Source organism: Cupressus sempervirens, chromosome 11 (genome assembly GCF_028749045.1).
Source record: "Cupressus sempervirens isolate cs-2001-9-10 chromosome 11, ASM2874904v1, whole genome shotgun sequence".
Classification (NCBI taxonomy): Eukaryota; Viridiplantae; Streptophyta; class Pinopsida; order Cupressales; family Cupressaceae; genus Cupressus; species Cupressus sempervirens.
In genome coordinates, this window is record NC_143128.1 from 801,628,215 (window position 1) to 801,700,303 (window position 72,089).

Here is a 72,089-nt window from a genome sequence, read left to right on the forward strand (position 1 = left end):
CACTAGAAGCCATTTCTACCATTCATATGTCAAATAATGCATCATCTGGCCAGTTGAATTGCAAAATGTCATTCTATTTTTGTATTACATAATCAGCCATATTATTAATATCAATGAAATCCTATTTTAAAGAATCAAAGAATATTTTGGCTTTCACCATCTCCTCTATCATGGTGGCCCACCATGCATGCCTAGTTTCATTTACTACTTGATTTATTCTTAAACAAAATGCATCATCAAGTTCTTTCGTCCATTCCTCTTTTCTTTTTAAATTATTTTTCTTATCCTAGGCATGAGGAAATAATTTGAAATTTTGACTCCTATATTTGTCCAAGTGATTTATTGTTATCTTCTGTAAATGTGTCCTTTTATTATCAAAGTCAGCAAGGTCAAAAACAATATCAAAGATTTTTTCAATCTGATCATGGGAAGTATCTATAATAGATAAACACAAAAAGGTTATTGCTTTTTCCCTTCTTACCCACTTATCCACAATAGGCTTTAGAGCCTCATCATTTCCTTTTAATTCCTCCCAAATGTTAATCACCCTAACCAATTGATGATGGATTAATGGCCATTCAACTTTGTCTCCCAGATATGTAAGAACTTTTCTTAGTTTATCTTCATACTTAGATTCCAACTCTATATGTAAGGCCCGTAGTTTAGCCTTTTCTTCTTCAAATTCCTCAGCAGTGTAATATTGTGGCCCCTAGGGTGTATCTAGCATTTCGATGAGGGGGGTAGACTTAAAAGGTTCTATAGGGAGACGAGGGTAAGTTATTCTAGGCCTGGTGGATTGTTCCAATAGTTTATTTTCAAGGTCAATCTTCCTCTTTACCTCTTTGTTGTATGCATCCACCACTATCTCATACTTTCTTTGTAACTCAAACATAACCTATTCCTCCTTCTTAGTAGTGGCCAAAAGAAACTGGGAAGACTCCACATTCCAATAGGCCACCTGTACATGGGAGGTGTCAGCAACCCTTCTTACAAGTATGTTACCCATCAGTCCAGACTCATTTGGTTGTGATGATGTAGCTCTAGATCCTTTTTTCAATGACCAACTGACCAAAGTAGCTTGATCCTCAATGAATGCAGTTCCTTGGAAATCCTTTTTATTTGGGTCTTGCAATTCCAATTTATTTGAAACAGAATTGAAAATTAAGGCATCTGCAATATCCCAATTTGGCAACAATAATATGTTAAAGGTTTTTACCATTTTCCTTCCTTCTTCAGGAGTAATGTTTTGGAATTCCTTCATCATTTCTTCTTTAATCTAGTTTTGTATGGAAGTTTCATCCATTTTTGGATGCTTTGTCTTCATCCTTTTACATTTCTCCTCAAAGATGTTCATGTTTGTTCTAATTGCTGAAAAGCTCTTGATTTTACAAAATTGTCATCAGTCAAAAATTGATGACTTGCTTGTTCTAATACAGGGTCCAATTCCCTACCTCTCTAATCAGCTCTTGTTAGATCCAAACTCGGGAGAGGAGGCTCTCGAAGGTTACCTTCATCCAATTCTTCTTGGGTAATAAAAACACCTCCTTGTGATCCAATTTCTTCAACTTGCTCACCTATGAGTTGCTCTTCTCCAATTCTCAAAGGAGATTGGGTGGGTGAATATTCCTCAACTTGAGATCTCCCTTCTCTTATTACCTTCTGCCTCTTTGGGCTAGGCTCATCAAGTCTCACCTCCAAAACTATACTGGTGGATCCCATTATTTGTTTGCCCTTATCTACAGGGGCCTTTTTATTCTGAATTATAGTGTAACCAAGTTTTTTCTGTACAATTATTTGACCAACCTCTATATTAGGAGTGAAGGCTAACCTCTTCATGGCTTCTCTAGCCTTATCAAGAGAAGAATTAATAAAAAAATGTTTCTTCTCATTCATGGTTTCCATTATTTTAGGGAAGTTATTTATGAGCTTATTTATCCTGCCAGCCTCTATATTAGTATTGTCTAAAGGAGTATAATTTTGATCAAAAAAATGAATAAATTCTAGGACCCGAGAGTAAACTCTCCACTTTTCTTTTTTAGTTTATTGTTCTTGTAAAGAAAATTCATTTCTTATAATGTCTTCTAGGTAATATGAATCATGTTTTACCGGTCCTAGCTTGATCCTATGCCTCAGAGTCTAATTGAAAAATCCCTCAGAATCACAAAAACGGGGGTGGGAGATAGCCATCATATACTGATCCAAAATTTTGTACAAAAAGAGCCATCCTCCTTTAGTAATCACAAATTGATGGGCCACTATATGGGTAGGGAAAATTGACCCTAGTTGCCTCTTTGACAACAACATTTCCTCTACTCCTCCTAGTTTCCATAAGACTTCTACCATCCCTATCTTTAGGGGCACTTGGTAAGGCAAGACACGAGGGTTCCCTTTAAAACCATAAATTCTAAAAACTATAGAAACAGGGTATGGAATAATATCTCCCCAATTGTGTGAAACTTTCAAATTATGGGGGTTATCCATAGGTCTTATGAGATTCATTAATACTTTAGGGATCCTAGGATTATCACTCGAAAATAGATATCTCAATTTAGAGGCAAAATATCTATCAAATCTGACAAAACTGGCTTTATTTGCATCCCAAGTCATATCTACACTCCACAACTAGACTGGTAATGTTTACCCATTTTCTTCTTTGTTCAATTTCATCTCATTTCTAAAATATGTTACCCCTTTGAACAAGAACATATGCATTAATAAGGAATAGTGGCCAAAAGTTTTCTCCACCTTACCTCTCATAATTCCAACCAAACCGATGTGAATTTCTTCAACTAGAAAGGAGGCAAAATAAAAAATGACATCTACATTGAAAGCGACAATTTGAATCATCATATACATAAGGTCAATGGGCATGAAATCCTGCTCATCCTCACCAAGAACACCACACAGGGTCTTGTATATCTCTACAGCCTGGGAAGTGAAAAGGCTCTTCTTAAAAGGTTGTTTAGAGGCTGCAGTTATTACTGGCAGAGTTCCTATGGTACCAATGTGTGCTCTCAATGCACCTCCCCTAATTATATCTCTTTTTTCTTTGTATTCCTTTTTTAATTCCAGCAAATTGATTGGCATGTGGAAATCTGATAATGGTCCTAAGTGAAAAACATCTCTAATTTCTTCAAGGCTAATTCACACTAGAGGCACACCATCATTTCTTCTCACAACCCTAATAGCTTGGTCATAGTTTTTGGCAATATCTTCTAGCAAGTCATAGTCCATGAAAACACTAGGAACTACTAACTTTGCCAAGTCAAAATTCCATATATTAGCATGAGGGGCAAACAGATTCCTCTCTGAAAACCACTTTTTAAACAAAACAAGGCTAGTCTGATTGGTTACTGCATCCCTTACCCAGTCCCCCTTGTCATACAAGCCATCAGCAATTTTAAGCCTAGGACTTAATGAAATTAATCTTTTGACCTGTGCAGACTCTGTAGTGGATCCTGGGAGTAACTCTAGGAAATCATCGTGGATATTCCTATTCATATAATTAACTTTCCCAGAGAATGATTTCTTAGGAGGCATCTTGATTGTAACAATGGGAATTGGAATGTTACAGAGGTTATGATCAAGCACTTACTTGATTTCGCCAAAACTATCCTCTTTTGAACTTTTGCAACTGCTTTCAAATAGATATGAAACTGTTTTCGCATCTTCACCAATGCTTAATCACAACGTGATCGATGGGTGCCTATGCTCAGAGAAGATGAAATCTTTGCTGGAGTGGACTGTAATGAATAATAAAAGAAAATCTTACATATTATATTCTACTTTTTTCTCACACGTAAAGTCTCCGTTCATCATAAATGTGCAGGATAGAATATCACCACACTTCCCCTTTTCTTTTAAAAACTTACACCGTCAATTCTTGGAAAAACTTGTGATCTGGTAATGACAACTAAGTTGGCTCATTTCCTTACTAACATATTTGCAATCAAACCAATAGGACAGCTCCACCTGCACCTTTCCTTCAATGCTAGTGCTTTAGACTGGGCCCACGAATGACCATGAACACATGTCATCACATCGCTAACTCGCTATACTTATACCTCGAGCATCTTTTCATGGTGAGCTAGCGATAGCCTTTGATCTTATGTCAATCATGTGGCATACATTTGAAACAACTTTTCAAGGAATCAATGGTGGGCCATCATTCACTAACTTGCTATGCTTAACTTTTGAGCACTTCTTCATAGTGAGCTAACGACAACCCTTGATCTTGGTCCAATCTCACGGTCAAAAACCTTGCATTACATTCTTGGGAAGTAGGTCCATGGTACCACTGTTGCTGAGTTGGTGTAATGCATTGGAATACACATATATATTTTAATCATCCTTTATCTTAGGTTCTGTCATGTTTTTTACTTTTTGGTTAATTGTTATGTCACTACCGGCAAAACACAACAATATCCAGCTAGCGATGCAACAAACCACCCAAAAACAAGCACCGAGAAAAGTAGCATAGCTTGCAAAGAATTTTTCCAAGACTTTCCAGATCATTTTTGGTCATAAAAGAAGGCCACCTTTAGTGGTGATCTCATCCTCGCTATGCTGCTACCGGCAACTCGCTTCTATATTTTGATAGTGACTTAGCGACTTGTCGAAGTAATTTGGATGCTAGGTACCACCTACACATGTCATAATGTCACCAACTCGCTATGCTTAGCTTCTGAGCACTTTTCTTTGGCAAGTAAAAAAAAACCATAGATTTAAAAGAAATCCGATGGTGAGGTAAAGCACTTTCACAAGGATTTAAAACAACAAATTCAACATAGGTGAATTAAAAACATCCGCATGACTTCCTTTCCCCCTTTTTTTTAAAAATTTTCGTGCCAAGGAAAATTTAAAAGGAAAAAGGGACTAGCCCAAGAAAACACAAACTTAGTTGGAGACCTAATCACCACTAAAGGATCACAACTTGAAATTCTATCTGGGCAAGATGAAACCTATTATACAAAAATTCAGGCCAACACCATTTTCACTTTCCCACATTATTTAATTCATGAGCATCTCCTTCTTGCAGGAAAGTGCTAGCCCTTGATTCAAATTAAATCAATGGTTAATGCTTCTTGGTGATAAAGGCTTATCTCTATTAGTAACTTAACCAATGATATTCACAAGAAATCCAGAACATGCATGAAAAGTACTGATGAATTTGTAAAGGTTCTAACTAGCTCTGACAACCACAAACCTTTTTCGGTGCACTGAGGCTGAAATGTCAGTAGGGGCTACATGTCGAAAAGGTACTTACCCACAATATTTAAAGACCTCGTAGCTCCATATTGCAGGAAAGCCTCAACCCTCGATCTTAAAAGGATCTACGATGCTTGAAAGATATCACAACTTGGACCTTTTTTCAAATAAAATAATGAAATTTAGGAAAACTTTATAAGGTTTATTAAAAGATTAATAAAGGCATCTTTGCACGGATAAATCTTTAGGATAAAAATGTCTTGCCAAAATTTATTTGAAACAATACTTTCTAAAGCTCTCAAAGGCTAGGGCCAAACAAGGAAAGACACAAAGTTATTTGGTGAATTTTTTTCCTAGGGTTTTTTAACCAAATTTCAAATTACTTGGAGTGCACATTTAGGGTTTTTCACTGCTAAATACAATAAAAAAAAGGGTGGTGAAAAACCAAGCCAATAGAGGCTACCCTAGCTAGAATTAGGGGGAGGATATCATTTCCCCTAGGAAAGAAACCGAGAAAGATGTTGAGAAGAAAGGGAAGCATAACCACAGTAAGGCTAGACTGGAAAAGCTGGAGCAATCAATGAAGGACTTGACTAAATATCAAACTGGTATCTGCTAGAGGTTTGAAACTTTGGTGGAGTTATCCACCAAGGTCATGCACTCTACAACCACAACCTTATACTTCTTATAGGTTAATAAGGAGGAGAAGGAGCTACATGAAGCTACTGATACCACTTGATCCATCTATGGGTTTCTTGTGGAGGACTGGCTAAAGACCATCCTAGAGAAATTGATTAAGATGAAGGGGAAGGATGTGGACAAGGATGTTCTTAAGGAAAATAAGGAGGACAAGCAAGAGTAAGAATATGGTAGCTACCCCTATCTTTGGTGTTTTCTTATTGTGTGTCGTTCTATGATCATTACTATGAACTTGGTACCTCATCGGGTTTTAATTTTTATGTTTATGTTGATTAATAGTAGATTTTTCTTAAGGAGCTATTAGTTTATTTTTACAATTTGTTATGGATATTAGTTTAAGGACTCAAAGTACCATCAATTATTCTATGAACATGTTTTTTTTTTTGAATTTTAAAGATGGCATAGGGTAGATGACTTTAAGGTTTACTTTGGTTGATTCTTCGGCCTTTTTGTTGCTTGGGGTTAGGCCCCCATCTTTATTGGTTTCTTTCTAAAACTTCAAAAGCATTGAAGAGAAATCTTACATCATTGGTATGTGATAAATTAATGAGAGTAAAAATACTGCCAATTTAAAGTTTCTTAAATACATGTATGGTGGATCTAGTTGAGTGATCAAAATTAAAATTGAATGTAGTAGTTTTATATAATCTAAAAAGTATGTTGTCATTATTAAGATGATTTTTGTTGCTATTTGAATCAATATTCTAGCAAGAGTTCTATGATCCATCATTAGGATGAGAGAGAAATTGATAAGTTGGATTTTTTATTATTTTATTCATTCTTAGTAGGATTAGAATCATTTTTCTTTAATAAGTGGGATAGGGCACTAACCCTTATAAAATTAACATCAAGTCCAAAGACAAAAAGAAAGGAGCATGATGAGTGATACCTTACTAACTTCAAGCAAAACAAAATATGAATAGTCAAAAAAATAATAATGGATTATCATAACATTCTATCATGTAATGTGTTGTGAAATAATTCCCTTCTCAATACAAAACTGCTTGTGTTATCTAGGTTTTTTTTTATGACTATTATCTTATCATCTCTTATTAGGTAATTAATTTTTGGTCCACAACCTTCTAGTTTATTGCCTATTGTTGGCTTACCACAAAAAAATTCTATAGGTTTAGTACTTTTGAAGGGACTTTTCCTGTGGGTTTCCTATGTATGATTGATTATTTCCCTATTGTGACTAACCTCTCTTAACACGGGTCTTGTTTTGTTTAAGTAAATAAAAATTCTTTTCTCAAAACTTCTTTCCTTTTTTCTATGATGACCATGGTTTTTCTTGTAGTAAATCCCTTCTATTAGAAATAGATAATAATGAGGGGGGTGGGGGGTGAATCAGTATTATCAATCTTTTAGCTTGCAACTAAATTTCATTAATTAATTTTCCATATGCATAAAAGAGAGAACCAATAGTACATAAAAAAATATACAACCATACAAGAGGAGAACTCATAACACCAAATTTTGCTAACTAGGGAAACCCTGGCCAAGGGAAAACCCTAGTGGGGATGAAACCCACAAGATGACTCACTGTATAAAGTATCTAATTAGGGATATTGACCCTATTAGGAGTCTATGAAGCATGTATAGTTTCTTAAGTCCCTATTAGGAGACTAAGCCTTATTAGAAGCCTCAAACTTGTTAGGAGTTGCTTCAACTCTATTAGGAGCTGGTAGATCATATACAAATTTATTCAAGAAGAGCCCACTGCCCTAACATGCAACTATACAATAAGTTCTTTAGGAAATAAGTATACATACAATACTAAAATTCTTCTTGTACTTCACAAATATTTTGATTGTCAATTCTTCATGCAAAGAATGACTATGTACATATCAATTTGCATCATATCTCACATAGTAATTCTTTGCATCACAACTCATAACATCACATTCATGTGTTACTCGCATATATCAACCTTGCAATTACAGGTTACACATCATCATTACATTACACACACTAACTTCACAAATGAAGTTCTTTACTTATACCAAACATATTGGTAGACTCTTCTTTTAGTCGGCTCACATAGCATCCTTAGAGTCGGCTCACCAAGAAATAATAATTAAAACAATTATCAAGTCATTTATCATATTTTGCTGATATGCTCTATTTTGCACTGTAACATCATTGCATCACTAATTCCTTCATAACTCATACTTGGTTGGTCGTACAGACATGTACACTGGTATAAATCATTAGTATGATGTCATGCATCTTTGATTAATTGTGTAAGAGAATATTCTAAGGGAATATTTTGCTATCAGTAAATCTATCATGTTGTTGTAATGTTGTCTAATACTTAGACAATTTTCTTCACAAATAAACATGACTAAACTGGAAAAAAAATATGTTGCCACAAATGACAACCATATAATTTACCTTATCTTATTGATTGGTCATACTGCCAACACCTTCTTTATATCCTATTAATCCCTCTATGGGTGAACCCCTTAAATGTTCTTCTTCAATATCTAATTTTTTGCAACAAGTATCTTTTAATGAAGAATGCTTTTACCAGTGTGCTATTAGTTTTATGTTTTAAGGTCTTTTTTGCCTCCCCTTATTGATTACAATACATAAATATTAGATTCTTAGATGGTCTTTTTTGATGATAAGATTGAACATTATCCTACTAATGTAGGAATTTTGTGGCTACTTTTCATTCTAAAGAAGGCGTTGATGTGCTTGAAGGAAGTGTGTCATTATGAGGAGAGATATATCTTTCTCTTACATCTTGATTTCTTTCTATAACCTTTTACCGAATCTATTAGTATTTTCCCTACCTAGACTATACTTCCTTATCAACCTTAATATTTTTTATCCAATTCTTTCTTTGAGTATATTGGTAATTCTATAGGATGGTCTTTTCTTACTACTAATTTTTCTTTTATGTATCATGATCTTTTTTATTCTCAAATTCTTGTAGATATTAATATCTCAAATGATTTTCTTAGAGGCTTAGCTTGCTTGTTTGGGATAGACCTGGATTTCCAATTCTTGATTATGTGGGTCTTATCATTTTCTAGAAGATAATTGTAGCTACTAGTTATTTGAAAAGAGCCTATAAATATTCTTTTCAAAGGAATTATAAATAGTAGAAAAAATGTTGGAAATCTGATTGAAAAGATCATTGTTGAAGAAGGAAGATTGTTTGTAAAGAGGGAGATTGTTGATCAAGAATGTTTTCAATCATTTTTTTGTCATTGATGTCAAACTTGCTATTTGGTGGAATGAAAATTTTCTTATAAGATCCAATCACTATCACTTAGTTGATTGATGAAGATGATTTAATCAACAAAGATGTAACAAAAGCACCTAAGGGAAAGGTTGAGTTATGTTTTTGTAATGAAGTGCAAGGATCAGTTAAGATAATGGTAAAATGATGTATTGATAATACACTTGAAGATACAAAGGTTGGCCACACTTAAAAACCTTGGAAGAATAAAGTTGTAAAAAGGTTGTTTACAAAGCTTGACTAAGTTCATTAGTGAGTGCCAAGAAAGATATTTCATGTCGAGCAGATTTTCAATTAGTGCCAAGCAAATGTAAAATCTAGTGTGTGTCGAGTGATACAGAAGGAGCTGAGAAAGTAATAGGTGTCGAGCATCAAAAAAACTTATTGGATGTCGAGCACAATAGGTGTTGAGCATTAAAAATACTTAGTTGATGTTGAGTGAATCCATAGTAGGTGCTAAGCATCAGTAAAATATAGTTGGTGCTAAGTAACACAGTATGTGTTGAGCACCAAAATTTAAATAGTGTCGAGTTGCTGCATTATTTGAAAAGTCAAAGACTCATTAGATCTGAGCCAACAAGTTTGTTACCTTGAATTTTGAGAACTAGAGGGGGGATAAGAATGATGAGCTAGAGGCACAAAATTTTAGATAAACCCTTTTTGAGCTAATTAAGGAAGATTCTTCATGATGTTTCTAGAAGGAACAAGATATGGGGTAGATTCATTGAATCCTACATAATCAATTCGATCTAAAAGAAAGAATAGAAATATTTGAGAGGGAAAAGTATCCTAGACTTCTATTTAAGGAGCCATATGCCAAGAATCAGGAGTTGCTAGGATGCCAAGTTGCAAAGTTGTTGAATTGTATCAAGGAGAAGGCATTGAGAAGGAAGAACAGAGCACAAAGGCTCTATTTTGACAAGTGGCCATATAGGAGATTGCATTGGTACATCGAGCATGGAGACTAAAGGAGACAAAGCCTTAAAGGAGGACAAGCTATCAAAGCTAGAAAGACTTAAAGCCAAGCAATGTTGTGAGCTGAATAGAGATCTAAAATCTACAAGTTAAGTTGTGAGTTGTATCATGTTAGAAAGCCTTGTTTGTTACTCTCTAACAATTGTATCAGTTAGGGTAAAATCCTATGGACTTAGGTTGGTTTAACAACCATTTTTAAATCCTTTAATAGGGTGGCATTCCAAGTTAATGTTCTAAAGTCCTCTAACCAAGACTACTTCTAGCAGGGTGGTTAAATCCTTTAACCGAGTCACATTAAACAATGTGTTATAGCCTTTAGTAGGGAAATCCTTTCACAAGGCATCACTAAAGAAGAGTGAGAATTGAGTAGCATGTTACTAGTGGTTTTTTCCAAATTTGATTTCCATGTAAATCATTGTGTTATGTGTTGATTTTTCATGTGTTATTCTTGTATGTTGATTTTTAGAAACTTGCTAAGTAGGAAAGTTAAAGCTTCGATGCATGAATACTTTAATGGGCTCACTTTACTTGGTGAAAAAGTTTCATTAGGACATTTGGACCTTGAATAATTGATTCACTCCCCCTCTTAGTTATTCTAAAGTATTTCTAACAATTAGTATCAAAGCCATCTGCTAATTTAGTTTAAAGATACTAGAAGCAAGAAGATGAAAGATGTCCAAGAGAGAAGTTCCCAAGCTCAATAGAGATAACTACACTACATGGAAAAAGTTAATGAAGCTGCACCTTGGATCAATAAGTGATCATGCACAAACCTTAATTGAAGTAGAACATGTTGATCTAGCTATACCCACTATAGAATATATAAAGAAAATGAAGGAGCACAATTAGACAATGCTGGAGATTGCCCCTACTCTCAATTATGCTAAATTTGATGACATCAAGGGATGTGACTCTACATTCAAGATGTGGAAAGCCTTGACTAATGTCTATGGAAGAGATCAAAATTTTCAAAGAGAAAAAAGAGAAAGTCTTAGAGGAGAGTTTGATGACATGAAAATGGAGGAAGGTGAGAATGCTGCTCAATATGCCTCTAGAATGAAAGAAGTAGTAAGTGCAATAAGAAGTTTGGGTGGTCATTTAGAAGATGATACTATCAATAGAAAATTCTTAAGAACCTTGCTACCCATCTATGCTATTAGAGTTTCAACCATGCAATAATTAAGATGTGTACCAAGAAATGCACTAAATTTTGAAGGTATAGTAGGAAGACTCACGAAATTTGAGTAGTCCAACATTGAAAACTATAGACTTGAAAATTTTGAATCTTCTTTCAAGGCCAACATATCATTGAAAGACACTGAGGAGGTGAAACCAAAGAAGAAGAAAAAGTTAAAATATGCATCTAGTAATGGCAACATAGATGAAAAAGATGTGGAACAATTGAAAGCATTGTTGGCCAGAAGATTTCATAGAGGGAAAGGTAAATTCAAAGGTAAGCTTCCTATAATTTGTTTTAATTGTAATGAAGTAGGAAATATTATAGAAAAATGCACATAGAAGAAGAACTAAAAAGAAGACAACAAGAAGAAGAAAAAAAGAAAAGATGCTAGCAGAGATTACAACGACAATGGCAAAAAATGCTACATTGTTGAAGAAGAGGATTCTAAAGAAAATGATGATGAACTAGTCTATCTAGCCATGAAGGATGAGTTAGATGAAGATGAGGCAACACCATTGGTAACCTGTGTAAAGAAAAATGACAAATGGATCATAGACAATAGATACTCACATCACATGATAGGAGACAAAAGTAAGTTTTTTACCTTTACTCAATATGATATAAATAGTGTTAGATTTGGAAACGATGCTCCATGTCAAATCAAAGGTTGGTTCTATTAAAATTACAGAGAAAATTTCATGTGATAATGAATATTATGTTGAAGGATTGAACTACAATCTGTTGACTGTGTCACAATTAGGCAATTTAGGTTGCAAGGTAGAATTTGGAAACAAATTTTCCAAAATCTATGACACGGATGGAAATCTTATAGGAAAAGGAGAAAAAACTAGGAGTAATTTGTTTTACCTAGATATGGAAGAGACAACCTATCTTATTGTTAAACTTGCTGATGTATGGCTATGACATAAAAGGCTATGTCATGTTATATTTGATAATCTGATTAGCATTAGAAAAATGAAGAAAGCTAGAGCTTTTCCTAAGCTGAAGAAGCCTAAAAATACAATGTGAAAACAATGTCAACTAGGAAAGATGACCAAATCAAGTTTCAAAAGAAAAACCTACACTTCCAAACAGGTACTAGAGTTAGTACATATTGATATATGTGGCCCAATAGAAGTGCAAAGCTACCAAGGAGACAAATACATAATGTTGTTTGTGGATGACTACTCCAAGATGATAACTGCCATATTCTTAAAACAAAAATCTGATACACTTCAAATATTTAAGTGGTATTTGGCTAGGGTTGAGAAGGAAACAGGAAAGAGTCTGAAGTGCCTAAGATCAAATAGAGGAGGAAAGTTCACATCAAAAGACTTTGAGACATTTTGTAATGACAAAGAAATTAAAAGATAAACAATAGCACCAAGAACTCCACCTTAGAATGACATTGCAAAAAGAAGGAATAAATCAATGATAGATTGTGCCAAAACATTAATGATGGAGAAAATTGTTGCTATGAAGTGTTGGAAAAAAGATGTAAGTACAACTATCTAAACCTTGAATCGAGTTCAAGTCAAGAAAGGTACAAATGCAACATCTTTTGTATTATGGTATGATCACTCACCCAATGTAAAACATTTCAAAGTATTTGGTTCTAAATTCTATATTCTTAAAGATTATAGAAATGGCAAGTCTGCTCCAAAGAGTGGTGAAGGTATATTCCTTGGTTACTCCACTAGAAGTAAAGCATATAAGTGTTTGAATACTAGCACTAGCAAGATTGTGGAGAGTGCAAATGTAAATTGTGATGAAAGTTGATAAAATCAAGAAACCAAAAGAATATAAATCCTTTGTATACTTTTATGAAGAGATTCCTACTAAAGAAGAAGTTGCCAATCAAGTTGGGAATCAACAACAAGTTTTAGTATTGGCCAAGTCATAGCTAGTGAATGTTGGATTGCATTTAGGAGCCAAGTTGCAAAATGAAGGCAATGCAAATTTTGATTTTGAAATTAGTACACATGAAAGAGATGATGAAATATTTGAAAGAAATGTCCATAATGACTCTGAAACTGAAAGATCAAACATGGAAAGAAAGACAAAACTAAGACTATCCAAGTATGTGAGAAGAAATCACCCTACTAAAGAAATCATTGAAGACAAGAAGCTAGACGAATGAAAAGGAACAAACTAAGAAATGAATCATGTATACTAAGCAAGATTGAGCCCAAAATAGTGAAAGATGCATTGCAAGATGATAATTGACATAAAGCTATGAAAGAAGAAATAGATCAAATAGAGAAGAACAAAACCTAGACCTTAGTCCCAAGACCAGATAATAAGAATGTGATTGGTACCAAATGGGTATTTAGAAACAAGCTAGATAAGAATGGTGAGATTACAAGAAATAAGGCCAGACTAGCTTGCAAAGGCTATGCACAAGAAGAAGAATTGGAGTATGGGAAACATTTTCTCTTATTGCAAGGATGGAAGGAATAAGAACACTACTTGCTTTTGCTCCCTAAAAAGGTTTTAAATTTTACCAAATGGATGTAAAATCTGCCTTTCTAAATGGTATACTGGAAGAGGAAGCCTACATAGTACAACCAGGGGGATTTGTTGATGACAACAAGAAGGATATAGTTTTCAAATGACATAAAGCACTCTATGGTTTGAAGCAAGCACCTAGAGCATGGTATGAGAGACTGCGAAAATATCTTGTGAAGATTTGATTTGAGAGAAAAAATGACAACAACAACCTATATATCAAGGTAGAAAAAGGTAAAGATATTCTAACATCTAAAATCTTGGTTGATGACATAATATTTATAGGAAAAGATGTCTTATGAAAATATTTTGATGATCAAATGAAACATGAGTTTGAGATGTCAATGTTTGGAGAAATCAAATTCTTTGTTGGATTGCAAGTATATCAATAAAGCATGGCATATTTGTGACCCAACCAAAATATATCAAGGAGGTACTCAAAAAATTTGAAACTAGTCAATACACCAATGGTAATAGGACATAAGTTATCCAAGAATGATGAGTCAGTTGAAGTAAACTAGACAATGTATAGATCAATGATTGGAAAGTTAGAGTATTTTGTGCATAGTAGACCAGACATTGCATTAGCTATTCAAATAGTGGAAAGATTTTCTACAAATCCAAGAGAAAATTATCTGATGGTAGTGAAAAGAATATTTAGGTACCTAAAAGAAACATATGACTTTGGATTATACTACAAGAGGAGTGAAAAGTTTGAGTTAAAAGCCTACACTAATGCAAATTGAGGAGGTAATATTGATGATAATACTGATGACAAAAAAGGCACCAGTGGAGGAGTACTTTTCTTAGGTAAAATATTGGTCACTTGGATAAGAAAAAAGAAAAGTTGCACCTCACAATCCACAATAGAAGTTGAGTATGTTGTTGTTGCTATCAACTACACTAATATTGTATGGATCAAACATTTGTTGCAAACTATGAAGGAAGAGGCAACTGAACCTGTGATACTCTATTGTGATAACACAAGTGCTATCAACATATCAAAGAATCCTATGATGCATGCCAAAAAAAAGCATATTGCAATTAAATATCATGATGTAAGAGAATTGGTCAATGATAAGCAAGTAAGGATGGAATATGTCAGCTCAAAAGAAAAAATTGTTGACATCTTCAAAAAAGAACTACCTAAAGATGCATTTGAGTATCTCAGAGATAAGTTAGGGGTGATACCCCTATCTAATTCTATTTGAGAAATAGAAAAACTACTCTTCATAAAATGAGTTCAATGTTGAAATGTTAGAAATTGATGCAGAGGATACTTACTTTAGGTTTTTTCCTGAAGTAACTAAAGTGCTAAAGTTCCAAATCAGTCACAAGCAAGGTGACAGAGGGAGAAATTGAAGTACTTGCAAATGCTACATTTTCATGTTAAGATACTAAAATAGTATGTCTTTGGAATTTTTTTCAAAGAGGGAGACTTAGAAAAAAATGATCAAATCTACAAAATCAAAGGAAGAAGTAGTTGATACCAGAATAGAAGAAACTAATCAATGCATATAGAGGAAGAAAAAAAAATGTAAGAGGAAGAAATAATAGTTAAGAAGAGAAAATTTGATCAAAGTGGTAAGCTACAAAAAAGAGGGAGTCATATAAGAACTGATTAGACATGCACAAGGAGAAGAAATAACAAAAAGGAAACAATAGCTAAGAGGGAAAAGCAGAAGCAAAGAAATTTTGATAGTAGATCAGAGAGGGAGATGTGAAAGTTGATGAAAATAGAAATGGTAACAAAATTTATTTTTGACATTTGTTTTACTATTTTAACCTAGTAAGCATTTTGATAACTTGGTTGATCAGTTTGGTTCATCATCAATGCCAAAGAGGGAGATTGTTTAAAATTTGATTGAAAAGATCATTATTGAAGAAGGAAGATTGTTTGTAAAGAGGAAGATTGTTGATAAATAATGTTTACAGTTATTGTTTTTTCATTGATGTCAAACCTGTTATTTGCTGGAATGAAAAATGCTTATAAGATCCAAGCACTATCACTTAGTTGATTGATGAAGAGGATTTAATTAACAAAGATGCAACAAAAGAACCTAAGGGGAAGTTTGGGTTATAGTTTTGTAATGAAGTCCAATGATCAATTAAGACAATGGTAAAATGATGTATTGATAATACACTTGAAGATACAGAGGTTGGAGACACTTAGAAACCTTGGAAGAATAAAGTTTTAACAAGGTTGTCTACAAAGTTTGACTAAGTTCATTATTGAGTGCTGAGTAAACTAGTTCATTTTGAGCATATTTTGTGTTAGTGATGAGAAAATGAAAAATCTAGTGTGTGCTGAGCATCAGAAAAACTTAGTGGATGTTGAGTGAATCCACAGTAGTTTTCGACCATCAGAAAAACTTAGTGGATGCTGAGTGAATCCACAGTAGGTGTCGAGCATCAATAAAATGTAGTTGGTGCCAAGTAACATAGTATGTTTTGAGCACTAGAATTTAAATAGTGTCGAGTTGTTGCATTATTTAAAAGGTCAAAGATTCACCAGATCTAAGCTGACAAGTTTGTTACCTTGAATATTGTGAACCAAATGGAAGATAAGAATGATGAGCTTGAGGCACAAAATTTTAGGTAAACCATTTTTGGATGAATTTAGGAGGATTGTTCATGATTTTTCTAGAAGGAACAATATATGGAGTAGATTCATTGAATCCTACTTAATCCATTCAATCTAAATGAAAGAGCAAGAATATTTGAGAGGGAAAAGTATTCCAAACTTCTATTTAAGGAGTCATAGGCCAAGAAACAAGAGTTGCTAGGATGCCAAGTTGTGAATTTATTGAAGTGTATCAAGGAGAAGGCTTTGAGAAGGAAGAACAAAAGACAAAGACTTTATTTTGATAAGTGGCCATATAGGAGATTGCAATGGAACATTGAGCATGGAAACTCAATGAAACAAAGATTGAAATGAGGACAAGATGTCAGAGCTATAGAGATTGAAAGCCATGCAATGTTATGAGCTAAATAGAGATCTAATATCTATAAGTTAAGTTGTGAGTTGTATCAAGTCAAAAGCCCTTGTTGTTACTCTCTAACAATTGTATTAGTTAGGGTAAAATCCTATGGACTTAGTTTGGTTTAGGAGCCATTTGTAAATCCTTTAACAGGGTGGCATTCCAAGTGAATGTTCTGAAGTCCTCTAACTAAGCCCACTTCTATTAGGGTGGTTAAATCCTTTAACTAGGTCACATTTAACAATGTGTTGTAACCTTTAACAGGGTAGGCCTTTCATAGGGCATCACTTCAAAAGAGAGAGAATTGAGTAGCATGTTACTGGTGATTTTTTCCAAATTGGGTTTCCACGTAAATCATTGTGTGATGTGTTGATTCTTCATGTGTTATTCTTGTATGTTGATTTTTAGTAACTTGCTAAGTAGGGAGGTTTAAGCTTGGATGCATGAATAGTTTAATGGGCTCATTTACTTGATGGAAAAGTTTTATTAGGACATTTGGACCTTGAATAATTGATTCACTCCCCCTCTCAGTTATTCTAAAGAATTTTTAATAAAAACTCTCTTAATTTTCTTCTCAATATAGGATATTTTTATAATGTTGATAATAGCTTTAGGTGCTATCATTTAGATTTTAATATTATGGCTAATATTGGTTATGGTGAGAGTTTTTCTACATAACTTCATGTATCTAGTAAACATGTGGATATATTTATATAGATTTTGTAGATTCAACCTGTCTTTGAAAGAGTTATTAATAAATATTCGATAATAAAAACATAATAATGAGAAGTTATAGAATATTATCTCGTAGTTAGTTCCTATAGTTACTAAGTAATAGACAATGTAATATCTATACCTATTTATATTCAACATTTTCCCACCTATTATATTTATTTTAACACATCTAAATCACCCTTCCTTAGAGAACCCCTTTTTGCCAACCCTCCTAAACTTATGGTGTACATAAAAAAAAAATAATTACATAATCTGAATACATAGTTATAGAAAAATATTTTCTGAAGTAGAAGACCCTGAGCCAACCATGGGCCCATCAAGCTATCTTGTGACCATTGAAAAAGTGAGACTTTGATCTATGGTATTAAATTAAAATCTCTATAATTATTCCACCAAGATCCCTAAGAGATGCAAAATATCTCTATCATTTTCTAATAACTTTGAAATTGTATAATTGTTGATCATATACTCTAAAGCTTACTCAATAGTGATCCATATTGGGTGCAATGTCAAGTACCAAAACTATCTCCAAAATTAAGCTTAAGAAAAAAATTCTTCACATTTATTATCATTAGAAAAAATATTGAAACTCTTGAAATGCTTCTCATTCTAAGTGCCATCTCAAAGAAAGAATCTAGCTTGAGATAATGAAAATCACTCCATCATCTGATGTTGCCAACCTCTAAAATGTAGGTGACCCATTACCCTCCAAAATAATTTCTAAGGAATAAAACCCTTGAAATTCTAATTTAAATAATTGTGTACGAGTTATTTTATAACATGATCAACTATAATAAGCTTAAAATAGATCACCATAATAAATAATATAAAATCAATCATTACTACAATAGTTTTTAAACCTTCTCTCTTTATGTGTTTCATGTAAATACATAGAAAATCATCAATATTATGCCTTATGTAGTTAGAAAGAAAATAATGTACTATACTAAAACATTTCCAAATCAATAGGACATTCAAATCATATTTTAGGATTCTCCTTGAAGAAAATTCATTGTCACTAATCAGTAATCACATTCAATACAAATTCACTATATTTTATTTTCTTCTATGCTTGTTCAAAAGAAAACCAAAATACACCTTACAAAATCCACTTCTTAAAAATTTTGACCCTCACAAAACTACTTCTCATAGGTAAATATTGATAAAAGAATCAAATATAAAATTAAAATCTTCAATTTTGAATGAGAAGAATCTAATGAGTGTATTTTATTGATAAATATATGATAAGATCTTCATTAATAATGATTATAGGCTAGAAATGTTGATATTCTTTAGAATAACTAAGAAGGGGGTGGGGTGAATTAGTTATCCAAGGTCTGGATGTACAAATAAAACTCTTCTTATCTTAGTGAACCCATAACACATTCATATTCATGCATGTATACAAATGAATATGTGAATACTTAACACTTGCAAGTTACTATTTGATCAAATTATAGAACTCTAAAGTATGAAACACATCACATTCATCAACACACTTGACACAATGATTTAATGTGGAAACTCAATTTGGGAAAAACCACCAATAACATGCTACTCCTTTTTCACTCTTCTAAAATGATGCCCTGTGAAAGGCCAACCTTGTTAAAGGTTACAATACACATTGTTAAATGTGACTTGGTTAAAGGATTTCAATCACCATGTTAAAAGTGAACCTTGTTAGATTACTTTAGGCCATTGACATGGAATGCCACCCTATTGAAGGATTTACTAATGACTATTAATTCAACCTTACTCTAAAGGATTTGTACCCTAGATTGATACAATTGTTAGAGAGTAAAAATAGAACTTTGATCTCACACAACTTACAACTTTTCTTTAGATTATAGATCTCTATTTAGTCCTCCATTATACTTGGCCTTTTCACTTTGCAATTCCAATAACTTTTTCACCCTTCAAGCATAAATCTCCTTAAGCCTTCTTGCTTACTATGTCATGTAGATTATCCTCTTGGTCACTTGATGAAGAAAAACTCTTTAATTCCTTTCTCCTCCTTGGGTTCTTGCAACTAACAACCTTGCTTCTTGAAAAAACATTCCCATAAATAGGAAATTAGGATACTTTGTCAGTTTCCATCATTCATTTTAGGGTTTAGATCTATTAGGTAGGATACAATGTATGCACCCCATATCTTGTATCTCTTCTAAAATCTTCTTCCTAAAATCAATTTGAATATGCCTCCAAAATGGTTTACATCAAATTCTCTGCCACTAGCTCATCAATCTTATCTTCCTCTTGATCCACAAGTTTCAAGAAAACAAACTTGTTGGCTTATATTTAGTGAATCTAAAATTATTGTCATAATGCAACAGCTCGACATTATCAATCTTCTGATACTTAGTACATACTATGTTACTTAGCATCAACTATAAAATCACTCGACATTAACTAGATTTTACTAGTAGTTGGCATCAACTAGAATTCATGCAGCGTCTACCATCTTGCTCAAAAATCCACTAGAATTTTCTTTTACTTATCTCTATCTAACTTTTTGCTCGACTTGTACTAACTTTTTCTCGGCTCCTACTATCCACTTAGTCAAGCTTAGTAGATAAGCTTTATTTTACTTATTCTTCTAAACTTTCTTAGTGTAACCAACATTTGTAACCTTAAGTAGATCATCAATACATCATGTCATTGCTATCTTAACCAATCCTTTTACTTCATTACATGATCATAACTCAACCTTTCCTCTAGGTGCTTTTGTTACATCTTGTTGATCAAATCCTCCTCATTAATCAACTAAATGATAGTACTTGAATCTTATAAGAAATTATCTTACTAGAAAATAGTAGGTTTGACATAAATGATTTCAACAATCTCCCTATTTCAATGACCTTTTCAATTAGATTTCAACAATCTCCCTATTTGGATTGATGACAAACCAAAATGATCAACCAAGTCAATCAAATGATGAACAACTTTTTCAACTAGATTAACTAGGTTAAAATAGTAAGACAATACCTAAAAGAAGACTAATATTTAAATTTCTCCCTTTATCAACAACTTCCATCTTTTGATTAGGTTACAAAAATATAACTCCTTTTGATTTCCTTCTTATGTCTCTCTTTGATATTGAAATGATTAGCAAAATATCTCCCTCTAATAATGATCCTTCTAACTCTTTGATCGATGTCTCCCTCAATGTTTTGATTCTTTCTCTGATTTCTTTCTCCCTCTCTGATCTTGCTCATTTCTCCTTCTTAGCTTTACTACTATTTTTCCATCTTTAGCTTTTGATCGATTTCTACTATTTCTCCCTCTTTGAAAAAAAATTCTAAGACATATACCAAACACTTCGCATCTTCAATATATGTAGGTATAAGCATTTGTAGGTTCTTCAATTTCTCCATTTGTCACCTTACTTTTGACTAATTTGAAGTTTTCATCTCTATGATTACTTTAGGCAATTGCTAAAGTAAGATCCACTGCATCAATTTGTACTATATGAACATTAGATTTTTTGATGCAAGGCACTCCCTCTTTCTCTTACATAGCCTTTGATAGGGGTATCACCCATAGTTTACCTCTTAGATAATCATAAGCATCCTTAGGTAATGTTTTTGTGAAGATATCAACAATTTTCTTCTTTGTGTTAATATATTCCATCTTCACCTCTTTATCTTGAACCAACTCTCTCACATAATGATACTTGATTGTAGTGTGCTTTGTCTTTGTATGCATTACTATATTCTTTGATATATGGATAACACTTGTATTATCACAATAAAGTATCACCGGTTCCTTGATTTCTTCCTTCATTCCCTTAAGTAACTGAATGATCTACACAATGTATGCATAGTTGATAGTGGTAGCAACATATTCTGCTTTAGCAGTAGATTTGGAAGTACAACTCTACTTCTTACTAGTCCATGCAACTAATATTTTACCTAAGAATAATGCTCCTCCATTAGTTCTCTTTCTTTCATCAATGTTAAAAACCCAATTAGCATTAGTGTAGTCTCTTAATGCAAACTTTTCATTCTTCTTATAGTATAAACTAAACTCTTTAGTTCCTTTTAAGTATCTCATTATTTTGCTTATAGCCATCAAGTGATTCTCTTTAGGATTAGTAGAGAATCTTGCAACTATCCCTATAGAGAATGCAATATCAGGTCTACTATGTACTACATATTACAATTTTCCAATCACAGGATTCTATATAAAATTTGATTCACCTCAGCTAAATCATCATTCTTTGATAGCTTGAGTCCTGTCATCATAGGTGTAATTACTGGTTTGGAGTCCTCTAATCCAAATGTCTTCAATATCTCTTTGATGTACTTTGACTGAGTGATATAATACCATACTTCATCTAGTATACTTGTAATCCCACCAATAATTTAATCTCTCCAAACATAGACATTTCAAATTCTTGCTTCATCTAATTTGCAAAGTTCTTATATAAAGCATCTTGTCCTCCAAATATGATATCATTAACAAATATTTCTAACAACAAAATACATTTTTCCTTTTCTATTTTCATGTATAGATTGTTTTTATCATTAGTCTTTTCAAATCCAATCTTCACAAGATAAATATGAAGTCTTTCATACCATGCTCGTGGTGCTTGCTTTAATCCATTTAGGGATTTTTACAATTTTCATACCATATTCTTATTTTCATCATCAATGAATCCTTTTGGTTGTTCTATGTAGACTTCCTCTTCTAGTATGGCATTAAAAAATGCAGTTTAACATCCATTTGATAAACTTTGAAAGCCTTGTATGCAACATAAGTAAGCAAAGTTCTTACTTGCATTTCTTGGAATAGAGGAAAATGTCTCACCTCATTCAATTCCTTCTTCCTATGGATATACTTTGAAAACTAATCTTGCTTTATTTCTTGTCACTTTACCATTTTTATCTAGCTTACTTCTGAATGCCCATTTGGTGCCAATCACATTCTTGTCGTTTGGTCTAGGAACTAGACTCCATGTTTTGTTCTTCTTTATCGGCTAGATTTCTTCTTCCATAGCTTGTACAAGTCATCATATTCTAATGCATCTTTTACTCTATTAGGTTCTTTCATGCTTAACAAACATGAATCACTTCTCAATCTACTCCTTTTCATTGGCCTAACATCTTTGTTTCAAATTATTTGATCTATAGGATGATGTATTTTGACATATTTAGATAGTCTTGGCTTAGTTCTTGTATCTACATTTTGTCTCTTATCTTTAGTGTCATTGAGTACATCTCTGTTAGGTATCTCAGCATCTCTTTCAATTATATTGATTTCAAAGTTAGAATATACATTTTCGTCATTTTGTAACCTGGCATCTAAATGCAGCTCAGTTGCTGAATGCAACTCAGCATTTATAGGGTGTGACTCAGTAGTCACTGAAACTTGCTATTTATTTCCATCTTAATTTGGAGCATTTTCTTCAGCAGGCATTCCTTCATTGAAGTATACAAATGATTTTTATTCTTTTGGTTCTTTCATAAGTTCAGCATCCTATACTTTTGTATATTCATCAAAATTCACATTTGCACTTTCCAAAAAAAAGTTAGTATTTAAACTCTTCTAAGCTTTACTTCTTGTGGAGTAACCAAGGAATATTCCTTCTTCACTTGTTGCATCAAGCTTTTCATTCCTAACATCTTTAAGAATATAATATTTACTTCCAAATACCTTAAAGTATTTTACATTAGGTGGATATCCATACCATAATTCAAAAGGTGTTGAGTGAGTACCTCTCTTGACTTGTACATGGTTTAAAGTATAAACAATAGTACTTACAACTTCTCTCCAATATTTCAGAGCAATATTCTTCTCCATCATAAGTGTTTTGCCATAGTCCACTATAAACTTGTTTCTTCTTTCAACAATTCCATTTTTTGGAGGGATTTTGGGGGCTGATGTCTATCTTTTTATTCATCTTTAATTATAGAAGATATCAAACTCATTAGATGTGAATTCTCCTCCTCTATCCGATCTCAAGAATTTTAGATCTTTACCTATTTCTTTCTCAACTCTTGCTAAGTACCACTTAAACATTCAAAATGCATCGGATTTATGTTTTAGAAACATGAATGGCATCAATCTAGATTAATCATCAACAAAAAATATAATGTACTTATCTCCTTTGCAGCTTTGCACTTCAGTTGGTCTACACAAGTCAATATGAACAATTTCTAATATTTCTTTAGAGGTGTAGCCTTTACTCTTAAAGCTTGACTTTGTCATTTTTCCTAGCTGCCATTATTTGCAAACTATATTATCAATTTTCTTCAATTGAGGCAAACTTCTAACTTTCTTCATGTTACTGATACTAACCAAGTTATCAAAATTAATATGACATAAACTTTTGTGCCATAGCCATACACCATCAAATCTTCTAACAAGACAAGTAGCATACTGTATATCTAGATAGAATAGACTACTTCTAGTTTGATTACCTTTTCCAATTAGCTTTCCATCAGTATCATATATCTTAGTAATTTTGTTTTTAAATTCAACTTTACATCCCAAATTGTCCAGTTGTGACACACTTAATAAGTTATAATTCAATCCTTCAACATAGTAACTATTGTAACATGAAATTTTTTCTATGAGTTTGATAGAACCTTTTCCTTTTATCAAACATGATGCATCATTACCAAATCTTACACTACTTCCTTCATAATTCTTAGATCGTGGTGACTGATTAGGAAAGTATTGTATATACTTCATAAATTCTTTGGCTTAGTTCTTGTATCTACATTTTGTCTCTCATCTTCAGTCTCACTAAGTACATCTTTTTTAGGTAACCCTAAAATGACATAAAATACTTGTATAAAAGGGTTTAGGGTTAGGTATTTTTTATTATGTTGTGATGCGAAATTGCTTTTTGCGGTGGTATTGAGCTATAAGGGATTACAAATTGTAATCAGGTTGTAATCACTAGATTGTAATAATACTGGACTTGCATTTTGGTGGATGTAGCCCAGGGATTGGGTGAACCAAGATAAATCTTGGTGCCTTGTGTTCATTTCTATGTGATCTATTATTTTTTATTATTGGTTATATTTGCATGTAGTTTTATTTCTATCTGTGGTTTATCCTAACAAGTGGTATCATAGCCTAGTTGTTTTTCAGTTATCCTCTGCAGGAAAGTAGATGAGGGTAAGCTAAGGGTTGATAGGTTTAATGGGTAGAACTTCCAGTTATAAAAGATGCAAATGGAAGACTATCTATATTAGAAGGATTTATGGAAGCCATTGGAAGGAAAAGTCAAGAATCAGGGAACTATGTCAAATGATGAATGGGATCTTTTGGATAGAAAGGCACTTGGAATCATTTGATTATGCATAGCACCATTAGTGGCATTTAATATTACAAAAGAAAAGATGAAAAAAGAGTTGATGAGAACCCTAGCAACACTGTATGAAAAGCCCTCTACTTCAAATAAGGTATTTCTCATGAAGCATTTATTTAATATGAAAATGGCAGAAGGTGGATCTGTTGTGGATTATTTAAATGAGTTTAATACTATTACTAGTTAGTTATCTTCTGTGGGTATCAATTTTGATGAAGAAATTAGGGCTCTCTTGATTTTGTGTTCTTTGCCTAAAAGCTAGAATGGCTTGGTAATGGTGGTGAGTAATTATGTTCCTGGATCTAGTACCCTAAAATATGATGATGTGATCAATGTTTTTTTGAGTGAGGAAACTCATAGGAAATCCTTAGGTGGATCTACATCAGGAAGTGCCTTGAATGCACAAAGCAGGGGTAGAACAATTGAGAGAGGAAATAACTCTAGAAATCATGGGAAATCAAGAGGAAAGTCAAAGGGGAAGAGGTCTCAATCGAGAGGACCAAATGAATGCTGGTACTATGGGAAATTAGGGCACAAAAATAAAGATTGCTAGAAACGAAAGAAAAATGAAGGAGATAAATCAGATGGAGACAAGGAGGAAAATGTGATAAGTAATAAATCCAAAGAGGATGCTTTGCTTCTATCTTTAGAAATTGTTGATGACTCATAGGTATTAGATTCTAGTGATTCATTTCATGTTACAACTCATAGAGGTTATTTCATTGATTATGTCCAAGGGGATTTTGGGCTTTTTTATTTGGGGGATAATAAACCCAATCAAATTGTTTGAAAGGAAAAAATTAAGATTAAGTTATAGAATGGGAATCATTGGCTACTACATGAGGTAAGACATGTTTCAAGGCTAAGTAAGAATTTAATTTCAGTGGGGCAACTCAATGATGAGGGTTGTGTAGTTACTTTTAATGATAAAAATTAGAGGGTTTCAAAAGGTTCCCTTGTAGTAGAAAAAGGTGTGAAAGTAGGGACCTTATATCTTTGTACGAGTCATATTTTTCTTTCTACTTTGATTGTTTTAAAGAAAAATGAATGTTTAAGAACAATTGTTGCAATTGTGCAGGGAGAACAAATAGCTACTGTAGATTCTAATACAACGCTATGGCATAACAGATTTGGGCACATGAGTGAGAAAGGTATGAAAGTACTTCATTCAAAGAAAGTTTTACTAGGTCTAAAATGTATTAACATGGATTTCTGTGAAAGTTGTGTCTATGAAACATAAAAGAGAGTGAGTGCATACAGATGTATGGGGACCATCTCAGGTATCTTCCCTTGGTGGCTCTCATTATTATGTTACATTTATTGATGATGCAACTAGAAAAGTATGGGTTTATTTCCTTAAACATAAATATGATGTATTTCAAACTTTTAAGAAATGGAAATCTTGGTTGAAAGTGAGACTGGTAAGAAATTAAAATGTCTTAGATCTGATAATGGTGGTGAGTATTACAATCATGAATTTGAAGATTATTGCTCCACTAATGGTATTCATAGATATAGAATTTTTCCAAGGACTCCACAAGAAAATGGAGTGGCTGAATGCATGAACATGACTATAATGGAGCACGCAAGGAGCATGAGGTTGCATGTTGGGTTTCCCTTACACATGTGGGTCGAGGCTATCAATACTGTAGTAAATGTGATTAATAGAGGCCCCTCTACTCCTTTGGGCTATGGTATTCTAGAGGATGCATGGACTGGTAAGAAGGTGAGTTATTCTTTTCTCAAGACCTTCAGTTGTGAAGCTTTTTCTCATATAGACTCTAAAAACAGAACCAAGCTAGAAGCTAAATCAAAGAAATATTCCTTTGTTGGATATGGTATTAATGAATTTATTTATAGGCTTTGGGATTTTGAAAATTATAAAATTGTTAGAAGTCAGGACGTCATATTCAATGAGAAAGTGTTGTACAAAGATCTATTGCAGTAAGATGAGAAGAAAGAAGATGATTATGTAGTGCTGGATGATACTCCAAAAGTTGAAGTTGTAGCCATTCCTCATGATGTGCAACAACTTCAACAACAAATATCACACGCACTGGTGAATGTTAGATGGTCAACAAGGAAAATTAGACCTCCATAGAGATTTTATCCCTCTTTGTATTCCTTTTTACTTACTGATGCTGGTGAAGCTGAAAGTTATCATGAAGCTATGTAGGTGGATACTAAGATTCAGTGGGAGTTTGCAATGAAAGATGAAATTGACTCTTTGCTAAAGAATAAGACATGGGATCTATGCAAGTTGCCTGTAGGTAAAAAGGCTTTATAGAATAAGTGGGTTTACATGTTGAAAGAAGAGGAAGGAGGTAAGAAAATATTTAAGGCCAGGTTAGTTGTAAAAGGGTTTCCATAGAAAAAGGGAATTGATTTTGATGAGGTATTTTCTCCTATTGTTAAAATGACTTCTATTCATACTGTTTTAAGTCTTGTGGCTACTAAAGATTTATATTTAGAGTAGTTGGATGTTAAAATAGCCTTTCTTCATGGTGATTTGGATGAAGAAATATATATGGCTCAGCCATAGGGTTTTGAGGTCAAAGGTAAGGAGAACTTAGTGTGCAAATTGAAGAAAAGATTATATGGCTTGAAGCAAGCACCTCAGAAATGGTATCTAAAATTTGACAATTTTATGCATGAGCATGGACATAATAGGTGCCATTCAAATTAGTGTGTTTATTTTAAGAGGTTGGATGATGATAGCTACATTATTTTATGTTTATATGTTGATGATATGCTTGTAGCTGGGTCCAACATGGATCATATTAAGAGGCTAAAATGCTAGTTAGCACATGCATTTGCTATGAAGGATTTGGGGGTAGCAAAAAAAATCCTTGGTATGAAGATTTGTAGAGATAGGAAGAATAGAACATTGACACTATCTTAGGCTGATTATGTTGAGAAGGTGTTGCAATGTTTCTCTATGGAGAATGTTAAAGCTGTTAGCACACCTTTACCTAGTCATTTGAAGTTTACTAAGGAGATGTGTCCCAAGACACAAGAAGAGGAGAATAAGATGTCCAAGGTACCATATGCTTCAGTTGTAGGAAGTTTAATGTATGCTATGGTATGCACTAGGCCAGCTATTGCACATACAGTGGGAGTCATTAGTAGGTATATGAGTCAGCCAAGACTTGAGCATTGGAATGTTGTCAAGTAGATTCTCAGATATTTGAGAGGATCATCCAATAAGTGTTTACACTTTGGGGGCTCTAATACTGATTTATAGGGCTATGTTGACTCAGATTTGGCAGGGGATATTGATACTAGGTGGAGTACTACAAGTTATATCTTTATTGTTGGTGAGGTAGCCGTGAGTTGGGTTTCTAGGTTACAGAAGATTAATGCTCTATCCACTATAGAGACAGAGTATGTTGCTATTACAGAGGCAACCAAGGAGATGATATGGTTTCAGTTCATCTTGGAAGAATTGGGACATCCTCAGAAGAATAATTATTTGTTCACAGATAGTGAGAGTTCCATTCATCTTACAAAGAATTTAGCTTTGCATTCTAAGACCAAACACATACAGTTGCAGTACCATTTCATTCAGTTAGTTTTGGAGGATGGATAGTTAAAGCTAGAGAAGATCCATACACATGACAATCTAGTAGATATGTTGACAAAGGTTGTAACATGGGAGAAGTTGAACTCCTCTTCAATTTCAATTGGTCTTCTAGACTGACCATGAATAAAAGAATAGTAGAGTCTAGAGTGGTTTGATCTAGTGGGAGCCCCATGTAGTAGTGTTCTTGCTATAGGATCAAGCTCCAACTGGGAGATTGTTTTTTAGTGTGGAGCCTAATCAGTCCTTAAGTGAGAGATTGTTAGATTGTGGTGACTGATCATGAAAGTACTGTACATACTTCATAAATTCTTTAGGGTTGAAATTTTTTTTTGGGCCATGGCCAATGTTGTAGCCAACATATGGCCAACATATGGCTGACATGTTGTAACCCTAAAATGGTATAAAATACTTGTATAAAAGGGTTTAGGATTAGGTATTTTTCATTATGTTGTGATACAAAATTGCTTCTTGCAACAGTATTGAGCTGTAACGGATTACAGATTGTAATTAGGTTGTAATCACTGGATTGTAATAATATTGGACTTGCAGTTTGGTGGACCTAACCTAGGGATTGGGTGAACCATATTAAATCTTGGTGCCTTATGTTCATTTCTGTGTGATCTATTAATTTTTGTTATTGGTTATATTTTCTTGTAGTTTTTATTTTTGTCCATGGTTTATCCTAACAATAACAAGTTAAGCTATGAACTTACTTTTGTCTCTAGTCAAGTGATGTGAGCATCCATATCAATGATCCACTTGTCATTTTTGTTCACACAAGTCACAAGTGCAGTTGCCTCATCTTCATTAGATTCATCCTTCATTGCAACATACACCACTTCATCATCATGTTCATCAAACTTATCTTTGCTTCTCTCTTCAACAATATAGCATGACTTCTTGCATTTGTCTTTGTAATGCAGGAGCATCTTGCAAAAATGTATTATCAAAAAATAGGAAAAGAGGAAAAAAATTTTAAAAATAAAAATAAAAATTTTGGAGGAGAGAGAAAGTGATGAAAATAGAAAGAAAATAATAAAAATTTGAAAAATAGGAAAAAAGGAGAAAAGAAGAATTAAAAGAGGAATTTATATTTTCAAGGTGCAAAGGTGGCATAAATAAAAAAATAAGAAAAATAGTTGTCATTCCATTATTCGAGGTGTGTAGGTGGCATCTTAAGAAGTTTGTGGAAAGTTCCTTAAATCATGCATTTAATATTTTTTGTGATCCATAAAGGAAATGTAATTTTCTAATTGGGCCACATGGTGGTGCTTAGTTGTGTTTAGGTGGAAATTCTAGAAAGTAGTAGATATTGTAGAAGGTTGTAGGTGGACTTCTAGAAGGTGGTCATGCATTGGGACCAAGTGCCTATTTAAGCAAGCCTTATGTTCATTTGTAATCAAGCTCTTCAAGTGTAAGCTCTTGTAGTGAATCTCTTCAAATGTAACCTCTTGTTAGGAAGCTTGAGAAGTAAAAGTTTGGGAAGTAGAAGCTCTTTGAGTATAACCTCTTGAAGGATGAGCTTTTCTTGTAGAAGCTCTTACTGGGTAATCTCTCTTATATTATAAGAGTTCAGAGTTTTTTCATTTCGAGAATATTGTAATGAATTTCAAATATTAATTAAGGAGAAACATAGTGGAGGGATGGCAAGACATTTTGGTCGAGATAAGACCATTGCCATTCTCAAAGAACATTATTTTTGGCTTCAAATATCACATGTTGTGAAGAAGTTTGTACAGAATTGTCAAGTTTGTCAAGTGGCAAAGGGATTTAGTCACAATACTGGACTATATCAGCCATTGCCTATTCCATCAAAGTCATGGGAGGGCATAAGTATGGATTTTGTTCTTGGATTACCAAGGACACAAAGGGGCAATGACTTAGTATTTGTGGTGGTTGATAGGTTCTCCAAAATGGCACATTTCATTCCATGCCACAAAACTCATGATGCTATCCATATTGCAGATTTGTTTTTCTGAGAGGTGGTAAGACTACATGGTCTCCCAAAGAGTATAGTTTCTGACAGAGACACTAAATTTGTGGGGTATTTCTGGAGAACATTTTGGAAGAAGTTGAGAATAGACTTGAAGTTTAGTTCTACACATCACCTACATACTGATGGATAGACTGAAGTGGTAAATAGAAGTCTGGGCAATTTACTGAGATGTTTAGTTGGGGATAAGCCCAAGGGGTGGGATTTGATTCTACCACAAGTAGAGTTTGCTTACAATAACTCTGTAAATAGGAGTACAGGTAGATCACCATTCCAAATTGTATATGGAAGTAGCCCAAGGATTGTACTAGAATTGAGGAAGATAGAGCAAGGGGAGAGGACAAGTACTAAAGTTGAAAAATTTGCTGAACATATCAAGCGTCTACATGAGGAGGTCCAAACACACATTACCAAGATGAACCAACAATATAAAGCTAGGGCTGATCAAAGGAGAAGACATAAGGAGTTCCAAGTAGGGGATTTAGTCATGGTATACTTAAGGAAAGAAAGATTTCCAGCTGGTACTTACAACAAGCTAAAAATACAGAAATTTGGCCCCTGCAAAATTTTGAAGAAACATGACTCAAGAAATGCATATGAGGTGGAGTTGCCAGATGGTATTCACATTTTTCCTATTTTCAATATTGTAGACTTAATAGAGTATCATGATGATGGTGCAGATGAGGAGTTGATGTTAGAGCCATGTCCAATTCTTACTTCTAAGAAGGAGGAGATAGAAGACATTCTAGATCATCCTGTGGGTAGGAGTACCAGAAATAGGCAATATGAAGAGTATTTGGTCAAGTGGAAAGGATGGCTGATAGAGGACTCAACTTGGATTTCAGCAGTTGAGGTTTCCCATTTGGAATTTCCTCTACCATTCATAAAGTGACAGGGTCACTTTTCAATCTACCCTGGGTGTCTAATGCAGGAGCATCCAGAGGTATAAGGGCAATCCTGTGTCACCCAAAAAAAAAGGTACTTAGACTTAGTTTCTGTTTCATGTGTTTCCATTTCTAGATACCCATTTGGGTCAAATAAAGGTTCCAACTCTCATAGTTCCACTATTAGTGTTCTGGGTTAGAGTTTTAAATCACTTTGGGATACGTGTAAATGCCAAAAAAATAGGAGTATGTAATTAAGCCATCATTTTAGTGAACTAAAAGGTGTGAATTGGTCAAATGATTGTAATTATAATTTACAGCATTCTAGAAAAAGAATCAGGTCAAAAGGCCCCATGGTTTGAAAGTTATTTCAGTTTTTTGATTTTTGGAGACCTCCTAAGAATGCTTCAAAGTCAGGTTAGGCGCATTAAATGACCTCAAACAGGGCCAAAAAATGGGGGACAAGTGAAGCTGTTCCACAGGGCTATGGAGCGCTTGAAGATCTTTCCAAAAATGTAAGTGGTTCGTCAATCAGAGCTATGGTTCAAAAGTTATGCCTCTCGAAAGTTCAGTTACCGTCATTGGATGCATACTTTATTTTTCTCTTCTTCTTTTTCTACTACTTTGTATCATTAGAATCTTTCAATTATAATTTAGCTTTGAAAGAAGATTCAAGACTTTCTAGTTTGTAATTGTCAAAGTTAGATAACTCAAAAGTAGTGAGTCTAACTACTAGACCTTTAGGGGTTAGATTATTTCTTGGTTTACATCTCAATTCTTGAATTATAGAAACTCTAATAGCGTAAATAGGAAATAATGTCCCCAAGACTTTACTTAACATAATATCATCATCTATTTGACTAGTCGCACCTTTTCTTGCACTAAAAACTTCTTTTATCCTACCACCATATTGAGCAATTTTCTCACCTTCTTCCATTCTCATGTCATCAAACTTACCTTTGAGACTCTCAAATTTGGGTCTTTGAACATTTTTGTCTCTTCCATAGATGGTATTCAGGGCATCCCACATCTTCTTTGTAGTGACACATCCTTTTATATCATCAAATTTGGCATAGCTTAGGGCAGAGGCAATCTCCAATATCACCTGATTGTGTTCTTTCTTATTTTTCATATCTTTAGTAGTTAGGGCTCTTGCTGGATCAACATGTTCTACTAAAATGGTAGATTATGCATGATCTCCAACTCCTCCAAGGTGTAGCTTCATCAAATTTTTCCATGTAGGGAAGTTATCTCTATTAAGCTTGGGTACATCTCTTTTTGACATCTTGATCTTTGTGCTTCTAGTACCTTCAAACTAGTCCTCTTAAGCAAATGACTCTTATACCAATTCTTGGAATTCTTTAGAATAACTAAGAGGGGGGGTGGTGAATCAGTTATCCAAGGTCCAAATGTACAAATAAAACTTTTATTATCTTAGTGCATCCATAACACATTCATATTCATGCATGTATACAAATGAATATGTGAATACTTAAAACTTGCAAGAAATTGTCTAATCAAATTGCAGAAATGTAAAGTATGAAACAAAACACATTCATCAGCACACTTGACACAATTATTTAACATAGGAACCAAATTTTGAAAAAACCACCAGTAACATGCTACTCCTTTTTCACTCTTCTAAAGTGATGCCCTGTGAAAGGCGAACCTTGTTAAAGGTTACAGTACACATTGTGAAATGTGACCTAGTTAAAGGATTTCAATTATTGTGTTAAAAGTGAGCCTTGTTAGAGGACTCTAGGCCATTCAATTGGAATGCCACCTTGTTAAAGGATTTACTAATGACTGTTAAGTCAACCTTACTCCAAAAGATTTATCCTAGACTGATATAATTTTTAGAGGGTAACAATAGAGCTTTGATGTCACACAGCTTAAAACTTCTCTTGTAAATTACAAATCTCTATTTAGTCCTCCATTCTGCTTGGCCTTTTCACTTTGTAGTTCCAATAATTTTTTCACCCTTCAAGAATAAATCTCCTTAAGACTTCTTGCTTAGTATACCATGCCGATTCTCCTCTTGGTTACTTGATGAAGTAAAACTCTTTAATTCCTAGTCCTCCTTGGATTCTTACAACTAACAACGTTGCTTCATGATCAAAAATTTCTATAAATAGGAAATTAGGATACTTTTCTATTTTCCATCATTCATTTTAAGGTTTAGATGGATTAGGAAGGATACAATGTATCTACCCTATATCTTGTATCTCTTATAAAAAATTCTTCCTAAAATCAATTTGAATACACCTCCAAAATTCTATGCCACTAGCTCATCAATCTTATCTTCCTCCTAGTCCACAAGTTCCAAGAAAACAAACTAACCAAATAGAAGGCTCTAGAAGCTAGATTAGAAGTTGATGCAAATCTAGAAGAATCCAAAAATGGTAACCAAACTTTCTGGAGGCATAACTTTTGAATCGTAGCTCCTATTGACGAACTGTTTACATTTCCAAAAAGTTCTCGAAGTGCTCTATAGCCCTATGGATCAGCTACACTCCTCCCCCAAATTTTGGTCCTATTTGAGGTAATTTAATGCCCCTAACCTAACTTTGAAGCATTCATAGGTGGTCTCCAAAAATCAAAAAATTGCAATAACTTTCAAACCGTGGGGCCTTTCGACCTGATTCTTTTTCTAGAATGCTCTAAATTAAAATTACAATCTTTCAACCAATTTACACCTTCTAGTTCACTATAATGATGGCTCAATTACATACTCCTTTTTTTTTTGCATTTACACGTATCCCAAGGTGTTGAAATACTCTATCCTAGAACACGAATAGTGGAAATGTGAGATTTGGAACCTTTATTTGACCCAAATGGGTATCCAAAAATGAAAACACATGAAACAAAAACTAAGTCTAAGTACATTTTTTTTGGTTGACACAGGATTTCCCTTATACCTCTGGATGCTCCTACATTAGACACCCAGGGTAGATTGAAAAGTGACCCTGTCACTTTATGAATGGTAGAGGAAATCTCAAATGGGAAACCTCTGCTGCTGAAATCCAAGTTGAGTCCTCTGTCGGTTGTCCCTTCCACTTGACCAACTACTCTTCATACTGCCTATTTTTGGTACTCCTACCCACACGATGATCTAGAATGTCTTCTATCTCCTTCTTAGAATTGGGAATTGGACATGGCTCTAACATTAGCTCCTCATCTGCACCATCATCATGATACTCTATTAAGTCTGCAATGTTGAAAATAGGAGAAATGTGAATACCATCTGGCAACTCCACCTCATATGCATTTCCTAAGTCATGTTTCTTCAGAATTTTGCAGGGACCAAATTTCTTCATTTTCAGCTTGTTGTAAGTATCAACTGGAAATCTTTCTTTTCATAAGTGTACCATGACTAGATCCCCTACTTGGAACTCCTTATGTCTTTGCCTTTGATCAGCCCTAGCTTTATACTCTTGATTCATCTTGGTAATGTGTGCCTGAACCTCTCATGTAGACACTTGATATGTTCAGCAAATTCTTAAACTTCAGCACTTGTCGTCTCCCCTTGCTCTATCTTCCTCAATTCTGGTGTAGTCCTTGGGCTACTTCCATTTACAATTTGGAATGGTGATTTTTCATTAATCCTATTTATAGAGTTATTGTAAGAAAACTCTGCTTGTGGTAGAATCAAATCCCACCCCTTGGACTTATCCCCAACTAAAAATCTCAGCAAATTGCCTAGACTTTTGTTTACCACTTATTTTTGGCCGTTAGTTTGTGAGTGATGTGTGGAACTAAATTTCAAGTTTTTTCTCAACTTCTTCCACAATGTCCTCCAGAAATACCCCACAAATTTAGTATCTCTGTCAGAAACTATACTCCTTGGAAGACCATGTAGTCTTGCCAGCTCTCTGAAAAACAAGTTTGCAATATGGACAGCATCATGAGTTTTGTGGCATGGAATGAAATGTGCCATTTTGGAGAACCTATCAACCAACACAAATATTTAGTCATTACCCCTTTGTGTCCTCAGTAATCCAAGAACAAAATCCATACTTATGTCCTCCCATGGCTTTGATGGAACACGTAATGGCTGATAAAGTCCAGTATTGTGACTAAATCCCTTGGCAACTTGACAAATCCGATAACTCTATACAAACTTCTTCACATCCTGTGAAATCTGAGGCAAAAAATAATGTTCTCTAGGAATGGCAATGGTCTTATCTTGACCAAAATGTCCTGCCATCCCTCCACTGTGTTTCTCCTTAATCATATTTTCCCTCATGGAATTCCTTGGAATGCATAATTGACTACCTTTGAACAACATACCATCATGAATTAGATAGTCTAGCCACTTGGTTTTGTCTACAACAATAGGCTCTTTATAAGCTTTCCATGCTTCAGCAAAATAAGGATCCTTAGGATACAAATTCTTGAGTTCATCAAACTCAACTACTTCAACCTACATTACTGTAAGCAACAACTTTCTCCTACTTAGTGCATCTGCAACCCTATTAGATTTTCCACTTCTATGCTTCAACAAAAATGTATAGCTTTGTAAGAACTCTACCCACTTCATATGCCTCTAATTCAATTTACTTTGGCTATATAGGTACTGTAATGCCTGATGATTAGTATACAAAACAAATTCTTTTCGCAATAAATAATGCCTCCATTTCTTTAAGGCCTGAACTATTGCATAGAACTCTTGATCATAAACATAGTACTTCTTTTTTGTATCATTCAATTTTTCACTAAAATATGCAATAGGCTTACCTTCTTGACTCAATACAGCTCCAATATCACTACCACTAGCATCACAATCCACATAGAACACCTTTCTAAAATCTGGAAGTGCCAACACAGGTTGTTGTCTCACCTTCTTCTTCAGTAATTCAAAACTTCTCACAGCTGTCGTAGTCCATTTGAACTCTTTTCTATCCCCTCTTATTGTGTCAGTCAGGGGTGCACATATGCCACTAAAATTCTTAATGAACTTTGTGTAAAAACTAACCAAACCATGAAATGATCTTACCTCAGTAGAAAACCTTGGAGTAGGCCATTCGAAGATGGCTTTTACCTTCTCTGGATCCATTTTGAGACCTTCAGGTGATATAACAAACCCCAAGTAGACTAATACTCTTTTTCCAAAGATACACTTCTTTAAATTAATTAACAGTTTCTCTTCCCTTAACCTTTCAAGGACACTACAAATATGCAATAATTGTTCTTCCAAAGTCTTGCTAAAAATTAAAATATCATCCAAATAGACAATAACAAATTTTCCCAATAACTTCTTAAGTACCTCATTCATAAGCTGCATGAAGGTGCTTGGGGCATTTGTCAATCCAAAGGACATGACTAACCACTCATAAAGACCCTCCTTGGTCTTGAAGGCTATTTTCCACTCATCTCCTTCTCGAATCCATATTTGATGATAGCCACTCTTAAGATCTATCTTTGTGAAGTACTAAGCTCCACTCAAGCAATCCATAAGATCATCCATTCTTGGCAAAGGAAACTGATACTTGATGGTTATCCTATTTATAGCTTGAGAGTCTGTACACATCCTCCACTCTCCATCCTTCTTTTTTGCTAGTACTGCAAATACTGCACATGGACTCAAGCTCTCTTGAATCAAGCCCTTCCTCAATAGCTCCTGAACCTATCTATTTAGCTCCTCAATTTCAGTAGGAGTCATCCTATGAGCAGCCTTGTTAGGAAAACTAGCTCCTGGAATTAAATCTAGTTGATGACTGATTTACCTTACCAGTGGCAATCCTTCTAGAACATTATTAGATATGACATCTCCAAACTCACCTAGTAAATCTAAAACTTCAAGTGGTATTTCACTACTACCTTCTTTATCTTTCCTAGGAATCAAACCATAGCACATACGCTGATGTTTCATGCCATCTAAAAACTTCCTTCCATCAACAAGACAAATCCTAGCACTGCTACATACCTATTCACCTTCCTTTTTCATGGGCTTTAGTTTGTGGTGAACTCCATCCTTTGTTAGAGAGTATGTGTTTGCATGACCATCATGTACTGCATGCCTATCAAATTCCCACGGTCTACCCAACAATAGATGGAAACCATCCATTGGAATAACATCATAGAGAACTTCATCATGGTAACTCCCAATTTTGAATTTCACTAAACATTGTTCACTTACCAGGACCTTATGATCATCCTTCACCCAAGCAATTCAATAGGGCTGGGGGTGTTTCTCCCTCTTGAGCTTTAGCTTAGAGACCATCTCCTCTAATACCAAGTTATCAGTGCTACCACCATCAATGATCACATCACAACATTTATCCTCACACTTGCACCTAGTATGGAATAAACTCCTCCTTTGTCCTAGTTCAATCTCACCACTTAGTAGGACCTTGTCATTTACTAGATTCTCTCCTCTTTTTGCACCCTCTGAATGTGATGATTGTGCACCCTCATCCACATGAGCAACCCTAGCTTGACCCTCAGCTCTCCTATTTGTCCTTCCTTGTCGTTGAGGGCATTCAAAGGCATGATGACCTTCTTCATTGCAATGGAAATAGGTACCATAGAAGCCTCCTCTTCCTTTTCCATGTCCTCTACCTCTTCCTCTCTGATTTCCAAAGTTTGGATCATGAGAGTGGTTGAAACCCTCATTTCTCTAGTTCCTGCTAGTACCCACATCTTTATTTTTCTTTTGGGTTTCATTTTGGCCTCCAGATGACCTACCACTACTGCTTCCTCCTTGACTGCACCCTTTTTGTCTCCCTTCAAACTTTTTATTTAGCTTCTCTTCAACACGTAGGGCAAACTAGTATGTCTCTTCAATGCTGTTCATTCTTACCAGACTTAATTCCTCCTGGATGCTAGGTCGCAACCCACTGATATAATGAGCAACCTTCTTATTTTTTTTTGCATGCCCTACTCTAATAATAAATTGGTAGAACTCCTCTGTATATTCTTGGACTGATTTTCCTTCTTTCTTTAAGCCATGCATCTTCTTAAACAAATCAAGCTTGTAGTCAACAGGAATGAATTTCTTCTTCAATTTGTCCACCATATGATCCCACCTTGTGATCTTCTCCTTTCCTCTTCTATTTCTTTCCAATTGAACCTCTTGCCACTAGATTTTGGCATGGCCTTTCAATTTGGCCTTTGCAAACCTAACCCTATCTGAATCCCTCATATCCTCATACTCAAAGTACTCTTCCAGTTCATTGATCCAATCGATCAACTCATCTAATTTTAGATTTCCTGAAAATACACCCACATCAATTGTAGGTCTTTTCCCAAACTTAGTAATGGCCCTAAAAAGCCTTTCCTCTACCTGATTTAGAACGTCCCCATCAAATTCCCCTTCTGGTCCAATTTCTTCTTCTTCATTGTCATCCTCACTTTTGTTGCCCGCAGCAACAATTGTTCCTCTACGAAGCTCCTCCTACAATGCTTGTACCCGCCTTTGGAGGGCTCTAACCTCCTCAAGATTAATAGCTTTGGCCCTTCCACCATGATCTCTTCATGGAAGCATCTTCTTAACTCAAACCCACAACCACATAGTCCTGGTGCAAACTACCTCACAATTGGTGCTCTGTCTACACAATCAAAAAAACCAGCTCTGATACCACTTGATGGGGACACAACCCAAGCACAGAATGGACACAACAGGAAAGGGAAAATTTTATTAACTATGCAAATAAGCTAATACATTCAGTATAGAGAAAATAAACTTCAAAACATGCCCTATGGGCTTACAATAGTATAAGTCTAGAGATAATTTCTCCTTTCAGTACCTCCTCTCAAACTCCACTCCGAACTGCTTTTTACAATGCCAAAAATGTTCATAAATAGACCCCAGAGGTTTAATGATTAGGAGTACATTCTAGAAAGTTCTAGTTGGCATCCATTGACTGAATAGAAGGCTCCAAAAGCTGTGTTAGAAGTTGACACAAATGTAGAAGAATCTAGAAATGATAACCGAACTTTCAGGAGGCATTACTTTTGAATTGTAGCTCTGATTGATGAACCATTTACATTTTCGAAAAGCTCTCAAAATGATCTATAGCCCTATAGACCAGCTACAATCATCTCCCATTTTTTGGCCTTGTTCAAGGTCATTTAATGCCCCTAACCTAACTTTGAAGAATTCTTAAGAGGTCTCCAAAAATTGAAAAATTGTAATAACTTTCAAACCGTGGGGCCTTTCGACTTGATTCTTTTTTTGGAATGCTCTAAATTACAATTACAATCTTCTAACCAATTTACACCTTCTAGTTCGCCAAAATGATGGCTCAATTACATAATCCTATTTTTTTGGGCATTTACACGTATCCCATGGTGTTTAAATACTCTATCCTAGAACACTGATAGTGGAACTGTGAGAGTTGGAACCTTTATTTGACCCAAATGGGTATCCAAAAATGAAAACACATGAAATAGAAACTAAGTTAAAGTACATTTTTTTTGGTTGACACAGGATTGCCCTTATACCTTTGGATGCTCTTGCATTAGTTAAGCAATTGTTGTACTAGAAAATAGAAGGTATGAAATTAGTAATAAGACAATGATTGACACACATAACAGTCTCCCTCATAACAATCTTTCACATCAATGATCTTTTCAATCATATTTGAACAAGAAATATTACTTGATGTCAAATTATTGTTAGTTATTAACGTTTCTAAAAAATTGACAACACAATATACTTACATAGTTATGCTGACAACCATCCTACTATTGGTTAATTATTGATAGATGATGTTTGTTTTTTATTCATAGTGTATATTGGTTGAAAGAAAATTAAGCATGTTTATCTTATTAAAGTAAAGTGGGATAAGTGCCAAATGTATTGGATAAAAAATCAATAGACTAGAAAATATAGAGTTTACAAGACTTTATTATTAAACCTTCCACTTTTATTAGGCCAACTGATGAAATTAAATCACAAGATCATTGTAACTTCTATTCCTCATCAAGCTTTAGATTGTTAGAGTGGGGTTGCTATTGTGCCAAAAGATTGATCTATCAATGCCTAATACAACCACTCAAATTATAGTACACAGGAGGTGGTTAACCCCTTGCATGAATCCCAAGAGGAGCACTAAAAAAATTTCCAACAATCTCCCCCTTAGTGTTACCCGAGGGTCTAAGAATTTCAACTTGTAACTAAGATCTGATACCACTTGTTAGAGTGGGGTTGTTGTTGCACCAAAATACCAATTTGTCAATGCCCAATACAACCACTCTAATTGTAATACATAGGAGGTGGTTAATCCCTTTTCACAAATTTTGAGAGGAATGTTGAACAAATTTCCAACATAGAGGACCTAGGTAAATAAACCCACCTCTAACTCACTTATGAGTTTGGTCTTGTAATAGAAAAAATAATGAATTAAGATCTTCAAAGAACAAAACACCTTGGCTACAAAATCCTAAACTGCTAGAACATAAAATTCTCTACAACTTATCAAATTATTCTACAATCATATCTTCTTTCTTAAAATAAATAAATATATTTGACTATTTTAAAAATGCTTTTCTCCTTTAGATACTAATAGTGATGTCCCTTATCCAATTGAGCTTAAGCCCACCTATAGGAAATCCTTCATGTTCTTCTCTAAAAGACAACACCACTAAAGAGTAATTGCTATGATTAGGTATCTAATTTTATCAACATGATTAGATATAGCGTACAACATAAATTTAACTAACTAGATTTAATCCTTTCAAAGGGATCAAGTAGGTGGAAAATAGAAGGACAACACTTAAATCCTATCCTCTACTTAACTAAATCAACATCATGAATCATTAAACAACCACACAAGTTTTACAAATAACAACCAATTCATAAATTGATTATGATAGATAAATGACTTTAAAAACAAGGATCAAGTTCTCAATTTTTAAGAAAAACAAGATAGTATTTATTGATATCAAAGAAATAAGTACATCATCATAGAGTTTTTCCATTTTTTATTTGCCACTAAATTGCATACAATTGTGTTTTTGGCATTGTCACTAAATGTTATGACATTTTTTTATGTTTAGCTTATGTTTTACATGAATATTAATGTTTATCTTAATAACTGTATTGATTATGTCATTGTGAATAATAATTATCACTCTTTTTCATTGTAAAATAATTTTGAATTACATATTTGAAACATAAAATTATATTAGGTTTCCATCAAAGTAAAATCAGTAAAGCTTTTTATCTTGAAGTTTCAATATAGTATGAGAACATAGAATTATTATTGGGTGTAAAATAAAAAGTGGAGAACTACCCACTAGATTTAGTATGTGCTAATGGAATTATAAATTTAAAACTATCCAAGAGAAAAATTCTATTTCATTGCATTTTCAAAGAGAAGAGCAGGAATGATGGTCTTTAATATATTTTGGAACCATGTAGAATCTCAAACATGACACTTTGAGATTTTTTATTTTTTTTGTAAAAATATGTTCCTATGATTGAGACTGGTCCATAATGGAATTAAAAATATTAGAGGAAGGGGAGAACTAGTAGTCATTATTTTTAAGGAGAGCTATTTCATTAGAGACACAATGTCATTTATCAGTATTTCTATAGTTTTTTTAAAAGAACATCTAAGGTTGGTTATAACAGTGTGTTAGAAAGTAAAGTCCACCTAGATAACTAGGAGTGGGGTGAATTAGTTATCAAAACATTATAACTGCTATGAATCTTATTAAATTTTTAATTATGTGAGAAATATAATCAACAACCTTAAGAAGATATACATATACAATTTAACACCCTATATGTTAACTAGGGAAAACATTCAATAGAGCTCAAACCTTAGTGGGGATGGTACCCACAAAATAATTTAGTAATATAAATATTCCTTGTAAGAGGATGGATTCAGTTAGGAGAAAATAATATACATTCAGTACATATACTTCCATGTTAGAAGAATTGAAATCCTTATTGGGATATTTCAACCCTATTAGGACTTGTTGCAACCCTCTTTGGAATTATAGAAGGTAGATGGACCCAATGTCCAAACAACTTTAGGAGAAAGACCAATGAGCTTACTATCCAACTGAAATTTGTATTATTCCTTGCAAAATAATGGAAATATAACTGATCTTCACAACTCTAACACTTTCTATGTCCTTTTACTATGCCAACAAAGCACCAAATGCCTTCTTAGATTTTGAAACCAAGTCTTTAAATTTGCATCATGCTAACCCCTTTGATCTCTTACTTGCATATCATTTTCTCAATATACAATAAATTCTTACATCACAAAGGAAATAACCTTCCTTTATACAAAATCCTTAAAATAATTCTTTGAGTGAAACTTGAGGCTTTCCCAATTAATTATAATAGGAACTCAATAAGAGAATACAATCCATTAAATTTTTTTGCAATTATAAGATAATGTTGGCTCACAATAATTACAACTTTTACACTTGTGACCTTTGATCTCAAACACTTTCCAATATTATCATAATGAGATATACTAAAACTTTATAGCTTCACTCATCACCATTCCATCCCTATTAAGAGATAAAATCCAAACACTAGAAACTATTTATTAGGTACTCTATTTTCATAGTATCCTCTGTAAATCATCAATAACTCTCACATGTCTTCTACTTTGTGCATGTACACTTGTCCAATTCACTAAAAAAAAATGTTGAACTATCCTCAACTATAGTTGACCTTATCATCAACACACAATTTGTATGACCTCATTCTCTATCTGTTAGTCTACTAATCTTTACATAATCAATACTAGGTTGATATCAGTGAAAAACACAATCATGAATGCAACATCTCAATCATGGTACCTATCTATTCTAACAATTCTTAGGATACTCCCCCAAAGGCATAACATGAGCACTCATGCTAATAATCTCCCCATTTGGCAATGATGGTTGTTGAAACAATTATTCAATTCTATGTTGTCTTTGATGTTACAAAAAATGTCAAGCCTTATTGAGAAATTCAATGATTGTAGAGCTAACTTAGGTATTGAAGAAAGTTTCCTGTGTATTCCAATCATTCCAGTTATGACCAATTTTAGAGTTATTTCTTACCAAACTCACTTAGACATTTGATGCATATCCTATGTTAACCAAGTTCACTCGGTTACCAAAGGAAAGTTAGCATTAATCCTATGTTTATTGAGTTCACTTAGATATAGAAAGAAAGTGAATTCAGGATTAGTATTTATGGAGTTGGCTCAGTAAATGAAGAGTTTCTCGAAGTTCACCAAGTACTCAATTCTATAGTAGTTGATTGACACCATATTGAAATTGATAGATTTATTGGCTAATGCTAGCCGACTTAAGGGGTGAATTTTTTTTGACTAAAAGTATATTCAAGCCAACTTGAAAAAATTATTCATATAATTATATGGCCAATTTGAGGATTAAATAAAGTAAGCATGGGATTGAAGAAGATGAATTAAGGAAGCTAATTGGAAGGATATCTGCAAGAGGAAAAAGTATCCAAATTGACCAATCTATAAAGAACATTCTGATCAAAGAGGATCAAGTGATCGGGCTAGAATAAAGGTATAAAATCAAAAAAGAAAATTTCATGAAAAATTTGGTCAAGTTATTGTTACTGTCCAATAGGTATAATAGTGAAACAAATATCTTAACAGAGTTGGCCTAATGGCTATTTGGTAAATTCTTTAAAAGGTGGTATTTCTAGATTGAAATGTCTAAAGACCTCTAATGTGGCCACTCCTAATAGTGTGAATTAAATTCTTTAATAGTGTGTTTTATAACTTTTGGTTGGAAATATAGATGAAGTAACTGAGAGGGGAGGGGTGAATCAGTTACCAGAAAAACAATTTCAAAAATCCCTTAGATGTCTATAATGCTTACTTACTGCTGATACTCGGTAAATAGTGCAGGAATACTATAACTTGGTAGGTTAACTAGTTACTAATCATCTAGCATTCATACTTATCAATATGAATGTAAAGGTTAAATAAATGAACACAAGAGACACTAGATTTAACGTGAAAACCCAATATAGGAAAAACCACCAAGTAACTAGTCACCAATTTTCACTCTTCTGAAGTGAGCCCTATTATGATCCAACCCTATTAAAGGATACAATACACACTATTAGGTGTGACCTTGTTAGAGGATTTAATCACCTCGTTAGGAGTGGCTTGGTTGGAGGTCTTTAGAACAATTCAACTAAACTGTCACCTTGTTAGAGCATTTACAAAAGGTCTGTTAAACCAACTCTGGAAAGAGATTTTGGATTCACTGTTACAATGATTAGAAAGAAAAAATGAAGTGACCTGACTGATATGAAACTTATCTTTTGCTGATTACAGATCTTTTTTCTGCTTTACTGGATCCTTACTAATCAAATATGACTTTGTAGCTCCTCCAAGATATCTAATCCTTCATCAGAATTTTCTCAATATTCATTTATTCCATCCTTATTCATATATTCACACTCACTATTCAATTCACAACTTGAACATCTATATATATACCTTTCAGATTATCAAGTCAGCTCAAATATAAGTTACAACAACTGAAAAAATCATTACATTAGTTGGCTACACTTATTGCATGAGATAATTGAACTTAATATCAAAACAATAAAATCCTTCACTGGCTGACCTAGCTCAGTAACCACTGCTCCACAATGGTTTTCTAGTGTTAACAAAGTGAAGCTTGGTAAACACTACAAACCCTACAAAAATCCTTTGGAGAGCGAGTGAACTTGGTTAACACTGACCTTCCTTTGCTGACCTTGTGATCTCAGTAGAAGCTGACTTTCTGCCACATTATCTTTGATGACCAAGTGAGCTCGGTAGACATTGAATTTTCTTCGTTAACCTTGGGAGCTTGGTTAACACTAACTTTCTGCTATAAATTCTTTGATGCCCAAGTGAGCTTGGTAGACATTGAATTTTCTTTGTTAACCTTAGGAGCTTGGTAGAAGCTAACTTTATGCTACAAAATCCTTTGATGCCCAAGTGAGCTCGATAAGAACTGACTTTATTTTGTAATGTTCAAGAATGTTCGATAGACACTGTAAATTGCTTTGCTGATCATCTGAGCTCAGTAGACTCTGTTTGATGACTGATATGACATTTGTGTAAATTCAAAGACAATACATAATTAACGATTGTATCCAACAATCTCCCTCTTTGGCATTGATGGCAACACAACATGTCATAGCAAAATGAAATTTGAAAACAAGTCTAACAAGTCTTTTCCTATCAGAACAACTTTCTCTATTAGATAGTAAACTCTCCCTCTTTTAGTAGTCTACCTCTGTGAAGGAATTACATAGCAAACTCTTCCTCTCAAACAAATTTCAGAAAGATATGACAGTAAAACTCTCCCTCTTTGACAACACATGCCAAAGACAACACAACTCAAATGAATTTTAATGTACCTTTAGTACTGATTCATATGCAATATTTCTTGATTATGTTGCATCAACTAATAATTCTTCAACTTGGTATGCGTTGATGCATCACTGAAACTTAATTTTAGTGAACTTCAAATAGGGGAGTGACCCCTAACTTACCTATAAGATACAAGAATGCATCCTTAGGTAATGGCTTTGTGAATATGTCAACAATTTGTTCCTTTATATGGACATATTCTAATCTAATCTCCTTATCTTGCACCAATTCTTTGACAAAATGATATTTTATTGCAATGTGCTTGGTTTTGGAATGCATCACTGAATTTTTAGATATGTTGATTGCACTTCTATTATCACAGAACATAACAACTGATTCTTTAATTTCCACCTTCATGCCTTCCAACAACTATTTAAACCAAACAATATTAGAACAATTTACTGCTGCAGCAACATACTCTGCCTCTGCTGTAGATTGGGATGTACAATTTTGCTTTTTGCTTGTCCAAGAAACCAACCTCTTGCCAAGAAAGAATGCTCCTCCACTTGTATTTTTTCTATCATCGAGGTTTCTTGCCTAATCAACATTAATAAACACTTTCAAATCTAGATTACCTCCAAATTTGTACCATAAACCATAATCTTCAGTTCCTTTCAAATATCTCATTATTCTTTTGATTGCCATCATGTGATTTTCTCTTTGTTTTACTGAAAATCTTGCTACAATACCGATTGCAAGGGCAATATCTGGCCTAGTATGAACCACATACTACAACTTTCCAATTATATATCTACACAATGTTTGATCTACTTCTTTTGATTCATCATCTTTGGTAAGTTTTAATCTAGTACACATAGGAGTCCCAACTAGTTTACAATCTTTCATACCAAACTTTTTCAATATCTCCTTGATGTATTTTTATTGAGTGATGTAGATACCATTTTTATTCTACTGAATTTGAAGACCAACAAAGAATTTGATTTCACCAAACATAGACATTTCAAATTCTTTGTTCATTTGCTTTGAAAATTCTTTGCAAAGATCATCATTCCCTATGAAAATAGTATCATCTACAAATATTTCTGCCAGGACAATATTATTATCTGGTTCTTCCTTTATATACAAGCTATTGTTATCATTAGTTCTTTGAAAACCAATCTGAATAAGATAGTTATGTAATCTTTCATACCATGCTCTAGGGGCTTGTTTCAAACCATACAATGCCTTGTGTAATTTTCAGACCATGTTCTTCTTATCTGGATCAACAAAACCTTCAGGTTGTTCAATGTAAACTTCTTCATCCAAGATACCATTGAGGAATGTTGACTTGACATCCATCTGATAAAATTTGAATCCTTTGTGAGCAGCATATGCAAGTAAGGTTTTTACTCCTTCCAATCTTGCAATAGGAGCAAAATTTTATCCATAGTCTATTCCTTCTTCTTGAGCATATCTTTTGCATACTAGTCTAGCTTTGTTTCTTGATACCTTACCATCTTTAGTCAACTTGTTTCTGAATATCCACTTAGTTCCAATCACATTTTTATCTTTAGGCCTGGGTACAAGAGTCCATGTCTTTTTTTTCTTTATCTGCTCTATTTTTTCATTCATAGCCTCAATCCAACTATCATTTTCCAATGCATCTTTGATATTTCTAGGTTCAAAATTAGCAAGTAATCAAGTACCTTTCAACTTACTTCTTGTCATGGTTCCTTTAGATTTGTCTCCAATGATCTAATCTGCTGAATGATGTCTCCTGACATATTTTTCTAATACAAGTTCCTTGCCTTTTGAATGAATTTCATTGTTATCCTCTTGCACTTCAACTTCAGGTTCTAGCTATTCTAGCTTGGTAGATATTGTCTCAGGTCCTTCAGACTCAGTAGACACTTGCTTAGTAGCATCTGAATGTAACTCATGTTGTTGTAGCTTGGTTTGAACTTCTTATAACTCGATTACTAATTACTCAGGAGTATAAGATTCCTGATTGACTAGTTCTGTATCAAGTTCAATGAAAACAAACCTTCTATAATCTTCTAGTTCACTTATTCTTTCTTCTTCAGTCCTTTCTACAAACTCATCAACTTTCACATGTGCGCTTTCTATGACTTTGTAAGTAGACAAGTTCAAACATTTATATGCTTTACTTTTGTAAGAGTATCCCAAAAATATTCCTTCATCACTTTTCACATCAAATTTGCCTTTTCTAGATTCTTTCAAAATGTAACATTTACTTCCAAATACTTTTAGATAACTTACATTAGGTTTATAGCCATATCATAGCTCATAGGGAGTTTTGAATGAGTCCTTTTTTAGTTGTACTCAGTTCAAGGTATGAACTACAGTCCTGATAGCTTCCTTCAAGTATTTGATAGCAATGCTCTTTTCAATTATTAAGGTTCTTGCAAAATCCATGATAGATCTATTCCTCCTTTCAACTATTCCATTTTGTTCAGGAGTTCCAAGGGCTAAGAACTATCTTTTGATTCCTCTTTCAATGCAAAAGTTATTGAACTCATGTGAAATAAATTCTCCACCTCTATCTAACCTCAAGCATTTCAATCTTTCCCCTATTTTCTTTTCTACTCTAGCTAAATACCATTTGAATTTGTCAAATACTTCTAATTTGTTCCTTAGATACATGATAGTCATCATTCTTGAATAATCATCAACAAAAAGAATGAAGAACTTTTCTCCATTATAGCTTTCAATTCCAATGGGTCCACATAAATCAGTATGCACAATTTCTAATATATCTTTAGACTGATAATTTTTACTTTTAAAACTAGTCTTTCCCATTTTACCAATCTAACAATTCTTTCATAGACTGACCTCAGGTTTCTTTATGTTAGGAATGCCTCTTACTTTCTTTAATTTTCTTATCTTCACCAAATTATAAAAATTAACATCACACAACCTTTTATGCCATAACCAACTTTCTTCAATTTGAGCAATAAAACATAAAAATTCACCAAGTTCAAGATAAAATAGGTTACCTTTTGTTTGAGTGCCTGATCCAATCAGTTTTCCTTTGCCATCCAATAGTGTTGCTTTTCCATGCATGAATTCTACTTTGAATCCATTATTGAGTAGCTATGCCACACTCAACAAATTATGCTTTACTCCTTCCACCCAATAGGCATTATCACCTATAAGTTCTTTGGTTAGAGAGATTCTTTGTTCCTTTTATACAAGGTTCATTGTTAGCAAATCTTACACTGCCACCATCATAGTCTTCAAAGTATTCAAATTTAGTTTTATCACCAGTCATGTGATGAGAACAACCAATATCTATGATCCATATATCATTTTTTCTCATATGATAAATGAGTGTCATTTCCTCATCATTATTAGACTCATCTTTCATAGCAATGTAGACAATTTCATCTTCTTCTTCATCATTAGAATCATTAGAATCTTTAGCCATAAAACATGTTTTCTTACCATTATCTTTGAATGATTTGAAGTCTTTCTTGCCATTGTACTTGTAACCTTTCTTCTCATCTTTGTTCTACTTGTTTGGGCACCTAGCAGCAATATGACCAACTTCTTCACATGAAAAATAGATTAGAGGAACTTTACCTTTATATTTTCCTCTGCCTCTAGAATATTTTCTTGCTAGTAGAGCTTCAATCACCTCAAGATCACTGTCTGAACTTTGATCTGATTCATCTTCACTTCCTAACTGAGATTCCTTTTTCTTTCTTCTTTTCTCCTTGAGTGAAATCTTGGCTTCAAATGCTAATTCAATGTTCTTGGAAGCTAGAATGTAGTTGTCCAAGTTGTCTAGTTCAAATGCAGTTAATCTTCCAACTATGGCCTCTAGATATATCTTATGATTTGCTTCACATCTTTCTTGAATTGCAAAAAATTTGATTGCATAAATGGGAAGTAGAGTTCTATTAACTTTACTTATAATTGTCTCCTCCTTGATATCTCCTCCAGATGCTTTGATTGCACTAACACATGCTTTGACTCTTTCAATATATTTTGCAATATTTTCATCCTCTCTCATCTTCATCTGATCACATTATCCTCTTAGACATTTTTCTTTGGCTCTTCTTACATTATCATCTCCTCCATAGATTTCTTTTAGCTTTTCCCACATTTCAAAGGTAGATTTGCAGTCCTTGATGTCATCAAATTCTTCATAACTCATAGCAGATGCTATATCTATCATCATAATGTTGTGGGTCTTCTTTTTAGCAATATCATTGACAGATAGTGTACCAGTTGGTTCTACATATTTTTCATTAAGTTATTTTAGTCCTTTCTCTCCAATAGAAGCTAGATGAAGTCTCATCAACCCTTGCCATGCTAAGAAGTTGTCCCTATTAAGTCTTGGAATTCTCCTCTTATAAGACATCCCAATCTTTGGCTTAGATCATTGAAATCTTATCCTGTAAGCACCAAAAGCTCTAATACCAACTGTTGAAAATATAGATGAAGTAACTGAGAGGGGAGGGGTGAATCAGTCACCACAAAAAAAATTCCAAAAATCCCTTAGATGTTTATAATGCTTACTTATTGCTGATACTCGATAAATAGTGCAGGAATACTATAACTTGGTAGGTTAACTAGTTACTAATCATCTAGCATTCATAGTTATCAATATGCATGCAAAGTTTAAATAAATGAACACAAGAGACACTAGATTTAACGTGGAAATTCAATATGGAAAAAACCACCAAGTAGCTAGTCACCAATTTTCACTCTTCTGAAGTGAGCCTTGTTAGGAGCCAACGCTGTTAAAGGTTACAATACACACTGTTAGGTGTGACCTTGTTAGAGGATATAATCACCCTGTTAGGAGTGGCCTCGTTAGAGGTCTTTAGAAAAATTCAATTGAACTGTCAGATTTATAAAAAAGGTTGCTAAACCAATTCTATAAAGACATTTTGGATTCACTATTATAATGATTAGAAAGCAAAAATGAAGTGACTTGACTGATATGCAACTTAACTTTTGTTGATTATAGATCTTTGTTCTACTTTACTAGATCCTTACTATTCAAATACAACTTTGCAGCTCCTCCAAAATATCTAATCCTTCATCAAAATTCACTCAATATTTGCTTATTCCATCCTTATTCATATATTCACACTCACTCTTCAATTCACAACTTGAACAGCTATATATATATACCTTTCAGATTATCAAGTTGACTCAAATATAAGTTACAACAACTAAAAAATTCATTACATTAGTTGGCTACACTTATTGCACGAAACAATTGAACTTAATATCAAAACAATAAAATCTTTTGCTGGCCGACCCAGCTCGGTAACCACTGCTCCAGAATGGTGTTCTAGTGTTAACCAAGTGAAGCTTGGTAAACACTGCAAACCCTACAAAAATCCTTTGGAGACCGAGTGAACTTGGTTAACACTGACCTTCCTTTGCTGACCTTGTGAGCTCAGTAGAAGCTAACTTTCTACCACATTATCTTTGATGATCGAGTGAGGTCAGTAGACATTGACTTTTCTTCGTTAACCTTGGGAGCTTGGTTAATACTAACTTTCTGCTACAAAATTCTTTGATTCTTGAGTGAGCTCTGTAGACATTGAATTTTCTTTGTTAACCTTGGGAGCTCGGTAGAAGCTAACTTTCTGCTACAAAATCCTTTAATGCCTGAATAATCTCAGTAAGAACTGACTTTACTGTGTAATATTTGTTTAGGAACGTTTGCTAGACACTGTAAATTGCTTTGCTGATCATCTGAGCTCGGTAGATTCTGTCTGATGACTGATATGAGATTTGTGTAGCATCAAATACAATACAAAATTAACAATTGTATCCAACACCTTTAACAGGGTTGCCTCATAACAAGGCTCACTTCAGAAGAATGAAAAACAATAACTAGTTGCAGTTGGTGGATTTTCCAAATTTGGTTTCCATATTAAATATAGGCATCTCATATGGTCATTTTATTTGGTTTATGTTTGTACAATTATGATAATTAAGGTTAACCACATTAATATCTTAAGATCTTTGTGCTAAATGAGTGATAATAATATATTCAGTGTTAGCCAAGTTATAATAGAATATTTAGTGTTAACTAAGTTATAAAAAGTTATCGATTTTATATTTTGTTGACATCTTAAAGGGACTTTTGGATTTATTTTTTGTAATTTTCCATTTCCAATATATTTGGCAACATAAATGAAAACCATCTATTGGCACTAAAAATTGTGTGGTCAAATTTTAGCACTTTTGCAAAAACCAAGCCTTATAAATGCCCTTTTGATGAGATTGTACGTGGCTATCAGTATGAGGCCCCTTAGATGTTTAATATTTCTAACACCCTCCTTTTAGTACGTCTACTTGTTCTATAAAGATAAATCATCATTCTGAGTTGTTTGGCAAAGTCCTGTTTCAAGCTAGTTTCAAATCTGCATTTTACACCTAGTGTCAAACAACGATAAGAAGCCCTATTTGCATCTTAATATCGTGCACCCAGATTTGTGTCATAACTTGCCACTCTGGAAGAGTCTAGTACCCATAACAAAGAACCTATGATTCAGTTTTCAAGTCATTTCAAATCCGTTTGACTAGGTTTTGAACCCCTCAAAGTTGGTCATTTACTATTTTGTGCATTTGTGTAGTTGTTCACAATTCTGGGAAGCCCTGTTCAACCAATGATATCTATGACCCAGTTGATCCAAATGAAGAATTTCTTTTTTCATTGTGTTCTAGAGATTAAACACTTCATATGTTCCAATTTTGAGATCATGACAAATCCATTTGGTTAGTTTGCTAACATGATTAAAAACCCAGTTTACATTGTTTTCGTTATGGCTAAGGTATTCAAATTGATCCATACCCCTGTTCGGCATGTTATAACTTTCATCTCGTGATTGGTGAGCCTAAATGGATTATATCATTGTGTTTTCTCCTAAAAATCCTTGAAGTATGTCAGTTTCCAAGTCATGAAAAATCCATTTGCATAGTTTCTATGTCCGCACATTTGCCAAAAATTACTTTTTGACACGTTTCTCAGTCAATTTCCAAGTGCCTATTTTCGAAAATTTTCCAAATGTTCCCTGTGATTCATCATGAGCCCAAAACTTGGAATTATATTATCTCCATGGCAAAGAACTTATATCCTAGTTTTAAGAACCCCAAGTGATCAATAACTCAGTTTATAATGCCGAACCTAAGCCCAGTTTATGTTTTGTAACATTGTTTGCCTGTAGGGTAATTGAAGTATGGATGTTCGGCAATTAAAAACTCTTGATTGGGAATTCATCATGGGCCCAAAATTTGCAGTCTGATAGAGTATGTAGGACTAAACACTCATGCCAATTTTCATGGCCTGGTTACCTGATTGAATCAATTTTTAAGGCCACCTGGCGAGTCTCCAGATGCAAATTCACAATTTGCAAAATTGACTAAAATTGGTCATGGCGAATGTCTTATTCAGAAAAAGTGTTTTCTTGCCAGTCACAAGTCTCTAGTTTGTGGATTAAAAAAAGATATTATGAGAATGAAGTACAATCCTCTTCCTATTTTGCTACATCTGCAACAGAGAGAGATAGGTGGTGATTGAGCTCTCATATGGTTTGGTATGAAATGCTTTGAGGAAATTGAAATTTCATTTTAAATAGCACGTTATATGTTTCAAGAATAATAAATCATTTGGATAAATGATTTTATTTAAAAATGTGCTAATGTTTATGATAAATAAACATTCAGTGTATACAATAATAAGCCCTTTCTATTGGATGATTTTTTTTAATATAAAACAAGAAGTCCACACCTTGTGGAATCAGTTCCACGCATGAACAGAGGCCCCAATTTAGATGAGCACCCACTTTAAATAGGAATTCCCATGCTGGAAATGGGATCAGCCCATGCAATAGAAAATCCAGTGCTAAAAATGGCAGCGAGGAGCCATTGTTTTAAGAAGAGAGAACATGTGAAGTTCACAACAATTAAGGCAATCAATGCAATGTAAAAAAAAATGTCCAAAAAACACCAAAGCTCACGCAACATTGAAATGGTCTATAGGAGACAGAACGTCGAAAAAGACTGAAGAAAGCCGACCAAAAATAATAAGAGGCCTATGTTAGAGGAAAAGACCACCATAAAGGAAGCACTCAGAGCAAGTGAAAGTATGGAGATGGTGGTTAGAAACTTGCACCACATGTTAAACAAAAAGGAGTCTTTGCAAGAGCTTTTGAAGCTCACATTTCCTTTGGAAGAAGATCACATCAGCAGCTTCCAAAGCCCCAGCTCCATGCAGGGGGTAGTCAATAGTAGGATCATGTGAAAAAGAAAAAGCTTTGCAACACATGCAATTGAGAAAGGAAAATGCCAAGCTTCATAATAAAACCCCATGCCTTGCGTTGAAAAAGAGAGATTGTAGTGATGAGAAGTAGCTGGCAAGATCAAAGGAAAAGAAATGACATAAAACAATAGTGAAAAACAAAGCATCTCATGCCCATTTCAAGCTAAAGCCATAATTTTAAGTTAGAAGTCGCTATTTAAATTAAAAGAAAAATTAGAAGACACCCATGGGAAGTTGCCCAGCATGAAGATCCAATGCTAAATAAGGAAAAAATGAGTGCCCAAGGTAGAGTTGGAGTAGATTCTCACGTTGAGCAAGGATAGAGATTAGTGCAACAACAACCCGCAGCAACCCATTTGGAGAGGAGATGTCCAAGCCAGCGACAATAGAGCAGAACATAGGCATCCACAGTAGTTAAAACAGAGGGTTTGAAGTAAAACTCATTTATCCCATATTCACCATGGGAGAGTTTATTTCATATCTTAAATACAAGAATAAGCACCATTCATTGTGTCTTGAAAGACACGTCTTTTAAAAGAGGCAAATGTCTTGTGAAGGGTCCCATGCATTCGGCTGGCCAGTTGACGATATGAAACATAAATTTTGAACGTGAGCACGCAATGCAAAAGAGAATGATGTCAATGAGTGGGAGGTTGCCAAAAAATTAAAAATCTAGCACCTCGCTACTTTGCTAGTCGGGAAATTTCAAAAAGCCCAGCTAGCGACATAGCGAGGTTGCAAAATTTTTTTGAAAATCTGGCAAGAGTCAGAATGCAACGTGGGTCCCGCCTAGAGACAACAACGAATCAGATGTTGCCAAGTGGCAGTGACAGAGTGACTGGGTAATGATGTGGTTAATGATTACATGTGGCAAATGATGCATATTAGGTGTCCAATCAAGAAGTGACACGTGGCATTGGTCAAACAAAGGTTGACCACAAATTTGGAGGGGATGAAAAAATAAAATGATTTAAAAAATTTTCATTTTAAAATTATTTTTCAAAAAATGATGCATGCAAACTCTTTTAAATTTAAAAGAGGGGTCATTCTCTATAGTTCTAACCTTAAACATTTTTAAATTTTTCGAAATTTAAATTTATAGTTGCAAACCCTGAGTGTTCTACCAAAGGAGTGTTTTTCAAATCGAGATTCTAGGCATTTCTGGAAGGCAAAGTATGCCTTATCATATACCATCGAAATCGTGAAAGTTTGAATTTTTTGATTCTGATGTTAGTTTCTACATAGGAATCCATCTATTTGAGCAGTATGAGGTTTTCTATCAGGTTCCTTTTCTATAACCATTTTCAGATATCGAAGTCCAAAATTTTTTTCCAACATGGTAATGACTTGAATATCAGTAGCATATAGTGAAAATGCAGTTGGGGTCATGTTTAAGTTAGTTATTTGGAGAGTTCACCAGCTTTTCATAAGGTAAATCAGATATTTTAGTGACTCAGCAAGTTTTCATCATTCAAAAATAGACATTTGCAAATCAGTTACAAAAAATGATGAAATCAAATCAGGTCACAATGGTAGAAAGAAGAGAGAGGTGATTCAGTTGAGAAAGATTGAATTCCAAGTGGACAGATGGCAATTGTAGATCAGATCCGGGAATTCAACCTTGTCTATATCATTCTTTCTTTCTATCATTTGAAGGGTTCCAATTTTTTGCACTAAGAAACCATTCTTCAACATTTCTTCTTGTATTGAATAGCATTTTGAGTTTTATGCAAATAGTTCATGTCTATTAGGTGATTTATGAAGTATTATGTACATCTTTCATGTATTTGATTTCAAAGAAAGTAAATAAAGAGTGGCAATGGTTTCAAATTCAGCTTGAATCTTGTCTCCTATTTGTGGATTTGTAATCTTTTCTAGTTTATGATCAAAGACCATAGATTAGGTTGCATCTCATTTAGTGATGTATGTGATTGAAATACCTTGCTTATGGAACAAAGAGCCATGTAACAACTTGGTGTTTATCACAGGGTTTACTGATTTCATGATGGGATATTCTGAGTATGAGATTCATTTTGATGCAGATGCCAGTTCACAAAGTGAAAGATATATTAGAGATCTGGATGTAGTAATATGTCTGAGATTTCCAGGAGATGTATGGTTATAATTCATTTAATTGCCCAATAGATAAGGCACTGATCATAGATAGGATCATTAAATTTTGTTGCTCATACCTAGGTCTTGCTGTCATCAATCTATTAAATCAAATTTTCATTTTATGTTGAAAGGTACTCAAAGTATAACCTACACTTAGCTTTCCAGTTTCATGAGTCATGTCCTTAGCTATTTCATGCTTGTGATCTCCTAGTTAAGCATAGAAGAATTAGGGGTTTCATCTGCTTTTATAGATCCTGAATATGTTTATTACATTGGTTCCGTATGTCAAATCTAAAGAGGTTCACCCACCTAGGTTTTGCAGAGCCTGACGAAGAAGAAGGGTCATGCCTTATAGTTGGCCTAGTGTCTGAATGGGCATGTTGAAAATGCAAGTAAGCTGCCCCTAGATATGTTTTGTTCTCATTAGGGTTATTGGAAATGGGTAACATTTTCAAACACCAACACCATCTATGTCTATGAATACCAAATTCAACTACACTTCTTCTTCTATTCTATTCTTTTTAAATCCCCTTCAGCAATTAAATCTAAAACTCACAAGAACAATCCTCTTTCTCGGTCCATCCCTATTCTTACATGGATGGAATCAATTGTTCACACTTCTCCCCAGTTGATATAACTAAATGTGATTACACATCTTTCTCGTGCACTATTTACTTCTCCCATAGATTTAAAATATTTTTTATATTATTGACATCAATGACAAAGGAATCATTATGTCAATCAACTTCACAAAGTATTCAACTAGCTTAAGTATTGAAAGACACTATTCCATACCAACTACCAAAAGTTGTTAGTGACTTGTAAACAACAACATTCCCTCTAGATAAACAATAGAGATTTGTACCACTAAATTGATGTAATATCTAGAAAATCTACTCTAAAGTAGGCAACGCATAACCCCAATAATACCATACATATACTCAAATATATCCTTAGACAAAGGATTCATAAAAATATCTACATAACATAATCCAACTTGATTTCTTTTTCTAAAAATTTCTTTCTCAAAATATGATACTCAATAGATATATGCTTAGTCTTAGAATGTAACAGAAGATTCATTGACATACTCACTATATTTGTGTTATCACAATGTATGATAATAGACATTGAAAAATCTATCTTGGTATCATTTAGCTTCTATTCTATCTACATGATCAAATCACAATTGTTTGTTGGTGCTATATATTTTGATCATGTTGCATTTTGATACCAAGATACTAAGCTTCATCCAAGAAAATAATGCTCCACTAATTTTATTATTTTTTGATGTATATTTCTTACCCAATCTTCATCATTATATGCACATAGAGTAAATTCACTTGATCTATCACACCATAAGAAAAAATTAGGCGGCCCTTCAAATATATATATATTCTCTTTACTATTGTATTGTATGATTCCTTTAGATCTACTTAAAATCCTGTTACTATTCTAAATGCATTTTCTATATATAGTCTTATGTGAGATAGATATTGCAAACCTCTAAACATGGATCTATATTTCCTCTAGTCAGCTATAGGTATCTCATCTTTTCTAGATAAATTGTGACTAGTTATTGTAGGTGTACCAATAGGCTCACAACTTTCCAAGCCAAATATCTTTAACAAGTATTTAAAATGCGTAGTATCATAAATGAAAATATCATCACTATTCTACACAATCTGTTAACCTAAGAAATATTTCATGTTACCAATCACACTCATATCAAATGCATTATTCATTTCATAAAAAAAATTATCACTTTCTTCATTATTACCTCCAAAAAAATATATTATCCGCAAATATCATGATAATCAACAACCCATTTTCAATTTCGTTCAAGTATAAGTTACTATCTATAGTTACAAAATCTATGTTTTTCCAAATGCTTGTCCAACCATGCATACCAAGTTCTAGGTTCTTTCTTTAGTCCTTACATCACTTTCTTCAACTTGCATACCATGTCTCCTTTTTCTTTTCAAAGGAAATCCTTAAAGCTGCCCAATGTAGACTTCTTCTTCAAGTTCCCCATTCAAAAAATTTGACTTCACATCCATCTCCTCCACTTTGAACTTCTTACTTGATGGATAAGCCAAGAACATCCTTTCTTCTTCAATTATGGAAATAGGAAAATTTTGGAAATATAAGAGGAGTAATTGAGAGGGGAGGGGTGAATCGATTTCCACAAAAAAAATTCAAGATCCCTTAAGATGTCAATACAATTAAAAACCAATATTCCATTGAAATTGAAATGTTGTTGTAACTCGGTTAACATAGGAGCACTCAATTAATACTAAGAATTACTATCACCCAGAAAACACTAAAATAATTGCTTCTTAACATGTTTAGTGTGATTAAACTTAATTAACTTAGTTACAAAATGATAAAAAAAATAACATGAACACAAGGGACACCAAGATTTAGCATGGAAACTCAATTTGGGAAAAACCACTAGTTGCAACTAGTTACTTTTTTTCACTCTTTTAACACGAGCCCTGTTATGAGCCAACCCTTTTAAAGGTTACAAAACACACTGTTAGGTGTGACCCTATTAAAGGGTTTAGTTCACTCTATTAGGACTAGCCTTGTTAGATGTCTTTGGACACTAAACAATCTTAAAATGCTATCTTGTTAGAAGATTTGGCAAATAGTTGTTTAGCTAACTCTATTATGATTTTTTAATTCAATGCTACAATTATTGGAGAGTAATAATGATATTACCTAATTTTTGATGCAATTATATTTTCTAATTTCAAATCTCTATTCTAGCTTGAATACTTGATTCTCCTTATTGAGAATGTTCTTTGCAGCTCAATCAACTCAGATACTCTAATATCCTTCCAATTCACTTCCTTGATTTATCATTTCAATCTGATGCTTCTTCACCAATTCAATTCTAAACTTGACCATATATTTATATGTATAACCTTATCAAGTTAGCTTCAATAAAATTTCAAACAAATGAAATTTATCCCATGAGTTAGCTAGAACTAACCAACAAATCTATTAGATCAAATATATTGATCCAGGAAAATATCTGTAACTGACCCAACTCGGTCAACACTAAGTTATAAAATACTTTTCTTTAGACTTCCTTTGATAATTGAGGGAGCTCAATTAATGTTAGAGTAAATAATTATTTATTTATTATTTATTCCATTACTTAAGCTTACTTAGGTTAATGCATTCATTTAATATTTAGTATTTAATGCATGTAGTGATGAGTTGTTGACGACATGAAAGTTTGTTCCCTTCTAGCATGTTCCACCTTTTTGTGGATGCTTGGTTGTCAACCTTATCTTCTACCACCTTCTAACTTGTTCTACAAGCTTTCATGAGGCATTTATATTGGGGATCTCTCTTTGTATTTTCTCAAGCATTCTCATTGCAAATACAATTTCATTGTTTTGAATATGTTCTCTCTCATGTCTGTTTAGGATTTTTCCAAGCTCCATCTCTTCCTTCTTGGTTTCCCTTCAACATGTTTTTTGCATGCAGGTGATCTTGGTGAGCTACAGAGTTCGATTTCATCAACTCCAACATGGTATCAGAGCCTCCCTACTTTTTCTTCATTGAAGGATTTTTGAAGTTGTGATTTGGAGACACAAACCTAGTTTGTTTGTGCATTTTTCTTCAATCTGGGGGAAGATAATTTTTTTGGAGCACTTTGGGTGCAAACAAATGCTGCCATTGGATTTAGAAGGTCGTTTGTAGTCAAGATTCATATAAAACTTTTCAATTTTGGAGATAGAGCTTTGGGAGAGAAAAAAAATTTGTTGGAAGGCTTTTCCATATAGATCGTATAGACGCACAGGGCATAAAATATAAAAAAATATAAAAAGTGATTGGGTGCTGCCATGCCACTGCAGGGCCACCATCGTGAAACCTGCACTTAGCTCGTGGGTCACCAAAGGCCATCAATTTTAATCATGTGAAATTTTGACATCAACATGACATCAACATTGCATCATGAGCCTCTTGCACCTTTCTAGGGTTATTTTTGACCTACCTTCATTTTTTTGGCCATAACTTGAGCATACAGAGGTATTTTTCCAATCTGAAAGAAGCACCAGAAAGTTAGTTTTGAGACAAAGACATTGGTGTAGGTATTTTTAGGTTTTCATTCAGTTTTGTTGCCCTTTTTTTAGTTTAAGTCTAAAGTTGTGTTTTTGACTCTAGCATGCATATCTTTTGCGTCCCATGTCAATTTTTTGAAAATGTTATATTTTTGGAAAGTTCATTTTGTCACTTTTTAGAAATGTTTTCTTTTTCCTTAGATCTTGGTCTATGCTCTTTCTATCATATTTTTAGCATTTTTTCTCTATGGTGGATATCTTGGGTGTTTCAAGTCCAAGGATCACTTTCTTAGCATGGTTTCTTTTGTTTTGGGCTATATTATATTTTGTGTCAACTTGTTCCCCTTTCTAATCATTTTAGACATCATTTGTAAGCTCTTTTGTATAAGCACTAAGATAAAGTGCCACTTTTGCATTTTAGATTCATGAACGTTATTTTTGAGTCAGTTGTACTTGCACTCTTTTTATAAAGCACCATGGGGGGAATAGTTATTTGCTATTATAGACCTTCTTCCTTTTGTTTTCCCATGAAACATTGGTTTGATTGTGTCTTTATAGGTGTTTGTACCTCTTCCTCTCTCATCATTCTTAATTCTATCTGTAGAGAATTTTGGCCCACCTTCTCAGTTGCCTGTCATCTCACCCTGTCTGCATTAAGCGGAGGGGTTATGTTGTTGTTCTAATGCATCCTTGGTTTGATGGTTAGATAGTGTGAGCTATGTATTCAGTGGTCGATCCTATATATGAGGTGATTGCAGTGGATGGCTACCTATGCATTTCGATGAGTGGATCATCTACCATATAAACATGCTCAGTTGGTGCCTTCTTCTTCCATGGAGGTTCTTTAGATCGAAAATTTCTTTCTAATGGAAAACTTTGCAACTTCTTCATTCTTCAGTGATGCTCTTCATGATTTCTTTTTGTTCCTATTTTAAGGGACATTCCCCTAGTTGGAGGCTTCTTTAGTTCTTCACTAGGTTCTTACCTCTTTTTGGGGGAGGGTTTTTCCCACAAGGTTTTCTCTCTTTCCCCATTTTCAAAGGTTGCATCTCTTTGCATTGTACATGGGTACCTAACATGGCCTTATTGTCTGGACCCATTCTACATTTCATCTTAGTTTTGTAATCTTAAGGCATTCCCCTAAGTTGCACTTAAGGGGGGGTGTTAGAGTAAATAATTAATTATTAATTATTTATTCTATTACTTAAGCTTACTTAAGTTAATGCATTCATTTAATATTTAGTATTTAATGGATGTAGTGCTAAGTTGTTGACAACACGGGAGTTTTTTCCCTTCTAGCATGTTCCACTTTTTTGTGGATGCTTGGTTGTCAACCTTATCTTTTACCACCTTCTAGCTTGTTCTACAAGCTTCCATGAGGCCTTTATATTTGGGCTCTCTCTTTGTATTTTCTCAAACATTCTCATTGTAAATACAATTTCATTGTTTTTCGTATGTTCTCTCTCATGTCCGTTTAGGATTTTTCCAAGCTCCACCTCTTCCTTCTTGGTTTCTCTTCGACAGATTTTTTGCAAGTAGGTGACCTTGGTGAGCTATGGAGTTCAGTTTCATCAAATCCTACAATTAACACTCACTCTATGAAAACTTTTCTTTGGTAACCTACTAATGTTGGTTGACACTGTCTATGAACTTAGTTAACATTGAAACACTTATCATACATTAGAACTTCCTTGGACTCCCAAGTGAGCTGAACATATACTAATTGCTCAATGTATATTTGACATTTGTGTAACATCAAAGATACCATACAATTAATTTATTGTATTCAATAATCTCCCTCCTTGGTCTTGATGGAAACACAATATGTCATGATACATAGAAATTTTAGAGAAAAAATAGAAGTAAGGATAATATCCTTACTTTCATTTTGATTCCCATCCATGAAATCTCCCTCTATGAGTGTGAATTCCCTCTATCATCAATCTTTGATCGTAATGACTACAATATCTCCTTCTAACATCAAACTCTCCCTCTTTGAAATCAACTCAAAATTTATAAAATGACAAAATAAAAAGTTCTCTCTTTCTGACATATCAGCCACTCATAAAAAATTATTTGGAAAATGATAGCAAACTCTCCCTCTTTGACATATTATGCCAAAGACAGTAATCAATGTAGTTTCCATGTACTTGGGTAGAAGCAAGAAGTTTGGTCTGAATTCCATGGAAGTCTATGAATTGAGATCATGATCTTTTAGAAATGGGCACCCATATTTGACTCAAGTGCCCAATCTAAAATTCAAAAAATGGGAATCCATTTTTTATTTTCAAAAAATAGGTACCCATTTTCAAAAAATAAAAGAATTGAATTTAAAAAAATAAATACCCATTTTTAAAAAATTGAGTGCCCATAATTTTAAATGTGTTTTAAACACTAATTTTACTTTTTAAAAATGGGCACCCATTTTTCGAATTTCAAATAATTGGTCCTCATTTCTTTCAACATGGGGTGGGATTTTTCTCTCCTACCTTAGATTTTGGTTTGGGATAAGCTTGGTGAGACCAAGCCTATGCCTTGACCACTCATGTTTTGGTGAAGACATTGAACTAACAAATTTACACCTTGCCATAATTTTTAGATGGTCTTGTTGATCTTAGATTGGTTTTGACAAGTGAATGTCAACACACTTAAGCCATTTACCTAGTTCACACCAAACTAGTAATACATGCTGAGAAAAATATGTAAATATTAGACCATGTCGAGTTGCGATGAGTCCTGAGTCACTCATTGGCCGAGCCACTCAAGTGCCAAGAATATGGACCATGCTAAGTAATTCAAATGCTGAGTAAATAGTGGGTGCTGTGTAATGTAGGTGCCCAGTCACAATATACAAAACAATACATGCTGAGCATTACTAACTTCATATGTCCTATGAAATAGTTTTGACATATTTTTTTTGTAATGGCACAAAAAACTATTTAAACCATTTTAAAACTGAATTAAGGATATATTACAATCTTTTGGAGATAACGATGAATCTATATTTGGATTCCATATGTAATTACATGAATCCAATCAAAAAATGGGAAAGTTTAAGTGGAAAAATGGATGAATCTCAGCTATAGATTCATAACTAAGCCTAAGCCACTAGAGTCTTCTTAAGGAGGATAAATCCCTAAACTCTCTACAATATATGATGGATGAATGATAGAATTTGAGGAGTGAACAAGATAGTTTGCAGAACATTCTAGGTGACTTAGAAGTAAGAGTGAATTACAAAATTATTTAGAGAAGAATAGAGGATAGGGTGAACCCACAATAATGGGTTCCACTTTAGCGGGATGAACAAAAATGAAAAAAAATTGCAAAACAAGAAATCAAATTTATCATATGTTCGTTGCGAACATACATAATGAATATGTTCGCTATGAACATACATAATAAATATGTTCGCTACGAACATATGAAACATCAACTTCCAACATTTTAAATCATATTATTAACCTCTTTTTTTGGGCTACATGTTTACTACAAACTTATGTCCACAACAAACATACATAATATGTTCACTGCGAACGTAATGTTCACAACGAACATACAAAATTACATTTTTTTGAGCCCTTTTTTCTCTTAATTTTTTTTCTCTTTTGACACCCATAATTGCAGATAGATGATCTTGTAATGTAAAATAAGAAATGCCAAAATATGCTACTTGGAGCAAGCTTTCTAACAACTATAATTGTAGTACATATTTTAATCGTTAAGGCTTTCAAATATGAGTTTAACTCATCATAGGTTCATTACCGATTGAACATCAACAGACTTCGACACCTCAAAAAAATTAGTAAATTAGGTTAACTTTTTTTTTGAAAAATATGCAAGAAATAGCTTATTAAGATAGCTTTCTATTAAAAAAGAAGAAGTTAGGTTTATGATAATTTGACTTCAAATTATCTATGTCAAATGGAATGTATGTCTAAATTACGATTGGTGTCACTTCAAAACTTCATAAACTATACAATATTCAACCAAAATGAATCAAACTAGATGCATTCTCTAGATATTGATGTTACAAATCTAACACCAAAAGAATTACTTCAATATCAATTTTTAACAAAAAGTTATGTGTGTCAAGTGGACTATCACTCTTTAAAAATATTAAATTTTATTATGTACTACTTTTTGGAGGAGATGAAAAAATTGACATAAATAAGTTTATTTTTTTAGATTAAAAAATATGGTTACAAAATAGGAACAAAGTACTAGAAATCAGTAGTTTATCCCATCTCGAAATTATTTATAGTTTTGGAGTTGGAGATATAGTCACTTGAACATGACATTTGTAGCAAAAATATTGATTTCAGTGTCAAAATTGGTCAAAAAGAGGAACCCATTAATGTGGGATCACTTGATAGATAAGGATACAACATTGATACATCAAATCATGAAGGATCAAAAGGAACATTATGTAGAGGTGATCTATTAGTAGGAAAGCAAGTGCCAAGAATAGATTCTTTGCTAAGATATTTTAACTGGTGATTTCAGTTAAATTTCTTAACAAATTAGTCCTAATAGGTTGTATGAAATCCTTTAATAGGGCGCTTACTTAATTTTAAGTTGAAGTACTCTAACTAGGCACACTTCTAATAGGGTGTTGAAATCCTCTAATAAGGTAAGACCTAATAGTCTTTGTAAGCCTTTAATAAGAAAAACATTTCACATGGTAGACCATGATTCATGATCAAATCATTGTAACCTTCATTGGATACACTTTATTGTTGTAGTAGTCAAGATTTTTGGGTGTCCTTCCCAACCCAATTTTACATTCTCACTTGGAGGGTTTCTAGGTAGTCATATCTGGTGTTATGTGTGTGATTGATTAGATGTTTACATGATTTTGATGCATATACTTTACATGTTATTTTAGTTTACATATTGAATGTATGTGATGAATGAATGGTGAAATTTTTATGGGCCCAAGTTTAAACTCCTTATTCACTTCCCAACCCCCTCCCCCCTCACCCCTTAGAAGTTTACTCTCTTCCTACTTATAATTTCAATAATTGTTATCAAAGCCTTGCTCTTTGAAAGAGAAGCTTTTCAGCTTAGAGGAAAGATCTTGAAATGGAACTGTACAAGCTAGGAAGTACAATTGATAACTTGCAAATTGAAATACATCTCATACTACATCAATTGAATGAGGCAAGAGAGGAACTAAGGAAATCCTTGAAGAGAAGGAAAGAAATTGATATTGTAGAGAATGAAACACTATACAAAGAGATAAACACTATCAAGCTCTTTGTATATGGAAGATCTAATGAATTTGATGTAGTAGTTATAGATCTAAGGGAAAATAATAGAATCCAAGCTGAGGAAATTAGAAATCTCAACCTAGAGCAAGAATCATAAGCTATACTACAATGTAAGGTGACTAAATAGAAGAAGAAAGCTATAGAAGACAAAGACATGATTGAAAAAGACAAAAGAAATTTGGCAAATAGATTGGAATAAAAGTCAATATAACTAACCAAGATTTATAACATGCAATTGGATACTCTGTGTCAAATGATGAACGCCAACTATGAACTGAATGTTAAGGACATTGTGATAACTACACTAAAGTTGTAGAATGAACAATTGCAAAGTGACTTGAAAAGAGAAAAGGAATTTGCTGAAAGTCTCAAAAAGGAAACTAAAGCCATCAAATACTTTGAGCAATTACTAAGATCCCCTAGATCCAACAAAGATACATCAAGATTGGGATACACAAGCACTGAAAAAAGAGAATCATCCAAATTTGTTGAAGAAATGAACATCAAATGTAAGAACTCCAAACCTTCTTGTCATAATTGTAGAAAGAAAGGACATATTGCTAATGAGTACTTTAGCAAGAATATAAATTAGAATGTCAACCCTAAGAACATGAATTATTGTCATAAGTGCAACAAACAAGGTCATCAAGCACATGAATGTAGAACCGAGACCATGCATAAACAAAGATTTGGAAAATATTTCTACAACTGTTAGAAGTATGGATATAGAGCCTTCCAATGGCCTTCAAATGTAGAGCCAAATTCATGTGGTCATCAAAAAATCCAAAAAAGGTATGAAATAAAGGGAACTTGTATAATTGTGATTATAATACAAGATATAGTTGTCACTATTGTCAAGAATATGGACACATTCTTGATAATTGCATTAGGACACACTTTAGTGGTAACTACAAAATGTGGTTGAGTCAAACTATATATTTTAGCTATTTGAACATTAGTCACATTAGCAAATATTGTCCAACTAGGTCAAAGGCACCAAGTTGTGAATTTGATAAAGGTAAAGGAAAGAAAAATGTTGAAAACATCAGAGATGAGATAAAAAAGATTTTGAGAAGGAAGCATGATTGTAGCACATCAAATCAAGAAGGGATCACTTCACCGAATGGGTCAGGTGATCACACCACATCAAACTAGGAAATCAAGAGGTATGTGGGATTGATATTGAAGTGTTATATCATACATCAGCTCTAAATGAGATAGTACTAAAAAGAATACATTGGCATGAATAAAGATGCAAGATGTTGAAAATTCAAGGTAAATCTTTGATATTTTCATGTTGTTCTCGAGCATGAAATGTTTCCTGTGTATGTTGAGTAGAATGCTATTTGATGTTGAGTTGCTAGACTAGCTAGTTGATGTTGAGGTCATAGTAGTTGTTGATTGGTGTAAATATCAATGGTTGCCAAGTGATTTGAAAATGTTTGATGTCAAGCTTATAGTTGTGTAAGTGCAAAACATTAAATGCAAGGTTTTGAAGAGTATATGACCAATTTATGCTCATTATTTATCTTTCTAAATTTGAGCAAGAGCAAGAAGAGTAGATGGTGATTCAAAAACCTATCCAAGGAATTTTCAAAGATCTTACCAATAATCTCACACTAGCATATAGATTGCATGAGTCATTTATCATAAGTCGAGCTATAGAGTTTACTTTTGCATAAACCCTTGATTGATAGAATGGCATCTAGTTCCAAAAATTTTAAAGGGAAGGAAGTTCTAAATGTTTAGCTTGTTAGTAATGAAATGAGAAAAAAAAAAATTTAAAGCCAGCTCTAACATAGCCTATAAAGAAGATCCTTCTAGCACTTTGTCAATGATCCTGCCAAATGTTATTATGGTGCAAGATGTAAGGAACTGTTATAATTGTAAAATAGGATCTATAGGAGACATGGAAATTAGAGGTGCATATAACAAGTTGTATGAGAATGGTGTTCAGAGGGAATAATACAAAATCATTGAGAAGAAGGGATTTACATGAGCCCTAAATTTTTTGAATGTGTTTAAAATTGAGTGGATATGAATTATTCTAAGAAAAATTCATGATGATTCTTTATGGCTGAAAGGAGGACCTATTAAGATCACCAAAATAATAATTCATAGGGTTACTAGCTACCCAGCCCTAGATTGGCCAAAGATGCTCAGAAGTGACTCCAAGGAAGTAATTGAGAAGAACATTGGAGTAGTTTGGAATAAAAGATGTGTGACTATATATACCATCACTAACACACTTCTAAGCTTTTTTGTAGGGGTAATATCTCTTTAATTCTATCAATCTAGTAGATTGAATAGTGTAAAATGTATAGTTTTGGATGTTGGCTACAAGATTGTGAAGAAAGATCATACATATGAACTATCTGAGCTTCAATTATAAAAAATTGGTGGAAAATCTTGGAGCTATAAGAAAGACTAAGAGGTGTTGAATGTAAATTTGGTTCAATTCTAGTTTGCATATTATTCTATGTATAGAATTCATTTCCCTCTTTCAGTACAATAGGATGGAAGACCAATAATTCAATTATAGTACATATCAATGAGTTCATTGAGTAGATGGGAGAAAATGTTGAGACATTGCTAACAAGTTATTTTGAAGATTTTAAGAAATCAATGAAAGAAAGAATGAGGATACCAATTTATTTAGTTGAACAACACTACAATGACATATGCTTTCTTGTTGATGCCGATTACACCTTTGTGCAAGATACCACACCAAGGGCAAGATGGTTATACCACTTGGGTACGAAATCAATGTTGATGAAGCTTCAACAGCCATCACAACACTCCTAGCAGAGGAAGTAGATAAAAGTGCAAAGATATTTGACAACTATGAAATGGTAAAATCAAACATTACCATGGAGTTTAAAACTACCACCACACTCAAGAAGAAAGATAAGTTAGTGGAGAAAATAAAGGCCAAATTTGGAGAAGGTGCATAGAAGGAAGAAGAAGATGATGATGAAGAGGAAAAAAATCACAAGAAGATCTCACATTGACTCAAGGCATAGGAGAGGATAAGGAAGAGGAGGAAACCAAAGGTTCTAAGGGAGAAGAAGCCGAGGAAGAACATACTCATGCTAAGCCAAACAAGAGGAAGGCTAAAGCATAGCCAGTGGTAAAGGCAAAGAAAATTGGCAAAACAAGCCCATCTAAGCCCACAACACCTACAACTAGAGCAAGCACACATGCCAAAATACAAAAGGCCAAGGAAAAGTCCAAGAAAATAGAGAAAGGTGGCCAAGAGCAGAAAAGGAAAAGAAGAAAATATGTTGCACAACTAGATTTAGATGAAGAAAGGACAAAGTCTAATGAGAATAACCAATTTAAAGTGGTAAGTTATAATACCCTATTTGATCTTGAAAATTTATGTGAAAACATCAAAACCAATGCAAATTTATCTAGTTTCAAACATATTGATTTTGATAAACTTGGGAAAGAAGAGAAGAATCAAGTGGAAGAGGCATTATATGCCATGATGTCTAAGTTTAAGAACACTCAACTAGAATATTTCAACACAATACCTAAAAAAAATATGATATTGTTAAGAAAAAGTGGCATTATTGTTTAAATTTGGAGAAGGAAATTAGAGAGACAACATTAGCTCATGTAATGCTAGAGCTAACAAAGGGACACATTGCTAAGGTTGTTAAAATATATACAGTTAGGTTCACACCTAAATATAGAGACTTCAAGATTCTTCAAAACAATATTGAATATGTGGTCAATAAATCAACCCAAATATGGAAACTTATCTATGGGTTAACCACTGTCGAACAAGGAGAAGCTAACCTTGTAGAGGGTAAACAAGATGACAAGGATGATGATAAAAAAGATAATAAAGATGATTACAATGATGATGATGAAAATGAAAAAGAAGATAAGAAAGATGATGAAAAGGCAACAATTGAACAACAAAAAAATGAATAGAGTGTGTAGGACACACAAGTGACAAGTGTAGTGCCTCCCCTAGTTCGCATTTTGCTATTGTGGCCAAACTCTTTTAGGATAGTTTTATGTTGATGATTATTAGTGACATTATTTTGAGATTATCAGATATTATTTTAGATTTAGTTTATTATATGATGAGATCAATTGGTATTCTATATTTCATGTATGCATGATGATTATTGCAGTGTTTGCAGTTATTAAAGATGATTAGTTAGATGATTTATTACCATATGTGTTTTCTTATGGATACTTACCCCATACTTGCATGCGTATGGTGTGTGTCTTTGTTTTCTCTTTGTATGGTGTTTTTGATGTGGTTAAGGAAAGGAGTCATAGTCACCTGTTAGTCAGGATCTATATGATGCACCACTTCCTGCCATTGCCCATTTAGGTTAGTATATATTGTGTTTGTACATGCATGGATTTTATGCAAGTTGCAGGTACCAGGTATCGACTTCCCTGAATTGCCAAGATGAGCATACCCTATCACATTATCTCAATGGTAAGAGAGGGGAGATAAAATTCTCAAGTCCAAATCCCAACTCTTTAAGCCATTTGTCCTAATTGAAAGTTAGGACAAGTATCTGCTTCAAATATGTCGGATGATTTAATTCGTGATATTAACCCTTTTGGTTTGATTTTGTATGTGTTTTGCTATGATGAGTTTTTGTATTTTACTTTATGAGTCTTTAGTGTATTTTATATTAATTAAGCCTAATTAAAAGATTTAATTAATGGTTTAATTTAATGTAAAATTAATATAATATTTATTTTATTTTATTAATTGAGAATTTAATTAAAGAAAATAATTAAATTTGAAGATAAAAGTTATAAGTTTAAATAGAACATGATAATATTTATTAATTTAATAATAATATATTTAGAGCTCATTTTCATTTTATCAATTAAGTTTCAAAAATATATGTAAAAGTGGAAAAGATATTAAAATTATTAAAGGATTCTAGATCACATGATGGGTGCATGTGATTAAAATATATTAAGATAAAACAAGTGGATTTAATAAAGTGAGTGCATGAGATTTAAAATTAATAAATTAATTTAAAAAGGAGTCAAATGAATATTAAATAAAGGAATTTAATAAATTAAGGTGTATTATTTTAATATTTATTCACATAGTTGTATGCAAACTCTTGTGAGTTGTCATGTTGACAACAGAAGAGTTTGCACTCTAATTATGCACGTGTTGTCTACACTTAGGAGTTAGTACATTATTTGAGCACATGGTGTCTACAAGATTCTAGACACCTCATCATGTTTATCTTCTTGTTGTGGAAGTTATGTGCTTAGTTGTCATGCTTATCTCCTAGTTCTTTCTAGACACATTCTAGATGCATCTTAGAGGCCTTTATGTATAGGCTCTCCTAGTGTGTATGGACATGCTCATAGGATTTTACAAGCTCATATGTTTCTACATCCTCATATGCTTCTACAAGCTCGTATGCTTTGACATGCTCCTATATGCTTCTACATGCTTCTAGTCACTTGGGGGTTTCAGTTCTTAGAGGAATTGTGAATGTTGGAGGAGGAAGGAATTTTTGGAAAGGAAAAGGTTCTAAGAGGAGGAACTTCTGTACAATTTTTTGAGGTGTAGCAAATTAGTATTAGTGTGTAGGTAGGCACTCATAATTATTTCGCATATTTTATTATGCTCTTTCCCTTCCTATCTTCATTGTGTCTGAATAATTCTCTATGAATGAATCTTCAATTTTGTAATTCAGGCATGCATATTCTTTCATCCAGTTATGGGAATATTATTGCAATCTTCGCTTAGTAGAGTCAAGATTTGGAAATTGATTCGGGTTTGGGTTCGAATTAAAATAGAATCTTACTATTATGCATTAGTTTTATATGATTTATTAACTAATCTAATTAAATTAAATTAAATTAAGATTAGTTAATAGTAGACGAAGTGTAATTAATTATTAGTTAATTTAAGTAAATCAATTTTTAAATGAGGGAAAATTAAAAGAAAAGAGATGTTAATAATTTTTTAGTGGAATTAAATAATTGAATTATTAATGAGATTGATTTTACATAAAATCAATGAAGATTATTTAAAACAAATGATTGTCCTTGAAGTGTATTAAGGAAATTGTAAACTAATTATTTGAAATTTGATAAGTATCATTCTAATGTTTGAATAATGTGAATGATTTTATTTGAAAGTCAATGGGAACTAGTTCAATGATTTAAATAAGTAAATAATTATCTTCTGATTGTTTTAGAGAATTTTTTTAAAATAGTGGAGGGATAATTCTATGTTTTATTCAAAAAAAATAATGGATTGAGTTGTAGATTAAACGAAGAATCTTATACACTTGAAGTGTACTTGAAAATGAAAACTGAAACCTAATATTTGGCTTAACCATGTGATTGCGAAAGAAAATTAAAATATGTGTTTGTATCTTGTTCTTTATGCTATCCATGTTTGGGGTTTAGGTGGTCCTAGAGTGTTGACCAGTTATAAGATGTCTACCAGAGGCTCGTGGGTTATGAGATGTGATGTCATGCTGATGTTATTTGATCTCTATCTTTTTAAGACCCAACCATGGTAATGTGATGGTATGCTCTATGAGATTTTTGTATTTATTGTTCATTGATGCTCTTCAATATTCTTGTGTGAAGATGAGGTGTATGTATTTGAGATACTTGACTTAACCATTTTTGATTCTTCAATCAGTTATACTTGGTTAACTTT